The following is a 70,955-nucleotide window of genomic DNA, read 5'->3' on the forward strand; positions in this document are numbered from 1 at the left end:
TCAGATCCCTCAGGTCATAAAGTCAGAGGTGCGACAGCAAGCTACAGTAGGATGGAAATGGAACATTCAAGATCAAGCCTGAGCAGGATCAGAGGTCACACGTAAATTACACATGTGGGCCAGACCCCACGTTAGCACCCGTATCTGTCCCGGAACCTCTCGTTCAGCTTGCTCCTGTGAACTCATGGGGGATTACTTATGTCCATCCTCAGAGGAGGAAAAATCTAGGGCCTCATTTACCCTAAATTAGCACAATAGGTTGACAGAAGACAAAAAAAGAAAAAAAAAAAAAACCTTTTGCTGCACTACAGCCCTACTAAGGGGTGACCTGCAGGATGGTGGAAAAGGGAAATTGTCCCAGGAAGTAGAACTTCAAGCAGTGCTTTAAGTCCTCAACTTTGCTGAAAAGAAGTGGCCTGAGTAAAGTACTCCTGGGCAGTGGTGATGGTTTGGTTGGTTAATTATGAACCTGCAAAGGGTAAGATTGAAAAACTGGATTTCAGGAAGTCTGGAGAACAAGTTTGTGGACTGACCTCTAAGGGAAGGTACAAAATATGTGGGTCTCTGTCTCATATCAATGTCTACCAGACAGGGCCCACTGCAGAGGGGGCACCAAACAGCCAGGTAGACAGATGGTTCATCCCACTAAAATGAGCCACCCTCTCACCTCAGAGCGTGCACAATGGGCCCGTGGACCAAGGAGCCATGGTGGCAAGGATGGAAGCCATGCATGGCCTACCTGCGTGGGCTCCCTCTCACCAAAGCTGATCTAGATACAACTCAGTTTCCAGTCTGTCAGAGCAAAGACTGATGCCAACCTCTTGACATGGTCCCACCCCTGAAGGAGAGCACCCAGGTGCATGACGACAGGTTGATTACCAAGAACCCAACCATCCCAGAGGGAACATGATTCTTCTATGACTTCATGGGATGGATCCAGGTTTGCCTTCTCACTTATAATGTCTTGGCTAACATAACTATCTGAAGGCTCCCAGAGTATCTAATTTATCATCTTGGGATTCCCCTCCCCAATAAAATGACCATGAAAGTGGACACACGACCATATTATCCAATGGACCTACTATTTGGCATATCAACCAGAAGCCGCCATCCTAAGAAAGATTGGAATAATCTCTTAAAGGTATAACTAAGGTATTAGCTTGACAAGGTTGAGGTGCTTTCCTTAAGATACATTTTTTTTTATTGAAGTGTAGTTGATTTATAATGTTAGTTTCAGGTGTATAGCAAAGTGATTCAGTTATACATGTACATACATATATATTTTTTCTTTTCAGATTCTTTTCCAAGAAACATTTCTATAACTTCAGCCAATAGCCATTATGTATCTGTACCTACACTACACATGTATACTCTATATATGTATATTCCTGATCAGTAGATTATACAAGTCTGGGAACCATGGAAGTGGCCCTTTTCACCTTTATTCCCAGTCGCCCATGTGGTAAACTTACACTTCCTATCCCCAAGCCCTTAGGCTCTGTTAGACTAGAGATTCTAGTCCCCAGAAGGTAGAGAGAGAACACTCCTACCAGAGGACACTGTAATGGTTTCACTAAATCTAAAATTATATCTGACCCCTGGCAACTTTGAGCTTCTCATGCCAGGAGACCAGCAGGCAAAGACAGGAGTTACTGAATTTTCAGGGTAAGTGACCCCAGCCGGCCCAGGTGAGGGGCATCTCAAATGGGTGGTAGAGAAGGGAACTGAGGAGCATCACTTAGTCTCAGGACCAGCTAAAGTGGCAGATCTTTAGCTTGTTCCACTACCATGCCTCTTGTCTTCTTCTTTTAAAAATAAATTGTGACTGGCCACTACCTTGAAGAAACAGTGGTAGGACACGAAACTGAAGGTCAAGTGCAAGTTGATCTGAACAGGTGCAAGGGGTGGAGGGTAACAGACACAGTTGTTGCCCTTATCCCCTAAACCTGTCCGTGTGCCCCCAAGGCTTCCAACTGCCAGCATCTGCATCTGGGGCTGAGGGGTTTTTTTCCCCCCAGAACTGCAGGAAGCTGACTGCATACAACACAGGTCACAAGTGCTGGGGAGCAGCCTCAACACTCAAAGACGGTGTGTAAATGCCCGGCTCCCTTGTCCTTTGCATGGGATCATTCTGAGGCATGTGCTTTATACCATTTCCCAGAGTTTCCCTGCAGGATTAATATTCAGCTGCCTCGGTGCTAGCAGCTTAATGGTGCAGACTCATGGGGCTGCCTCCCCTTCTCTGTATCACTTTCCCACTTCCCTGGAGTGTTACTTACACTTTCCAAATAAACTATTTTCTCCAGATCAGCTCCTGGAAGAACCTATGATAAAGACACATGTAGTTCAAGAGAAGCAATAATTTAGAAAGTGAATTCATTTATATTTTTAAAAAAATCTCTCTCCCTTTCCATGTTCCTCTCTCTCTCCCTCTCCCTCCCTCCCCTCTTCCCGTGTGTGTGTGTGTGTGTGTGTGTGTGTGTGTGTGCGCGCGCGTGTGTGCATACACAAGCATGAATAATACATGAAAAAAGCCTGTAAGGATGTAAACCAAGTACTAACAATAGTTCTTTCTGGGTGGTGTGATCATGAATATTTCAAATTCCTTTTAATTTGTCTCTGTGTTTTGTTTTTCTGCAGCAACAACTATGTGTTAGCATAGTTAGCAGTGATATTTAATTGGCAATTAGGAGATTATTAGTGAGTTCAGTGGAGTGGTGGGGAGCAGAGCCAGGCTGCCATGGCTGATGAATGGCAGGGGGGAGTGTGTAGACGATTCTTTTAAGAGGCTGGACTAGAGAAAGGCAAGAAATGAGGTGGCTGAAGGTGGGGGAATTGGAGAAAGGGCTGTTTTAAGAGAAACTCGAGCATGTTTATAGGCTGGGGGGGGAGAAGCCAATGAATGCCAAGGAAGGAAACAAAAATACGAAGAGGATACAGGGAGAATTGAAGGAGTCAGGTCCCAGAGGAGGCTTGCGAGAATGAGACTAAGGCCCAGGTGGAGGAATTCATTTTGAATGGAAGGCAACTCCATCCTCAGACTAGAGGAAGGGAGGTGAGAATGAATGGAGTTATAAACGCACTGATTTCATCTACTTGTTTATTTTATACTCAGCCTCATTTCACAAAGGACTGGAGGGGTTTCTTCAGATACGTTGGTAGGTTGAAGGGGAGCGGAGGTGAAGTCTCCCTGGAGGCACTTTCTTCCTGGTGTGGGAGGCAAGGTCCCCCACTGAGAAAGAAGCAGGGGTGTCCCTATGGGCCTTGAGGAGACCAGAAAAGGTTTGGAGTCTGGAAATGGAGAGGAAGAGACTGAGAAAGGGGGGCTAGCTGGACCCTTTATAAAGGTCATGGGTTGGAGCTGAGAGCCCAGATCTGGCCCAGTGCCAAGCTGTGCAACTGTGGGATCTTCTCCAGCAGCTGGAGGTGGAGAAACCTGTGCCCTTTACTTGCTCTGGCTTCAGGCAAGTTGCATCAGCGCTCTGAGCTGCAGTTTCCTCATCTGCAAAGGGGGAGGGAAACTTCAAGTCTGGAGGGCTGATGTGAGGATTAAAGAAAGCAATGGATGGGAAGCAGCCTGGCAAGCAGGAGGGGCTCAATCCACGTTCATTCTTTTGTCCCTCCCCCTTCAATGGGCCTGAGCCTATGTTACCTGGATGGAAAGGGGCATGGGGGGTTGGTAGCTCGTGTTGATGGATGCTGTTAGACACAACGTTAAATACAGGTGACTCCCTGACATTCATGTAGTTCTGTTCTATTCAGTTGCTGCAAAGATGGAAATATGGAATATTGAATCATTGCCCCTTGAGGAAATACAGCATTAGGTTCCTGGGAGCCTCTGGCCACATTTTCGTCGACCGATCAATACCTAACCTTGTTTCACGTGTGTTTCTGTTTAAAGATGCTGTATTTAATATATGTTGTTCACTCATTAACACTGAATTGAGGGCTGGTAGCACTATAACTCATGCCTGAATGAAGCTTATCAAACACACACATTCTCTCACCAAGGTCCGTCAGAGCCCCCATGCTTAGAAACACCAGACAGCACTTTGGTGCTACGCTTGGGAGCCACTTTAAGATAGCAAAACCACCAACCAAAAGCCCCAAAGTGAGAAAAATGTGGCACCAAATTGACTATGAAAAGCTGACAGCACGACAGCTGGAACAAAAAGGCAGTGGTGCCCCAGTCCCACCTCTGCTGGGAACACACATGCTGGGCAGTCCAAATTCTGGCCACCCTGGGCCTGCGAACGTCCACAAATGACAGTGAAAACACCTCAAGTATTGACTTGGGGATTTCAAGTAAATTTGAGGAGTAGGTGAATTTGCAAATAATGAATGAATAATCCATGAATGATGAGAATTGACTGTGTCTTTTTTCTGATTATAAAATTAAATAATAAACAAATAAAGCTATCTAGTGTAAGAGGTAAAGTCCTCCCCCCACCCTAGCCCACAGATAAACACATGTAGGATCACTATAGCATTCTATAGATTTTTTTCCTATACAGATAATGCCTGTGCACATGTGTAGGACTGCGTGTGTCTGTGTCTGTGCGTCTGTGTGTGTTCGAGTCTTCCTTTCTTTTTTTTTCACTCAACAGCATCTCTTGGGTGACTGTCAAACAAACAAACAAACAAACAAACCCTGATGTTATTTTTTAGAGTATGAATGAAAGTGGATGGCATGCACTGAAGTCGGGATCACCAAGTCTTGGTTCAGATCTCTCAACAGCATCAGGGTAGGGAAACAGATCCAGAAAAAGCAATGACTTGCCAAACTTAAGCTTAAATATAACCAACAGTCTGCATTGAGTGTAGCGTTCAACACCTTAACGGGGTAAGTTCAGGAGAAGAACAGCTCAAAGGGTGAAAAGAATAAAAGCTGAAATGTATTGTGAAAGGTCAAAGAGACTGTGACTTGCAGCCAGAGAAAACCATGTTCTATGCACTTTGGAAGACATTGGTGCTAGATGTTAAGAGGAACTTACCTCCTCAAAGGATTTAGACAATACTATACAACAGTACCGAAGCCCCTTCTGTAAAGAGCTGTAGGATAGCAGGGCTTAAGCTGCTGCAACAGAGACCCAAAATACAGTGGCCTCTAGAAAACGGAAGTTTATTTCTCACTCTCAAGTCCACGCTGGTGGGTGGCTCCACTCCATGTAGTCACTCAAGAACCTAGGTTCCTTCTTTATCTTTGCACTGGTAGCCTCTTTGAAGCATTATTGAAGCTGGGTTCCTGGCACATCTGTGTTCCACAACAAAAGAAGAGAAAACAGAGAGAGGAAGAGTAAAAGCCTTAAGGACTATTTCTATTTACCTTCTATTGGAAAGAATTTAGTCACAAAGCCACATTCAGCTGCAAGAGCGCCTGGAAAACGTGAGCTCTAGCACACCAGCCATTTCTCCAGCTGCTATATTGCTCTGAAAGAGGAGGATGGATTACATGTTGAATAAATGAAGCCCACTGTTTCATCCATCATCAAGCCTTTTTTCATTTCCATTCAAATTCTTCAATAATTTAGACCTGCCCTCTTTACAATAAAAAAAAAATAGAGATGCATGTCAGTGCATCATTTGGGATTCTTTTGTTTGGCGAGAGAGAGCACACTGCTATTAAACTTGCTTAAACAATAAGATGGACCATCTCACATATCTAAAAGTCTAGGCTCTGCATCAGTGCACCAGCTCCCTAGGATTCTCCCCGCCTCTGTCATGTGTTGGCTGCATCCTCAGACTGGGAATAATTCCAAGTATCACCACCAAACACATTTACATCCAGCAAAGGGGGCAGACTGTTTTTGAAAGGGAAGAGACCCTTTGCAGAAGCTGCCTCCCCATCCCCACCCCATCCCCAGGCTTCCCCTCTGGTTTTTCAGGCCAGACCTGCATCATACTTCCAAACCCAAATCATCACTGGCAAGAGGAATGCAACCACCTTGATGGACTTATACCAAACAGGACTTACTCCCAGAGCTAGGCTGGGGTCAGCCGTCCCTTGGTCTCATGGGGAAGGGGGCCACCTGAACAAAACCAGGGCTCTGACTGCAAGGAAAAGTCAATGAATGGTTGTTGCATGAGCTACCAACTTGTTTCTGGCAATGATGGAGACGCTGAACCAGGTGATGATGTAATAACAGAGGACACGTAAGTAGCAGAGGAGTAAACTTCAAGCTGCTTCTTAAATTGTACCTCAATAAAGTTTAACTCCAGTGAAGACATTGCTGAAAGAGCCAGAAACTGGGGAGTCACCCTCATGCCTCCTTTTTTCTCACCCCATATCCAATCCATTACAAAAGTTCACAGTGTCTGTATTTTCAGTACCCTGGCTTTCTCTCCTTACTCACTGTCACTGCCGCAGTTCAGATTGTCATCTCCTGCAGGCACTATGCCAACAGTGATCTACTGGGGCCCAGTCTCTCTTCCTGAAATCCACGTCTTTGCTACTGTTACTCAGCTACGCACCTTCACTGTTCGCGGAGCAATTCACATACGCAGACACATCAGAAAGGGTCCCTATCTTCATCTTGCTCCTTGACTTCCTGAAACCCATAACAGATCAGGTCAATCCCCTGCTTGAAAGCCCAGTGCCTTCAGGAAATCCTTTACCATGACCCTCAATGCCCTCCATCTCACCCTAGCCCCTTCTGCACCCCACCCCCAACAGTAAAGAACCACTTGTTCTTCCCCCAAATGTGCCCTCCCCTTTCACGCCTCCATGCTCCTGCTCCTGCTGCCCCCCTGCCTAGAAATCCCTTATCCCCTCTCCATCTGGCAAACAAGACAAGGTCTCCTATTACTCTTTCTCCCTCTCTTGCTCCACTCCCCCACCCCTACTCCCTACACCCCTCATCACACACACACAGTATAGCCCTCCAGAAATATTTGCTGAGTGGAGACAACTCCTTGGATCAGACATTAGTCAGGGCCAGGGCTTTCCAAACGTCTCCCCCAAGCACCCGTCAAGAAAGTGAAGAGGAAGTGGGACCCCAAAGCTTGGGAATGTGAGGGTCTTGAACTTACTCTAAGCAAGCAGGGTAATTCTCGAGTTTTAGTTTAATATTTTATGCAAAAGTTGTTATTTTATGCAGATTACACAATGTATCTTTGTTTTAATACAAAATATTATTTTTCCCATATCTTCGCATTGATGATCCAAAAAGATATCCCTCCTTTACTCGTTATCCTATCAAATTAACTGCCCCCCCTCCCACCACAGGGACCCCCAAGCGAGACCTGGATGTTGTTCCAATTGCAGACCCTGAAGAAACAGCTGGGCTTCGCTCCCCGGGGACCTAGAGAATGGTGGGGGCGGGGAGGGGGGGGTCCATAGCTGGAGGCCAGGCCCCGCCCCTCCTCTCCCCCGCCCGCCGCGAAGGCGGAGTCGCTTGGGCCCCGCCCGCAGGGGCGGGGAGGGAGCCACGGCCACCGGCAGCTCCAGCTCGGCTGGTTCCGGGTTGAGAGGCTGCGCTCGGACCGGAGCAGTGGCCGCTGAGCCGGCGAGGGTAAGGGGCCGCGCGGGTCCGGATCTTGGGGCCGGGATCGGGCAGCTGAGCGTGCTCACACCCCTCTTCACCTCTGCCAGGCAGAGCCGCGGTGCGGCTCCGCCTGGCTTCCCCCTCCGCGAGAATTCCCCATCCTCAGCTTCTCCCCCTCCCCCCAGGGCACCCATCCCGATATTACAACCCCCCAAGACCTTCACCCCCTCCCAGATCTCCCTCTCCCAGCACCCATCTCTTCGAACTGTCCCTTTCCCTAGAAGCTTCTTGACAGGAGCACCTTCCCTCAGACACCCAACGCACCCTCCCTCCAGCACCCATCGCTCCTGGTCATCCACTACCTCGAGACCACCTTTCTGGGCTCACTTCCAGGGTAGTCCCTATCCTGCTACTCTTACTCATGTTACCCCTCTCCCAGACATCACCCCCTTCCTTCTCCTGTAGCTCCTGTCTCTCCGGGCCTGCTCTTCTATCCCGAGGTGCTGCCCTCGACAGCGCCGCGCTTTCGCAGCCGCCCCCCTGCATCTCAGGGGACCCTCTTCACCAGCCCCGGCGCCATGGCGTGCAGCCTCAAGGACGAGCTGCTCTGCTCCATCTGTCTGAGCATCTACCAGGACCCGGTGAGCCTAGGCTGCGAGCACTACTTCTGCCGCCGCTGCATCACCGAGCACTGGGTGAGGCAGGAGGCGCAGGGCGCCCGCGACTGCCCCGAGTGCCGGCGCACGTTTGCCGAGCCCGCGCTCGCGCCCAGCCTCAAGCTGGCCAACATCGTGGAACGCTACAGCGCCTTCCCGCTGGACGCCATCCTCAGCGCGCGCCGCGCCGCGAGACCCTGCCAGGCCCACGACAAGGTCAAGCTCTTCTGCCTCACGGACCGCGCGCTGCTCTGCTTCTTCTGCGACGAACCCGCGCTGCACGAGCAGCACCAGGTCACCGGCATCGACGATGCCTTCGAGGAGCTGCAGGTGGGCTGCCCCGCCTGCCTGGGGCGGGGGGGGGGGGGCCGGGCCAGGGGCGGGGTCAGGGCTGGACCACGGGCAGGGCTCAGTCATAATTGTCACAGGGCGGGGCTGCCGGCAGGGTCAGGGCCCTATCAGAATTAGGATGGGGCGGGGCCGCGGAGAGGGGGCGGTATTGAGGGTGGGGCCTTGGGCCGTCTATACTGGGCGGGGTCTCGGATAGACCTGAAGTGGGGGGGTGGGTCCATGGTAGGCGGAGAGATCACCGGAGTGGGACGGCGGCGGGGACAAATGAAATAAAAGCTGGATCAGGTACTGACTGGAGCAGGGTTAGGGATGGAGCCGAATCCACTGGACAAGGGCAGGGCCACTGTGAGGGGTCATGGAGCTGGACCTGGAGACAAGGCCACATAAGAATGGATCAGGACTGAGCTGGGGACAAAGACACGGATGGGGATGGGAACAAAGTCGGGGCTAGACAGGGGGCAGGATCGCCATATGAGGATGAGTCTGAACTGTATGGAGTAGCTGAGCTGCAGACTTGGGGGCACTATGCCCCAGGGTTCAATCAGGTATGCATCTGGACCTAGGGAGCAGTACCTGAGCTAGATTGCTCTGGACAGGTCAGGGTTAAATCTAAGAGAAGGTCTAAATGAGGGTCATCAAGTTGCTGAGGGGGTGGGTTTGGGTGTCAGGGGCTAGGTCATGGTGTGTGAGGGGCTGAGGCTGGGATCAAGTTCAGACACTCTAAGAACCATTGGGTTTAAATCTGAGTAGAGGCCAGAATGAGAATGAGGACAAGACTCAAGATTTGGACAATAAGATTTAGAGGTGAGGTGATTTGAGAAAACAGAGGAAAGTGGACTTCTAGGAGTTTCCAGGGACTTTTGGTGACCTCCTTGGCTCCGTCACCCACATCAGGACCTTTGGACTAAATGAAACAGTATATGCACAGTAATCTGAGCATAGTCAGGCTAGGACTATAACTGGTCTCCCTTAAGCTTTCCCATCCTCACTGACCAACTCCTACTCAACTCTCAAAGCCCTGTTCAAATGCCCTCTCTGTATAAACCTTCTCCAAGCTCCACCAGCCAAAACAATAGCATTAGAGCTGTATCTCCCCTAAATAGTCTTTGTTGATAAGTATAATCTTTCAAAAAGTAGTGTTCCAAGATCAGCTATATTTGGGAATTATAGGGTATTCTCTATACCCTCCTTGGAGGATTCTTGGCATATATTTGCATATTAAAGGCAAATCTTGTAGCAAAGAAACCCATTTTACTGTGTTTAATAAAATGACTCCCAAGCTTCTTTAAACTTAAACCATTTTCTCAAGGTAAACCATTTAAATCTAGCAGCCTTGTGTCTTTGCTCTTGGAATACTAGACCAGCACACAGTCCCCCAAGAGCAGGGACAGTCTCTTAGTCATCATATCTATGGCTCCAAAGTCTGGCACAAGTCCTGGCCCACAGCACGCATCATTAAATGTTGAATGAATGAATGATCAGCCCTGATCTGAGCTGGCCCAGACTGTGGGGCCTTTGGAAGCAAAAGGTTTTTGACTCAAATACTTTATGAAAATGCAAGTGGGCTAACTTGGGAGGTGGTGAGCTCCCTGACCCTCAAGATGCTTAAGCAGGAGCTAAATAACTACCTGCCCTGATGTCGTAGGGCAGCCCCCACACACACCTTATACATGGGTCTCTGTGATTCAGCCTACACCAGCAGATGCCCACGGCCCTAAGAGAAATGGCCCCATGTTCACCTCACCCCCTCTCTGTCCATTTAATCCCCAAACCACAACAGACTCCCTTCCAGTCTGTCTCTTTGAGAGTGGAGAGCAAGGGTTGGGGACATTGGGGGCTTGTGTAAGGCTGGCATTTGTCGTTTGCCCCCAGAGCCCCTTGTGTCAGGCACTGGTGTCTCCATCTCCCCAACTATGAAGTCACATAAACAAGGAGGAGGAGAGAACCCTGGACAGGACTGGGCACAGGGCGTGAGAGATTGAAGGGACTCTGTCCGAGACCATCTGCCCAGCCTCTTCATTATGCAATTGTAGAGATGCAGGTCCAGAGAGGTGATGTGATTTACTCAAAGCCACACTGTCAGGCAGTGAGAGAGCCGGGCTAGAAAACTCAGCCCGACCTGGGCCAGATCCCACCCCTGCCACTCATCCCCTCCTCTCCCTGTCTGACTTTTAGCTGGAGAGAACTCTGCCTTCTGAAGCTTGGTTTCCCCACCTGCAAGCCAGGAAATCTGAATTACTGTGTTTGGGGTTTTTTTTGCAGTCTATCCCATGTCCTGGGGCAGGCAGGAAAAACTGAACATATATTTTCTCCAAACATCATTGAAACACTGTCATTCTCTGGTTAAAAGAAAAACAGGACTGCTATTTACTTACCCTCTATTGTACTGTCTTGGTTGGTTCCAAACCTTCCTTCAGCACTGTCTGTGTGATCATCAAGTCACTTTATGGCAGCCTTGACGCTCTCCGTAAGAACCGGGGTCAGGATGATTCTTGCCTACCAGGATTTTCATGAGGCTGACCTGAGATGAACCTACTATTTGAGATGCCTGGCACATGGTGGGGGCCGGGGCAGCACCCGCTCCCAACCCTTCTCCTTCTACCTGTGAGAACTCATGCACCCAGCTGGGCAAATGCCCAGACCTGCCTCTCACCTGAGAAGAGGGCCTTGCTTCGGTGCCTCCTTTGGGCTTGGCAAGAAAGTAGCAGAGAAACATGCCTCCCCCCCAGGAGAAGTAAGCTCCTGGGTGAAGTTCAAGCCACTCCCCACCCCCACCCCCCTCTCCTTTCATGGGGGCTCAAGGCTCATTAGCAATTTAAGCACTAGAAATGAGTCTAAGCCTGCCTGGCACACCCCCTCCTCTCTCAGCAGCTGGCGGTTGTCCCCAGGGCTCCTGGAGGCTGGGCTTGAGCCCTTCTCCTGGAGAAAAACAGACTCAGAGCCAGCAGGGCCTTGGAGATCATCTGGTGCAAACTTCATCTGACAGATGGGGAAATGACAGAGAGGGAAGAAGGAGATCTTTCCCAAGTCCTTGAGGCCAGAGGAGGTTACTCCTGGGCTCAGCCGGAGTCTCCTCACACCTTGCCTAGCAGTTAGCCTGGAGCTTTTTTGATTTATTATAAATCCCAGAGGCAGCAGAGCAGAAAGGTTAAGAGCTCAGTCTTTGTACTCAGGCAGCTCTAGTCCTGCACTACCATTTTCTGGCTGTGTGACCTTAGGAAAGTTCCTGACCATCTCTGATCCTCAGGTCCCTCATTGAGAGCATGGGAATAATGAGGTTAGATTAAATAAGATGACATTTTCAAGAATGTGGTACTGTTCTTGACACATAGTAAGCACTCGATAAATGACAGCTCTATTATGTTACATCATACTCTGTACTATTGATATTTGGGGCTGGATATGTCTTTGTTGTGTAGGGCAGTCCTGTTCATTGTAGCATGTTTAGCAGCATCCTTGGCCTCTACCCACTGGATACCAGTAGCAACCCCCTCTTCCCTGAAGCTGTGACAACCCAAAATGTCTCCAGACATCATCAAATGTCCCATGAGGTCAGAATCACCCCTGGTTGAGAACTCTAGTGGAGAGAAGTCTTATTCAGCTTTACAGTCTCAGCTCAAATATCACCTCCTCCATGAAGCTTTCCCTGACCTGCCAAGTGAAATTGCTTTGTACTCAAGATTCAAATACTGAGGTCAGTTCTTGGCATCATCTCTGATAAGCTGTGTGTCCTTGGTCAGGTCACTTCACTTCTCTCAGCCTCCACCTGCTGATTTATAACATGAAGACAATCGGACCTCCCTGAGAAGGATGTTGTAAGGGTTTGGGAGGCTGGATCAAAAGTGCCTGATACTAAACTTCAATTTAAAAAAAAAAATTTTTTTTAAGTGCCTGATACTGTGCCTGGCACAGAGTAGCATACAACAATTTTTAAATATCTTTATTTTTTTCTGATTTAAAATTAACATGATAAGAAGAGCTATATAATGTAAAAGTAAAAGTCCCCATAATCCTACCCCATAGAAAAACATGATTTTTTCTTAAAGATTTGCTATATAGTGTTACAGCATTTTTGTTGTGTAAACAGCATGTGGGCGTGTGTGTGTGTGTGAGTGTGTGTGTGCATGCCTTCCCTTTTTTTTCATGGCTAAGCACAGGACCACAGAGCAAAGGGGCAGGAGGGAGCCCCATCTCAGAAGGGTTTGGGGCTTCTCAGCCAATACTTGCTGAGCCCTAGCCTACTCCGTGGGACTTGCACTTTCCCTGTACTGCCTCATTTAATCTTCATAACGCCTTGTCGAGTGGGAGCCATCATTTGCTCCTTTTGCAAATAAGGAAACAGAGGCTCAGAGGATTTTAGTGACTTGTTCTGTCATCCAGCTGGTAAATGGCAGGGACAGGATTGGAAGCCAGTCTGACCGGGCTACTTGGCCTCCGAGCTGCCTCTGAGGGCTGGGTAGTTGTCTGCCCCATGCCCTGCCTGTCTTTGTATTTCGAGTGTACTCGGCACAGGGTCAGGCTAAGGACATTGGGCCAGCTGATGCACTGAGGGCAGGTGCTGGATGTCATCTTGGTCAGGCATGGCATCCGGTTCTCCGGCCTTCTCAGCTTCCTAACCTCCAGAGGAGGGATCGGATTCAGTCCCAGCCACCCCCTCCAGGCCTCATGTGATCACTGGAAACTTTCCCAAGGCCTCCTTCATGCCAAGGGAGACAGCAGTGGATCAGCCCTGGATGGGAGCCCCGATGAGTTGGGCCTGGTGGTCCACAGAAGCTAAGGCAGCCACCAGGGAAAGAGCAGATCTGGGGACTGGATTCTAGTTCTGGCTCTGACTTCTTCCAGCTGAGTAGAAGGTACTGCCTCCCCTGCCCCATTTCCCAACCTGGAAAGTGGAAGTAAGAACAAAAACTGTCTAAATAATGTATAAAGAGAGAGAAAAAGTTGCTGCCCATCCAAAGAGATAACAGATGCGATGGCACGTCATTTTGTACCGTGGATGGGGAGGGGTCCAGGTTGTCTGTGTCCTGGGGAAGCAGCCTCTGCTGCTACTTTTCCCAGGAGAGGACAAGATCTGTGTGCAAACAGCGACCTCCACGGGGGCGAGGCTGGCACTGAGTCAGACCCAGGGCCGCTGTTGGCATCACTACTTCCCTCTTCACAAGTATCTGTGGGCAGCCAGGAAAGCCATTTTCATCCAGGACACCTTGACTAAGCACTAGCCATGGTGTCAAAACTCAGAACTGAAGTTGCGGTCTCAGTACGTTTGTAAAAAGGATCTGGTAGGAAGTGACAACAGAAATAATAACCACTCTAAAAAAAAAAAAAACACAAGCCAGAGTGTATTGGATGTGTGCTATGTACCAGGTGCTGTTACAGGTGTTGAATCCTCACAGCAGCCCTTTTCCCTTTCCCTGCTCCCTGAATAAGACTGTGATCAGCCCATTTTGAAGATGAAGACATTGAGGCTGAGAGGTTCAGTAACTTGCCCAAGATCACACCGCAAACAGGAGGCAGAGCTGGGAATCAGACTCAGATCTGTCTAGCTCAGGACTCACCCTCCTCACCAACACCCTAATGGCTTCAGGAAGCATTCAAAGTGGGGAGGGACCTCAGAAGCCATCCACTTCTGTCCTTTCCCCACTTAACACTCGGGGAAACTGACTTGCCCGAGGTTGGTTCAGAGCTCAGCTCCCTGGACCCTCATTCCAGTCATGTTTTCACAGCATCATTTACCTTCTGGACCCTGAGATCTGCTTGGACACTGGGGTGGGCGTGGAGGGTTTGGAAGTGGGTTTCATCTTGGATTCAGAGATTCATTCAATAATTTCTTCAATTGACACTCCGCTGTGGCTCTTGGGGGACAGGCCCATAAGCTGCAAGGTCAGGTCCCAGTCTCCTCTGGTGGTAACTGAGGGTTGCCCAGGTTCCCCTGGAACTGACAGCTGAGCTGAGTCCTGAGAGCAGAGAGAGAAGGCATTAAGGATTGAGAAGATAAAAACATCCACTGCCACCACTGCCTGGGTGCAGACAGTGCAGGCACCCTCTCTTGTTTAATCCTCACAGCAGCCATATGAGGTGGGCCTCATCACCCCATTTTACACATGAGGCAACTGAGGTTCAGAAACTGTACCTAAGGCCACACAATCAATATGTATCGATGATGCTGGAACTTGGACTCAGGTTATCTGAGTCTGATCAGTGACCAGCATTGAGGTGAGCAGGTGCTTCCTTGAGGCTAGAGGGGGAGGTGTATGTGGGAAAGTGAGGTCTGACCAGCTCATAAAGGGCCTTGAATGCACCACCCCTCAACCCAAGGAGCTTGGACTTGATGCTGGAGAGCAAGGAACAGGTTTGAGCAGACAAGGCTGGCCTGGTCAGATATACATTAAGGGGCAGCATGCAGGGGGTACTGGTGGGAAAGCCTGGAGGAAGGGGTGCAGCCAGGAGGTGTTATATGGAGCCTCAGGGGCAAATGGGTCTCAAAGACAGATTTATAAGAGTTCAGTCTGTCGGGAGCAGGAGCATCAGGGGTTCTGGATGTAGCAGAGGGACTTGGGGGAAAGGAGAAAAGACAGGCAAGTTCAGTTTGCTACATGAAGATCTGAGCCCTCCTTGGGTGAGAGAGGGGCAGAGAAGGCAGTCCCGGGCCCAGAGAAGGGGAGGGGGCCTTAAGCATCTACAGTGGGCCACACCATGACTTTTCAAAGGTGTCATCTCATTTAATCCTCATCAGTCCCCGTGAGTGTCTCCCATCCTCATTTTATAGCTAAGGCTCCTGAGAGGTGGACCCTGAGAGGGGAAGAAGTGATCCCCACAGGGGCACGCAGCCCAGATTCTGACACCAGAGTTCATGCTGTCTCCACTGGGCAGCACTGCTTGGTGATGGGGGTGAGAAGGTCCCTGAAGCCAGGGCAGATGGCTTCCTTCAGCAGCTTTGTCCTCTGGGCGGGGAGCAGGATGGCCTTGCAGGAGGGGAGGTCTGGCCTTGGGGGCACGTGAGCCCGGGCTATCTGTCTTCCCCCGCAGCAGCTGCCCCAGTCCTGGCCTCTCCGATCCTATGGGAGCCCCAGAGCCTCTCAGCTGACATATTTGCATAATTGTGTGCTTAGTTCTGCTCCAGGCCTGGCTCTGCCCCCTCTCCAGAGGGAGGGGTGTCCCTCCCATCCCCGATTGCTGTCCTGCCGCAGCTCTGATGGGACCTGCAGAGTCCAGCTCCCCCAGGCTGACCTCCAAGGCCTCCTCCACCCCCCTCACTCCACCCTCACCCCAGCTCGCCTCACTGGCCTTTCCAGCTTGTGACTCTACCCACAAACCTGGCTTCCATCATCCCCAAAAGCCCCTCACTTCCTGCACACACCAGGTGTGCCCCTGGAATACTCTGGCCCCACCCTGGAGACTGGAAGGGACCCTGCGCATCCATCCACCTTCCCTGATTCTTCCGTCAATAATCAGCACTCTCCAGGAAGCTCCCCCCTTTTCTGAGTCTCTACTTCACATACAATTATAGTGATTGCGATGGTAATGACAATAACTCTGAGTGACTGAGTATTTCCTGTGCGTCAGGTCAGGTTGTGTATTAGGTCATCTAATCCTCACAGCTGCCATGGAGCCAGGAGCCAGCGTTGTCATTAGCTGCATTTTACAAAATTGGAAACTGAGGTGGAGGGATAGTGTCACAAGCAGCCGGGTTCCTAGGTGTTCCCTCCACGCTTATCCTGTTCTCCCTTGGGGTCTACCTGTTTGCATTTCTGCCTCCCTGACTCACTGCCAGCTCCTCAAGGTCAAGGACTGTGTCTGCAGCCCCCGGAGTGGCTGGCACAGAGCCTGACTGTGGGTGCCCAGACGTGATTGCTGCATTGAACTGAGCGGGCGGCAGAAAGGCTGTGTGGCTTCCAGCATGGATTTTGGAGTCACTCAGATCCCCACCTCGGACTCTGAGGAGCTGTGTGACCTTAGGCAAGCTGCCTGACCTCTCTGAGCCCCCATTTCCCCCTCTGTGAGACAGAGGTAATAAAGGCACTAACCTCATGAGGTTGTTGTAAGAATTAGCTGACATGACGCCTGTGAAATTCAAGCCCAAACCACACCACCTCCAGACCTGGTTCTGAGCCTCCAGCCTCGCCAGTGTCCTCCCTCACCGTTAGCTCTCTCCCTTAGGAGTTTATCAACAGCTCCCTGTTTCTTATCTGACCTCTGCTAGGAGAAATTTTCCAGTTGGTTCTCTGTCAAGCTGTGTGGCCATGAGCCACTCATTCCCTTTTCTTGGACCTCAGTTTCCTGTTCTAGAACTCCAGATGGCTGGACCAGATGGTCCCTGGGGCCCCTTCCTGCTCTGACCATCTGAGGAGGAAAGGAAGGGCCTAGAGACAGTGAATGGAGGTGATGCAGAGAAGTGACCAAGGAGCCTCATGTAGGACATGGTGATCACTGTCTCCCGAGCACCTGGTATATGCCAGGCTCTCCACTGTGAGGCTGAACACTTCTTACTATCACTGAATTCACTGTCACAACCCTGGAAGGGATTATTATCCCCATTTCAGACTCGAGGGACAGGGGCACACAGAGGTTAGGGTACCTGCCCAAGATCCCACAGCCAGAGGGTGGCAGAACCAGCCTCCTAACCCAAGGGATCAGGTCTGACCCCAGGACTGAAAGGAGAAGAGGCAGGCAGGTAACAAAGCTCAGACTGCCTCCTCGTCCTGCTCTGTGGGTTCCAGGTTTTCGTTTTCCCAAGTTACCTGTTCCCTCAGTCTCACCTAGGAAGAGCTGCCTGCCTGCCTGGGGTCTCCGCCCACCCTTTCAGAGGTGAGCTCAGAACCAGCCCAGCCTCTTCCTGCATTCTGCAAACTGTGTCCTGCCCTCTCCTAGGTACTGAGAATGTGAAACTAACAGACACAGTCCCTGCCCTAAGATCCTGCAGTCTCACGGGACAGACTGACGGGTAACCTTGCAGTTAAAGTGCAGTGTGTACCATACAGTGCCAGGGCAGGCTCTGCACACACAGGATTGTCTGAGGACAGAATGGAACTTGGGGTGTGGATTCTTAGTGGAGGTGATGTCTGATTTAGGTATTACGAGATGCGCATGTACCTAACAAGTGGAGAAAACCACACGGGTAAGCATTCCAGACAGAGGGAACAGCATGTGCAAAGGCCTGGAGGCAAGCACTGCAAGTTGCTTAGTGCGTCTAGAGCAGTGCTGTCCAGTGGAACTTTCTGGGATAATGGGAGTGTTCTGCATCTGTGCCATCTGATACAGTAGCCACTGGTCACATGTGGCTATTGAGTCCTTGAAATGTGCAACCTAGTGTAACTGGTACAACTGAGGGACTGAATTTCAATTTTATTTCATTTGAACTTATTTGAATTTAAATAGCCACATGTGGCTAGTGGCTCTTGTATTGAACAGTGCAGATCTGGATGAAGAGAAAAGGCTGCAGAAGTTTGGGGCCAGGAGTGAAGGGTCTTGAACGCCATGCTCAGGCTATGCCCTTCTTCCCAGACAGTGTGGAAATCCTGCAGAGGGGCACAGGGGCAGGGAAGAGCCTGGGGCCACGGTCCAGAAAAGAAGTGATGAAAACTGAACCAGGCCTGTGGGTGTAGAAAGGAGATAATAAATTCCAGGGCAAACTTAATGACTGATTGGATTGATGGTTGGGCAGTGTCAAGGGTGAATCCCAGATTCCTGGCTTGGGTGGCTGTGGGCGTGGGGGTGCTCTTCACTGAGATGGGGGACACAGGAGGAGGAGCAGCTTGGAGGTCCCATACCACTATTCCAGCAGCCACTGTGATGTTAATGCCTGTGTCCTTTGCTATGAGGCCTCATGGGACTTGTCCCCATCTCTTTCCATGTCGCTGACTCAGCAGCACGTGGGCCACATGTTTGTGGACGGACAAATGAGTGTCCTGTTGCTCCCAGGATCCTGTTGTTCCCTGGCCCTGAAAGCAAGGAGGAATTTGTCCAGCTCCCTGGGGTGCCCCAAGCAATGTGAGGAACGCAGCCTCTAGGGCAGTTTCCTCGGAGAGTCTGAAGAGCTGCCTGGGTGGCTGGGTCCCCTGTGGGCCCATGAGGACCTCCAAGGGGGAGGGTTGGAGTGCTTGGTTCATCTCAGACTTCTGCATCTCACGCAGACTGTGTCCCAAGCTGGACAGACCCAAGGCCATCAGGGATGAGCAGTCACTCTGTCCTTTAAGGTGAACGTGATCCATCTGTCCCAGTGGCCCAGATGCACACGAACCTATTGGGAATGACTTCCAGCTGTTAGTCACAGAGGCCTGACATAGTAGCTGAAATTAAATGGACCATATTTATTCCTCATGTAAAACAGGAAAGGACCCCAGGCGATGGTGCACCACAGCCAGCTTGTGCCGGTTCTTTAGAGTCAATCGTGCAAACCTCTTCCCAGCATCGTGTCCGGGGACCTCCATTGAAAATTTGAAATCGGCTCTGGTGGAAGCCTTTCCACCATGGAAACTGGCAAACGCTATAAATTGAGGCTGTTTTTCTTTTTTCCATAGGGCAAGCTTCCTAGCACATCACCGAGTCCCGTGGTGGTGTGGCCACCTCACAGTGGTCAGGGACCCAGGCTGCCTCATTCTTATATTTCTCTAGTTTTTGCCTGCAGTGTCCATCTTTCTGATTGCCTTGTGCCCTGAGGTGGCCACCAGAGTTCCAGTCATGTCTACACATGCTCTCTATTCCCACAAAACCAGCTATTCCCATTTTTCTATCTAATTCGTGTTTTCGTGGCTGACTCCTCCTCACCCTTCAGCTGTCATCTCGGGTGTTACATCCCCAGAGAAGCCTTCCCTGACACCCTACCTAAATTCACCACCCATCCTACACGGCTTTATTTTCTCCAGAGCACAGACCATAATCAGTAACTAAATGATGCTTTTATTATTTTCCTTGTTTATTATCTGTCTTCCCCAGACGGGAAGAGCTCTGTCAGTAGGAACTGTGTCTGTCTGGTTCTCTGCTGTATCCCCAATGCCTCAACAGTGCCTGGTGCATAATAATTGCCCAATGAATGTTTGTTGAATGAATAAGGGATAATAAGCAAAGATCATTTTGTTTTCCACATTCTTTCCTTAGTGTGTCATCATAATCGTTTTCTCCTATTGCTATCTAGTCTGCAAAATTAGTTGGACTGGATGTTTTCTGAGGGCCCTCCCTGCTCTAATGAGATGAATGAGTGGGCAGGAGGTGAACGTGAACAAGTAAGTCAGCTCTCAGCATCACTCACACTCGGCTGACTGGGGAGCCCTGGCCCTGCTGGCTCTTTCCACAGAAACTCATTCCCGAAGCAAACTTCCTTGAGACCCATCTCAGTGCCAGGCCGCTGATGGGTGCGGAGGGCTGGAGAGAGGAAACGATAGGGCTACCCTGCGTGGGGATGGAAGACAGACAGCCAGGAAAACAACTAGCTATGATACAGTGGGCCAAATGTCCAGAAATGCAAACAGCTGGGCCCTGTACTGGAAGGGACCCACCCCTATACCCCATTCATTCGACAAATAATTATTGAGGCCCTGCTGTGCGCTCGGCACTATTCTAAGCTCTGAGAATAGAACAATGAACAAGCCAGACAAGATTTTTGCCCTCATGAAACACATTCCAGTGGAGGAGGTGAGCAATAAACACATCGTTGAATAAATGAGCTAGATCACGGACAGCAGGAGGTGCTATGGAGACCATGAAATAGGGTGGGACAGAGGGTGTAAGGAATGCTATTGTGCATGGGCTGGTCAAGCAAGAAAGACCTCTCTGCTGAGGTGGCATCTGAGTTGATACTGTAATGATGCAAGAAGAATCGCAGGGATAAAATCTGAGAGTGGAGTGCACCAGGCAGAGGAAGCAGCCAGTGCAAAGTCAGAAGGCTGAAACAAGCCCAGAGTGAGGAAGAGGAAGACCGCTTTGGCTGGATGGGAGTGATGGAGACAGCAATGGGACTAGGGCTAGGAGACTGAGACACTTGCTTTAAGAGCCCAAAAACCCAATAATCAAGATGAATAATACTTAATGCAATTTTGAAAAATCAATGCCCAGTGAGGGGAGGTTATACATGGTGGGGAGGGTATGGCTCAGTGGTAGAATAAGTACTTAGCATGCACGAGGTCCTGGGTTCAATCCCCAGTATCTCCATTAAATAAATAAATAAATAAACTTAGTTACTCCCCCCCAAAAATAAACAAAAAGTTTTTTAATTGTGCTCTACACTGGAATTGGACACAACATTGTAAAATGATTATAAATCAATAAAAAATGTTAAAAAAAAATTTTTTAAATCAAGCCCAAAAAACCCATGATGAACAAAATATCAAATTTTAAAATAAAGACAAGATGACTAGCAGTGCCGTGCTGAGCCATATTGGAACGAGGGGCAAAGGGAAATCAGGGACACGGATCCTGCCATTTAAAAATTTGACATGTTGCCTATCATGGATTTTTGTTGCTGTTCACCAGGTGTGGCATCACTGTAGTAAACGTGTCATGTGATGTCACGATCATGGTCTCCAGAACCAGACTTCCTGAGTTCCAATTCTGGCAATACCCTTATATGCTTAGGTGTATGCTTTGGGGCCAGTTTCTTGACCTCTCTGTACCAGTCTCTCCATCAGAAAATGGAGATAATAATAGTCTACCTCTGGATTATTGAGAGGATTAAATGGCCCAATACAAGCAAAGTTCTGAGAACAGTGCAGAGCCCACTGGAAGTGCTCAGAGGAGGTTGGCAGTCAGTCATTGCCATGGACAGTGGTACAACCTTGGTCCCCACCAGAGGATTCTAAGCAAGGAGCCTTGGCCAGCAAATCAGTGTGGGGCAGAACATATGTGGAGGTGGATTGGAAACGGAATCCAGAAGCTCTTAGGATGGCCAGAGAGGAGGTTGTTGCAAAACTCCAGATGAAAGATGGGAACAGACTATGGAGATACTCAGGAGACAGAGTCTCCAGGACTTGGTTGTTAAACTGAGACCGAAGGAGGGTGCTTGGGGAAGGGAAGAACTGGACCAGGATAACTCCCAGCGCCGGCAGCTGGCAGGCCTGGGCTCTTCATCAGAAGGCAATACCCAGGCCAACTCTGGCCCCCAGCCCAGCCTTGTCTCTGTTCCAGAGGGAGCTGAAGGAGCAGCTTCAGGCCCTTCAGGACAGTGAACGGGAGCACACGGAGGCCCTGCAGCTGCTCAAACGACAGCTGGCAGAGACCAAGGTGAGTGTGGCCTGGACGCGGGGGCGGGGCTGCCAAGGCCGGGGGCGGGGTCTCGTGGGGCAGGGCCAATTGGGAAGTTGAGGGGCGGGGACGCTGGTCAGCGGTGTGGGCGGGGCTTCGAGGGTCTAAACTTCAGTTGACAGGGGCGGGGCATAGGGTGGGACGGAGGCTGGAGCTTCCATGAGGGTAAATGGGGCGAGGACTCACTCCAAGGTGACCGAGGGCAAGGTGATTTGGGCTTGTGCCTGGGTTAGGGATGGGACCCCTTCTCCCTTCCTACTTTGGGTGAATGTTGAAGTGGGACCAGAGACCCTCTGGAAGACCCTGGCGTCCTGCAGGGCTGGAAGAACGTGCCTAGTCTCTTCTTCCTCTCCCATTATTAAACACACACATTGCCCGAGGAGCCAACCGTGAGAATGTTCCTTCAAAGCCGTCCTTATGATTTATAGCTCAGCCCTGATATCAGCTCCCCTCTTAAACTCAGACTGTGAAGATACAGACTCTGAAAAGTAGGGCCAGACCCTGCAGGTTCTGATCACAATGGTTTGAAAAGAAAAGCCTTTTTCCTTGACCTGAGGGGAGGGCCATAGGTTCTGATCCAGCACGACCACGCTGTCTGACTCTGGGTAAACTGCGTACTTTTCTGCACCCCTGGTCTTCCCAGCTGTGCAGTGGGGTCTACCAGCCTCCTTCCAGCCCTGATGTTCTGGCTCCTAGCACTCTTCCAAGAGGCTCCCTCCAAGTCCCCCACAGATACCACACTAACTAGGCGAGCCTTGCTCTGATTTCTGCCGTACTTCTGGGACCGAGCACTGGGGACGCAGCCCGGGCTGCTAAGCCCTTGGGGGATTTCAGTGCGGCTCCGCTCCATTGGCAGGGCAGCTGGAACAGAGCCTTAGGAATGCTCTGGGCCCCCAGAGGTCACCCTGGGGCCCGGAGAGGCCGTTGGAGATTCAATCCCGTGCCCCAGCTTGGCTACCAACCCACTGTGGGGTCTCAGGGAGGTCATGACACACATTTCTTCAGAGAACATTCCAGAGTGCCTCTGGGCAGAACCCTCAGTGGGCAACAGATGAGAAACAGTCATAGGACTCTGGCCTTTTTGCTTCTCACGGCCTCAGTTTCCCCATCTGCCAAGGTGATCTTGCACCTCTCAGGTGAAGAGAAGCACATGGAAGCCTATGTCTGGAGGAAAGGGGAATATTATGGTCTGTTCTTCTCCCCAGCATTCTCTCCTCTCCACCTCCACCCCCCATTGTTTTTCTCCACTGACCTCTTCTTCCCCTGCTTTCCTGTCCATCTGTCTACCTCTGGGGGGTCCTGGGGGGCCCCCCTTCCCCTCCAGATCCCCCAGCCCTGCTTCCTGTCTGGACCGGGGTGTTTATACAAGAAATGCCTATGGATGCTTTAGAGGTCGTATTTCACCTGGTGCCTGACTTGGCTTTCCTGCGGCGCCTGCCCCTCCAATGGCCCTGCCTGAGGGCCTGTCTGATCTCCCTCCCCGGGCCCAATGTTTTCCTTGGTCGGGCCTGACCAAGTGACGGGTTCTTGGCAGGGTGTTTTTTTGAAATGGCCCCAGGTCTTCCAAGCCCCAGTGAGTTTCCAGGGCTGTGGTGGGCCGGGGTGGGGCTGCTTTCCCAATGGTAGCCCTAAAGGGATGAGGGTGGGGGGCCGGCTCTGCCCTAGAAAAAACTAGAGTAAATGGGGCACACCAGTTTAGCTGAAACTTTCTCTGTGCTGGGAATTGTGTTCCCCATTCACTGTCTCACTGAATCCCACAGAATGTCACCCCTATGACCGCAGGATCCCCCAGAACCTACACAGTGTCTAGCACACAATAGTCATTGGACAAAAGAGTGGGGGAAAAGTACACCTTTTGAGGTAGGAACTGTTATCTCCATTTTGTCGGGAATGAAACTGAAGCACACAGAAGCTGAGAGACAGGCCACAGGCCCACTGCTGGTAAGTAGCTAATTGAGAGCTTACTGTCCAATTCTGTCCAAGCCTAGTGCATATTCCAGCCTCATGCTGGGGTGTCCTCAGCAAGATCTCTGGCTTTGTGGGCTACAAGCTGGGTCGGAGAACCAAGCTGGAGAACCAAGCTGGAGAACCCATAAGGGACATACTTAGGGCTTCTGGAGTAGCTGTCACTCTGATGCTCCACTTCTGAGCTGCCTTCTCCCAACCTCTTCCTCTCCTCTTGTACTGGGTACTCCGACCCTGGAAAGAAGATAGAGTCTGCACCCACCTCTCTTGGGCAAGATCCTTTCTTCCTTCACCTCTCAAGCAGGTCCTGACTGCCAGCCTTGTACCAGGCTCAGATGGGCACAGGGGCTGCAGGGCTAAGGAATATGTCATTCCTACCCAGGAGGAGTTCATCCATTAGCCTGTGAGCCACATAAAATGTAGGGCAGTATATCAAGAATATTTATAGAATGCCATGGGAACATTTAAGTGTTCAACTGCCTGAAAAAGTTAGGGAAAAGATCATAGAGAAAGTGGCTTTTGATCTGGGTCTTGCAGGATGAATAGGAGTTTGCCCATTGAATAAAGTATTTGTTGGAGGAGGGGTCCACTCCAGGCAGGTGGAATAACAATGTAGTGGCACTGGAGAGGTAAGCTGGGATCAGACTGAGGATTTTGAATTCCAGGCTAAGGAATTTAGCATTGTACTAGTCATGAAAGAGCCAAGAAAGTTTCCCAAACACAAGATCAGCTGTAATCCAGTTTGTTTGCATGTTAGAAGGATCACTCTGGTGGCAAGTTTTTTGGCAAAGATGTGGTGTTGACATGTGGATCCAGTGAGTTGGTGGGACTCCAGGGGCAAGTGTGGAGGAGGCAAGTGGAAAGATGAATGTGGCACTCAGGAGACATGTAAGACTTTCGATATAGACTTGGAAGCCATCCTCAAAGCAGTGGGAGTTGAAAACGAGGGAGGGCATATAGGGTGAGAACAAAAGGAGCCAGCCTGAGGAACATGAGTGGCAGAGCAGGAGCAGCTACAGAGGTGGGAGGTAAACCAGAATTTTCGATTAGTAGAGGGCGGCCATTGGGCCAAGTGCTGCTGCAGACTGGTTGAAGAGGAGGATGCAAGGGCATGAGATTTGGGGTTCTTTGGAGGGCAGTGGCTGATGGTGCAGGGATAGCAGGCCCCACCCTCTCCGCCATGACCTGCTGCTGGAGAGCCTTGGGCCCCCCTGGATGAGGGGGCTTAGGGACCACAGGCAGCCTGGCTGTTCATCCCCAGCCTCTCCCTCACCCGCTTTGTCTGCCTGGCGCTCTGGGTGGGCATGCGCAGGGAGGCTGGCCCACTGCCAGCAGTCCTTCCTGCCGGCGGCAGCTGAGATGGGGAGGGAACAGGCCCTAATTGAGCCTTTGTCGAGCCTCCCACAGAGCCCTGGGCACTGAACACAGCAGGGTCTCTGACTCTGTGAACTCCCAGCCAGAATCCCACAAAGTCAAATTGCAGAGGCAGGCCCCACACGCTGCAGCCTGGCCACACTTCTGTACCCTGTGTCATTCTGCCCCATGCTGTTCCCCAAGCCTGTTCCCCGCACCCCCAATTGACATCCTCCAGGCCCCAGCTTAGAAGCCAGCTCTCCACGAAGACTTCTAGGATGTGCCGGTTTGACTGTTTTCATAGCCAGGCTCTTTGTCTGCACCTCAAACAATGCCGTGCACTTTGTGAACATTCCCTCATTTACCACAGCTCTGCAGTGTAGTTGGGTTACCCTTTCCCAGATAAGAAAACTAAAGTTCAGAGATATCGGACAATTAAGGTTGTCACAGCTGGAGAACCAGAGCTGTTGGGCCCGGAAGCTGTGCCCTTTACCACTCAACTCCCTCCTGGGCCTGGCCGTGCCCGTGGGGGCAGAGAGAACCACGCGAGCCCACACTTGTCTCCTGTGATGATGGCTTTCACCTCTAGCTCTTGTTCGCTGACCAGAGGGGCTCGTGGTGGTGGGACAGGACAAGTGGCCACCAAGCTTTGCCCAGCACTCTGCTAAAGCTTTCTAACATCTGTGGTCCCCTGGTCATCTTTGCTTGGGCCCCATGAGTTATTTATTTATTTATTTATTTATTTGGATAGGTCAGTAGTTATTTAATGAAATTTCTGCACCATAAGTGCTTTTTTAAAAACAAAGATTTCACTGTCTCCCAGGCTGAACTCAGCATCTTCTCCCCACTCCCCAAGTCTTCCACCAGCCTCCCTGTCCCTCCCATCCCTGAGCCAGAAATCTGGACATCATCCTCACCCTGTCTCTCCTGCATCCCTGCAGCCAGCCATCGGTCACCAGGGCCAAAGAGGCTCCCCCATAAATGTCTTTCAAGCCGTGTCCCTCTGCTGTTCCTCCAGTTCAAGATTCATTGTCTTGCCTGGACCATTTCATTAGTCTCCTAATGGACCAGATAAAATTGTTTGCTGTCTCTGGCCATGCCAGTCCTCTCCCGCCACCATGCTTTTGCAGGTGCCATCCCCCCACCAAGCGTGGCTTTCCTGCCCTTTCCACTTGGTGTGCCACAGCCCTCAGTTTCCTCCTCTCACCCAGGGGTCACCCCATAAACTCTCCCTGACCTAACCCATGATGAATGCCCCCACAGTCTTCCACTAAAAGCCTGAGGACCACCATTGGGGAGGCCTTCGAGCGGCTGCACCGGCTGCTGCGGGAGCGGCAGAAGGCCATGCTGGAGGAGCTGGAGGCAGACACGGCCCGCACGCTGACCGACATCGAGCAGAAAGTCCAGCGTTACAGCCAGCAGCTGCGCAAGGTGCAGGAGGGGGCCCAGATCCTGCAGGAGCGGCTGGCCGAAACCGACCGGCACACCTTCCTGGCCGGGGTGGCCTCGTTATCTGAGCGGTAAGTGCCCGCCTCCCAGGGTTCTTCCCCGGGTGAATTTCCCCTCCCTGGCCCCTGTGGGGTGGTGGGAATAGAGGCAGATAGGGTGGTTAGCAGAGAATTCATTCATTTAAAATCTCTGTCAAACACACAGGACATCTGGTATGTGCCAAAGCCTGGGGTAAGGCTTTATGTATTAATATTATATATTATATATTATATATATGTATTATTATATATAAATTATGTAATTGTTAAAATATTATAAATATGTTATTGTAAATAATAAATATAATTAATAATTTTAATTATATAATTATTATATAGAATTAATCATTTTAATTGTATAATTATATATTAATGTACAATAATATAATAAATAAAATAATACATTTATTATATATTAATATATTTATTATTGATAATTGTAATAATTACTATATATAATATTTATAATCCTATAATATATTACTTGTGTTATTATTTATATTATATTATAAATGTGTCTTATGTTATCTATTATTATTTCTAATAACATTGATATTATGTATAATAAATAGTAATATTTATATTATTATAACCCTGCTAGCCCCTTGGAGGTAGTTACCACTGTCATCCCCATTTTACCCATGTAGAAACTGAGGCACAGAGAAGCTGGAGCAATTGGCAAGGCCCTTCATCTAGTACGTAGGAGAGCCAGGATTCAAGCCCAGGTCTCTCTGGTTCCCTAGCCACCTTTAATAATAGTAACAGCACTTAATTATTGGTTTGTTAATGATCAACACTGAGAGCTGGCATCACATATTCAGTGTCGACCATGCACCGAGCACCATGCTAAGCATTTTATGTACGTTATGCCATGTAATCCTCACAAACCTAGAAGGCAGCTGTTAGCATAGTATCCATGTTAAAGATGAGGAAACTGAGAGGAATAGCTGGAGAAGTAGGGAGTGGCACAAGTGGGCACTTGAGTCTGGGCCCGGCAGACTCCACACGCATGACCTCACCCTACGTCAGCTGCCCTGAAGGAGCCGGGGCAGGAACTGAGCCCCCAGTGCAGCCTGCTCTCCTGCTCTCCTTCCAGGCTCAAAGGGAAAATCCATGAGACCAATCTGACCTATGAAGACTTCCCAACCTCCAAGTACACAGGCCCCCTGCAGTACACCATCTGGAAGTCCCTGTTCCAGGACATCCACCCAGGTAAGGCCCTTCCTGCCACTCACCAAGAAGGCCCAGGAAGAAACAAGGATTCTCATGGGTTGGAGCTAAATAGGGCACCTCTCAGCCCAGCCCTCTGCTTTACACACAGCATGGGGGCAGGGCAGAGGGGTGAGGAGAATGCCTTGCTGAGCACCTGCTATGTTCCAGAGCCTGTGCTGGGCGCCTGTGCAATCACTCAACCCAGTGAACCTTCATACAACCCCAGGAGGCAGGTTCCACTAGTGTACCCATTCTCTAGATGAGGAGACCGAGGCCCTGGGCAGTTCACTCATTCACTCTATATAAGTACAGGATATATCAAGCACCTGCCTCACACCAGGAAGTATTCTAGGTGCTGGAGGTATAGCAGTGAGCAAACCAGACAAGAATTCCTACCCTTGTGGATCTTTTTTACATGCTAGCTTGTGAGAGAGAATGAAAATAAAATTAAATAAGTAAAATATATAGTTTATCAGATAATGATAAAAGATAAGGAAGGAGGCTGGGGATGTGTAGGTAGGATAGAGTGTTTTGACAGGGGATCCAGTTAGAAGACCTCACTGAGAAGGAGGCACTAGAATAAAGGCCTGAAGGAAGAAGAAGAGTGAACCCTGTAGGTATCTGAGGGAAGAGTGCTCCTGGCAGTGGGAACAGCAAGTGCAAAGGCCCTGAGGCAGGCACGAGCCTGGCATGTTCAGGGAACAGTAAGGAGGCTAGAGTGGCTGGAGTGGAATGAGTAAGAGGGAGAGTGGAGGTGAGGAGGTCAGGGAAACAGGAGTAGCCAGACCACGAGGACCTCTAGGTCCATGTGAAAACTTTACATTTTAGCTGAGTGAAGTGGGAGCCATTGGAGGTTTGGGGGGCAGTGAAGTGACACGAGCTGACTTAAGTTTTTAAAGTATCCCTCTGGCTGCTGCCCTGAGAATTGGCTGCAGGAGGTAAAGGGTGTAATCCAGGTGAGGGACTAGGGTGGCTTGGAGATGGATGGTGGTGACAGAGTGGTGAGAAGGGATTGGAGTTAGGATCTATTTTGAACAGAGAGCCAATGGGATTTGCTAATGGACTGAATCTCAAGTGTAAGAGAAAAAAGGCAAAGAAGACTACGATTTTGGCCGAGGTGCCTGAGAGGATGGAGCTGTCAACACATGAGGTTAGCAACGCCAATTAGATGTCTGAGTGCAGACATGGAGAAGCTAGTGGGAATGACAGGTCTGCAGGATGGCAGGAAGATCAGGGCTGATGTCATCAGCATGTGGATGGTATTGAATGAGTCTGAATGAGATCACCTAGGAAGTGAGGATAAAGAGAAAAGAGAGAGGGTCACTCTAACATTTGGAGCCCTGGAGCACTCCTGGAAGTCAAGGACAGGAGGGGGACCAGCCAAGGAGACCAAGAAGGAATAGCCAGAGAAGTAGGAGGAAGACCTGGGTCCATCTAGAAGCCAAGTGGAGAAAGTGTCTCGAGGAGGAGAGAGTGGCTAGTGGTGGCTCATGCTGCTACACCAAGTATGGGAGAACCAGAACTGATGGTTCTCTGGGTCTGGCAACCTGTAAGTCTTTGGTGACCTTAACAAGAGCTGCTCTGGTGGAGCAGTAGCGGCAAGAGCCTGACTGGAGGTCATCCAAAAGAGAACAAGAGAGGAAGTGGAGACAGTGCTTTCAAGGAGTTTTATTTAAGGGAAGGAGAGAGAATGTGGCAGCGGCTGTTTGTTTAAGATAGAAGAAATGCCAGCATATGGAGCGGGGGAGGGGGATGGAAAAGATCCAGGAGAAGGCGGAATTGAGGATGTAGGAGCCAGAGAGTTGCTGGAGTGACGGCCAGGAGTGGGACCCACCGCTGCCTCTGTTGGGAGCCTGGAGAAGGTAGAACAAATGGGCACCAAAGCAGAGGAAGCAGTGGTGGGAGCTCATGGGAGTTCTCTTCTGCCAGTTTCACCTTTCCCAACAAGGTCAGAAGCAAGGTTGTCAGCTGAGATGAGGATGGGGTAGAGGAGGTGATGGGAGGTTCGCCCAGAGAGGAGAAGGTGTGAAGTGGGTTCCTAGCAGAGTTAGTAGACCCCGGGACTGGGAGATCAGCACTTTCCCAAAGTCACAGGACCCACAAGGGCATCAGATTCAAACCTATTGGCAGCAGGGAATTTTCTGTGTTTCTGAATCAAGCACAATGTCTTTTAGAGGTGAGACAAAGATACAGAAGGGAATTCTCCCTAAGGGGCAGACACTGTTATTATCATTTTTTAGATGAGGAGACTGAGGCACAGGGCTATTAGGAACTTGTCCTTGGTCGCAACTTGTCAATGGTACAGGATTTAAACGCAAATCTGTCAAGAGCCTGGAGCCTGTACCCTCACCTACTAAGCTAACCAGGCACTCTCTGGCCTCATACGAACCCAAGAAGAGAAACCCTGCTGGGGAGACAGGCTCAGAGGGACTCATGGATTCCCCCCCAGCAGTCGGAGCTCTTTACACCTGTCTGGATCCATTCTTTTGATCTACAAACATTGAAAGTCCTTCGAGGCATTTTCAGGGGTTAGGGGAGACAGATGGGCAAACACTCCCTGGCAGTCCAGTGGGACAGGGGCCATGATGAGGGACTTACACAGAGTCCTGGGAGCCCAGAGGGGCAACAGGAGATTCTGGGTGGGGCAGGGGCGGAGCCAGGGAAACACTGAGCAGATGATATTTGAACTGAGTGCTGAAAACTGAGGACTTTCCCATTCAGGGAAGGGTGGGGCCTGGAGGTGCCTCTGGACATCCCCCAGCGTTGGGAACTGTATAGGCAAAGGCTGTGGGGGGCGGGGCAGGGGCATGAATGATCCAAGATGTTCACGATTGGGCCTTCAGGTGCAGATGGACAGGGGCTGAGGGCAGTCACTGGGTGTGAATGCTGGACAGAGATGGGGCTCCCCTGTAGGTGACTGAAGAACTTACTTGATGCATCATTGCCAGTTTCACAGAAGTGAAGGGACACATCTTAGTACCCTTAAATCCGGATCTGTACCCTCGTTGACAAAGGGGACAGTAGTTGGGGGAAGGGCCCATTTTCTAGCAGACAAGGTGGGGCTCTTGGCTATCCTCATGGGATGGGGGGGTCTCTGTGTGCTCCCAGCCTTGGAGGGGCCTCCACACTGGGACCCAGCAGGGTGAGGGCCACACATGGGTGAAGCAGCATAATTCAGGGAGGCAACAAGCCCATCCAAGGGTCCTGTTCCCTTCCCTGACCCAGGGAAGCCCCTCAGGCAGATGGTCTCAGAGCTCTACTTACCTCAGCTGCCACCTGCTCCACCCCTACCATAGCTCAGAGAGGCAATCCAAGCACCTCAGCTTGACAGTCAAAGTCCTATGAGATGTGAGCCCTGCCATTCTCTCATTCTTCCCTCTAAATCACACTTAGCCACACTGAACCATCAGTCTTACATGAGCTATATTCCCTCTCCCCCACACTTTTACACCTGCTGTTCCCTTTGCCTAGAACGTTCTACACCAACCTCAATGTTTAATGACTAGTTCCTACTCTCTTTCACATCTTAGTTGATAAACACCTCCTCTGGGAAGCATTCCTGATTTCTCCAGGTAGCTCTGGGCTTTCCTGGTCTCACTGTTTTGTTAATAATGTCTGTGTGGCCATCTCTCTCACTGGACTGTGAGCTCCGAGGGGTCAGGGGCTGGTTCTGACTTATCACTATACATCCCCAGCAACCAGTACAGTGTTTGTTGATGAATGAATGAGTGAATGAGTCCTGATCTCAGTTCTGTTACTAGAATAGTGCCTGGCATTAAGAAGGTGCTCAATAATTATTTGTTGAATGAAGGAACTTACTATACACCCTTGGACAAGTTGCTTCCTCCCTCTGAGTCCATTTCCTCCTCTGTATTATAGAATGTTAGTGTTCCCTTCTCCACTCCCTCACAAGTGAACAAACAGATGTGGGAACTTCCCAATTGCCCCAGAGCAGGGTTTCTCAGCTCAGCACCATCAGCATTTGGGGCTGGATAATTCCTTACCTTCGGGGCTGTCCTGTGCATGGTAGGAAGTTTAGTGGTATCCCTGGTCTCGACCCAACTAGTGCTGCACCCCACCCCTCAGTTGTGACAACCAAAAATGTCTCCAGACATTGCCCAATGTACCCTGCAAGAAAAATTGCCCTAGTTAAGAACCACTAGCCCAGAGAAAGCTACCTGTGGGAGAGGGGCTGAGGGAGCAGCAGTGTGTGCCCTGAACATCCTGCCAAGGACAGAGGCCCCTGGGGGTTCAGAGAACAGTGACCTGGTTAGCTGGGCCCCTTCCTTTGTCTGTAAGGCCTGTGAAGTCGCTCTGGCTCCTCTGCCAAAACCAAGGCCCTTTATGTCCAGATGGGAGGGGCAGGTGCCCCCAGGGACCTAGCCCTGGATTCTAGCAGCTTCCTGCCTGCCCCTCTTCCAGCTCAGGCTTCCTATTGGGTCACCTGAGAACTCCGTCTAACACCTGTCACTCCCCTGCTCTGGATCCTCCACTCTGCCCCACCACCCACACCCTGCCCCACCTCTCAGCTGACATTGGAAACCCTCCTCCAACTGCCCGGCCTGATGGCCCCAGCTCCCAGGCACAAACTTCCTCCCCACCCAGGCCCAGTGACATTGTCCCAAGGATATCAGACACTGCTCCCTTTACTCCTACCACCTCCCTCTGCTGGGCTGCTCTCTCCTCCACTTGCTTATCTAAATCCAATCCTCTTGGGTTCCAGCATGCTCACTGCCTAGCTGTGTGACCCAGGGCAAATCTCTGCCTCTCCAAGCTATATCCTCATCTGTAAAACAGAGATGGGGAAGGTGTGACTTATCTCCCAGGGTAGGTAGGAGAATTAAGATTCATTTTTTGTGATAATAATCCTGGAACTTAGTAAGTACTTGATACCTGTTTGTTATGGTTGTCATGAATCACCAGATGCTTGGTTCCTTAGTCTTGCTGAACAGGATTTCTGGGGCCACGTAAAGGAAAGAACCTAGTGTGAAAAGATTTTAGCTCTAGTTCTAGCTCTGCTTCCACCTCAAGTCACAATCTGAGTAAGCCTCTTAACTCAAAGAAGTCTCCTTCGAGCCTCAGTTTCCTATTCTGAAAAATGGGTACAGTAATTTGTGCTCCTGGAGCTACTGTGGTGTTCCCATGAGCTAGAGGGTGTGAAAATATTTTTCAAATGACCTCACTGTGCAGCTGAGGGCCTGAATAGGCAGGAAGCCTGAGGGACTGGACTTTTTAAGGGTCTGGCCAGAAGAAAGAGCTGACGGTATTTCTTGCCCAGTCAGGCCTCAAAGCCACTGTCCTTAAGAACAAAGGTACAAGCCACTTGCTGCCAAGTGATGGCGCTGGACTGTGGGGTCTCTCTGCTGCTTGGGACACTGTGATATGTGGTTGACGGTGGCCAGGAGACAGTTCCTGGGCCTCCAGAGTCCATGCTCCTTCCTGAATGCCTTTTGATTTTGAGGTCTCAAAGAGGTTTAAGTGGACAGAGAACACACCTGGAAACCAGATGGGCTGCCTCAGAGCCTGCTTTTTGTTTTTATAAAACAGTATCCTAAGACCTGGAAAAGAGCTCTGACCTGTAAAATTGTGAACCCCAGGCGACAGGATTTGTTTCACTGGGTCTGTCACCTCTTCTGAGGATAAAGGATGGGTGGAGGGATCGCCAGTCCCTGCACAGGTACTGACTTCTCAGAGGGGAAAAAGGTGTTGCCATGTCCCCAGCTGGGTATCTCTTGTCTGAAGGCTGTTATTCCCGCCAGCCCTAGCCTCTGAGAGTCCAAGAGGGAGGCCCAAAGACAGGACCTCTGTTTATGAGAAGGTGGACTTCAGCCTACCATTTTGGAGCGTAAAAGCCGAAGAATCAGGCCACACCTTCTGCCTAATAAAAATGCCAGACCCTACCCCTAGCCCACCCTATAGGATGTTGGGCCCTGCCCCCTGTGGATCAGGTCCTGCCCCTAGCCCCGCCTCTACTGCCAGAACTGACCAATGAGTGGTAGACCCCGCCCCTGGGCCCACCTAATAAGTGTCCGCTCCTGTCCTCATCCAGGCCTCTGGGCTTCAAGCCTGCAGATCAGGGTCTAGGAGTTGGCACTCAGTGCAGCATGGATTTCCTCTGTCCCATAGGCTTATTTCTGTAGGCTCAATCTCAGAACCACTGAAAGTCCCCTTGGCTGCCTCTTTGAGTGCTCTCCCCACTCAACAGCAGCACCAGAAGTGGCCCTCATTGCCCTACTTTAAAGCTTAAGAGTGTGGGGCTGAGCCCTCCTGCCCGTGTACCCGTCTCCCCCCGGTCTTTCTACCCTGAGCCTCAGTTTCTGCCTGTTTCTAGTCCTCTCAAATCATCCCGTGCACCTCAGGTATAAGACACAGTTTCCCACGGGGCACTCAGAACTGCAGCTGCCCACCCCTTGGCATTGTGTCCGCTTTGCCCCTCTTGCCCCTCCACCATAGACGCTGAGTATGACCCACATTCCACAGCCAGTAGGAGTGGCCCCACGTGTGTCTGATTAGATTTTTCTCTCCTGAGCTCCCCCACATACACACCCCTCCTATAGCCCCTCCACCTCCTACCTCCGACCCCACTGTGGGGTGTCAGAGCTGGCTGACCCAGTCCCCACATTCCACGTGGCAGGAGCCTTCTGGTTCTGACAGGCTGTGCTGTGACCAAGAACAGGATGAAACGTCCATCCACTGACTCAGTGTCTTCCTTCTCATGGCTCCCTTCCTCTGTGTCCCTGGATAGGGAATTGTGTTTCCATTAACCCCTCTATTCACAGGGCTCTGACCTCTAAGAACAGGAGAGAAGAGTGTAAAATTCAAAACTAAATCTGTTCCTTGCTATAAGTCAACAGTCAGCTTTATCAGTGGACATAAGAACAGGAGCACAGTTCAGGGACTGGCTGTCACTCCCTGCTGGGGACGATTGTCATCATCGAGGCATTTTATTTCTGTGCATGTACACATCCAGCAGAGGTGACAGAAGTAGGAGGTAACCTCCAGCCAAGTGTAATCATGCCCCCCTCCACTGGATAAGGAAAGCATCAGAGATTCAGAGAGAGGAGCCCTTCCTTTGCTCCAAGGAACTGGTGGCAGGATTCTTCTCATTTTCTCCCCTCTGTCGTGCTCTGCCCTGGAAATGGTCATCCAAGCTAAGGAGAGCCAATCCCAGGTTCCTCCTTCTGGCTGAGCATCAGCTCCCACAGGGAAGCAAGAGTAAACAGAGTCTTTGACAAGAGTTCATGAGACTTTGAGAGCCAGACCTGTTAAGCCAGTGTGGCCAGCCCAGAGCCGGCTGACCCAGCCCGTGCTGCCTGCCCAAAGAGCAACACAAGTAGGGTCAGTTTAATTTGGTGAACCTTTCTGGAAACCTTCCGCATGCCAGACCCTGTGCTGGGCACTGGGCACACAAGGGAGAGCCTAGTTGGATAGTACCCAGTTCTTGCCCTCCTGGTGTAAATGGGGTTAAGATATCGGCACAGAAAACTACACCATGTATCAGGAGACGGGTGCAAACAAAGCTAAACAATTTGGAGGAAGGAGTGGGCACACCTGCTGGGCAATCAGGAATGATTCCCTGAGGATGATGGGCCCTGGAACTGAGCCTCATGAGGTGTGATTACTACAAGCAGAGAGGAGCTGGTGGAGGAAACAGTCTGAAGGAAGGCTTTGGGCCCGAGTGGGGTGGTGGATGGTAAGTGAGAGGCAGGCAGGAAGAGAAGCCTGGGGATGGACTGCACATGGTCTTGATTAGTCCTGGCTCTGCCAACATTTGCTAAGTGACTTGAGACAAGTCATACCTCCTCTATGGGTCTCAGTTTCCCCATCTGTCAAATGGGAGAGTTGGCCTAGAATCAGTAGTTTTCAACTCTTTCACTCTTTCAGACCCCTGATCTGCTTTTCATAACAAATAATTTGTAATTTCTCAAAGATAATAAGATCTTTTCACAATTTCAAGAATATATATATGATATATATTTATTTATAACAAACATTTGCTTATTTATAATAAAATGTTGTGTATATTAATATGTAGATGCTTACAACCACACTAGAAAACAATGAAAGAGTCAGGTGCTCACACCACAGATAAAACATCATTCTGCCTCAAATGCAGTCTGAGACAGGTAGGTTATAGTGGTCAATGGTGTTGCTCTTGGAGATGTATTTTCCAAAAAAGTGAACAATTCTTAGTCAGGTTCCAGACAAAACAAATTCAGTTATCCCCCATTTTACATAGTAGTTGTGTTTCAGAATATTCAGTATATATTAAAAGTGCACAAAAAATTATTTCTTGTTTATATGTCACATGGAGTTAAGCTATAACTTCAGATCATGGTAAAGAAGTTTTTTCATCCATGTAAATACCTGGTGAAGCATTTGAAATTCTGACTGGGGGGTGGGGCATGGGGCCACCCTGTGTGTTTCATACAGGGCATTTAGCATCCCTGGTTCCCATCTATTGAGACCACCCAAACACCCCCACAGCTTTCTTAATCACCCCATAGGGAGATTATCCAGCACCTGAATAATCTTTAAGGCTCCCTACCAACTCTGAAATTGCCCAACTCTGGACCTCATTCAGATTTATACAACAAATTTTTGTGAAATGCCTTGTCCCAGGGTATCATCAGTGAACAAGCAGCCATAGCTCCTGTCCCTGCAGCCAGGTTTAAATCTGAAAGGGCCTTAGCTGTCATCCTTCCATTTCACAGAGGAGGAAGCTGAGGCCCAGAGAGGGCAGGCTTGCATTCAGCTTCACACAGCCTCTTAGGGACCCAGAACCCAGCCTCAGGGAGGAACCGTAGGGTGGGTCCACAGCCTTCTCTCCACTCATCTTCTCTTCCTCCTCCGTCCCCGCAGTGCCAGCCGCCCTGACCCTGGACCCGGGCACCGCCCACCAGCGCTTGATCCTGTCCGACGACTGCACCATCGTGGCCTATGGCAACCTGCACCCACAGCCCCTGCAGGACTCACCGAAGCGCTTCGACGTGGAGGTGTCGGTGCTGGGCTCCGAGGCCTTCAGTGGCGGCGTCCACTACTGGGAGGTGGTGGTGGCAGAGAAGACACAGTGGGTGATCGGGCTGGCCCACGAGGCCGCCAGCCGCAAGGGCAGCATCCAGATCCAGCCTAGCCGCGGCTTCTACTGCATCGTCATGCACGATGGCAACCAGTACAGCGCCTGCACCGAGCCCTGGACGCGGCTCAACGTCCGCGACAAGCTCGACAAGGTGGGCGTCTTCCTGGACTACGACCAAGGCCTGCTCATCTTCTACAACGCCGATGACATGTCTTGGCTCTACACCTTCCGCGAGAAGTTCCCCGGCAAGCTCTGCTCCTACTTCAGCCCAGGGCAGAGCCATGCCAACGGCAAGAACGTGCAGCCGCTGCGGATCAACACCGTCCGCATCTAGTGCGTCGAAGGGGGACCGCGGCTCCTGAGAGTGGCCACTAGCAAGAGCCCCGCCTGGGAGACAGGAGACTTGGATTGTGGCCCAGCTTGGCCACGCCGAGATCTCAGGCCGGTTGATTACCCCGAGGCCTCCATTTCCCTGTCTGTATAGTGGAGGATGTGCTCCATAATTCTGAAACTGTCTCCCAGCATTGACGTTATGTAGCTCTGACCTTAATGGGGATGCAGCTTTGGTCCAAGGATGTGACATGGCTTCTCCTCAGGGCAGACCCTGCCCCACCCTCCTCTTCCTCCTCTCAGGGGCAGGGGACTGTGTCACTGTGTCCCTTTGTCTTCCTCCTTCCCACACACCCTGACCTCAGGATGTGTCAGAGGGTTGTCAGAAGTTGGCAGCTGGAAAGATACACAGAACTCTCTTATGGTCCCAGGCCTAAGACTTGCCCCTGGCCAACCTAGTGATGGGCTGTTTTATCCTTGACCCTAACCCATGGTAGACACAGGCAGTAGCTAGTCTCCGGGTTGCCTGAGAACCACCCTCTCCTTCCAGCCCTGTACTAAGAGCTTTATGGTTCCTGATTTTCCCACTTATCTGCGGGTAGAAATGATGCTGTGGCCTGTGGAAATCACCCAGTAGTTGAGCCCACATGTTACACTCACAGATCTTCAGGCAGGATGAAGGCACACCCGGGGCTGATGTAGGACAAGCATCACTGGATGCTGGAGGTCCCCAGCAGCTCCGAACAAGGGTCCAGCCAGGCCTCTGTGACCAGTCTGGGGTGTAGCAGGGCTGTGGGGAGCAATTGTTTTAGTCAAATGCTGAGCACTGGATGGGCTGTTGACGGGGCCCCCTCATCAATCTTGGTATCTGTCTCAGTCGGGATACTGTTGCAGAAAACAAGAGCTGCTTTAGCTCGTTTAATTAGACAAGGATTTATTACCAGGTCCCTAGTGGCTTTGCAAAATCATTGGAAGGGCTGGAGGAGCAGACTACTGAATTTCCAGGAACAGCTCCCAGCCGCCAAATTCATCATGTCTAAGGTGACCAGGGACACTGCTCCCTGCTGCAGGAAGCCGCTGCATCAAGAAGCCACTGGCTGCAGAACTGTGCTCCCTCTGCTGCTGTCTGTGCCAGGAAATGGATGTCCTGAGGCCTGCCTCCCTCCATTCAATTCAGTTTCCAGATCCAGATCTCTATGAGTGATTCTGTTTGGGGAAACTTAAATCAGATCCAGAACTTTGGCTGCAAGGGAGTCTGGAAAATGTACTTTTCTTCTTTCCAACCTCATCCTTACAAAAAGGCACAATAGAAGAAAGCTAGAACGGATGCTGAACAAGCCCATCTACAGTTTTGGCCACTGGAATCCATCTCTAGGCCTTGGCTTTGAAGCCACAGAGCCTCCAGTTGTCTTACTGCGTGGCTTTGTCCCTGTCCAGGACAGGAGCCCAGAAAGTGGACCAACAGGACCAGGCTGAAATGGCTCCCAGGCCTTGGCTTTTCTTTCTAGTCTTGGAGCCTAGATTCTGAATTTGGGGTCTCTGACCACACCTATCTCAAAGGAGCCAGACTAGCTGAACCTGGGGGGCTCCCACCTCACAACTGCTGCCCACTAGGGCCTCCCTTGGGCAGGAGGAATCCTCAGTCTCACCCCACCCATTCAGCTACGGGAATCTGGGCCACCCCCAGCAGTATTTTTATTTTAAATGTTGCCCATTTTGTGAGTTATGATGAATTTGTATTAAATTAAAGTTACAGGCTGTGAGTGGTCAGTTCCATTCATTTTGACAAACACAGAGGCCCACCTGTTCTGGCCCAGGCAATGTATGTACATTAGCATGGCTAATCCACAAAGCAACCCTACTGGTAAATAGTATTATGCCCATTTTACAGAGGGGGAAAACTGAGGCTCATAGAGAGGACATGACTTGCCTACAGTCCCATGTCCCACACTGGTAAGTGAGTTTAGAACTGAGTGAGCCCAAAGCACATATATCACAACTTACCAGCCAGGACACTTGTCAGCCTTTGCCTGGAGAAGGGTGTGGTAGTAGTCTTGCAAGCAGACAGGGGAGCTCACCAGACAGTGGCGAGAGCCTGGTCACTAGAACCCCACAGACCTAGGCTTAAATCCAGGCCCCATCACTGTGTACATTTAGAGAAATGACTTAACCTCTCTGGACTTCAGTTTTCTCACATGGAAAATGGGGATAATCACACCAATCTCACACAATTTATTGGTGAGCTGCAAAGTGCAGTGTACTTGGGAAGGCCCTGCCTCTCACTCCAGCTGCCTCCCAGAGTCAGTGCCTGGAACTGTGTGGGTTTTCTGAACCTCTGGGCTGGCTCTGCCCCTAAGGAATCTATCTTCTTCCTTGGGCCATGTGAGGAGTGTGGGACCGCCTAGGCCAGGAAGATCCCCAGGTCTGCTGTGTAGAAGGAGGTCCATCCCACCTCTGACTGATGGGGAAGCAGCCTGGCCAGGCGTCAGGGCCCTGCGTGTGGACACACAGGCTGCACACACTATAAGGAGAAAGGCCACTGGGGCCCCCTGCAGTCATGCAGGGCAGCAGCCTTGGAAACAGGAGTCCTCGGCCTAGTCTTAGTTCTGTGCTGACTCATTTAGTACCCTGAGGGTCCTTTCCTCAGTCTCCTCTCCTGCAGAATGAGGGAGGTTAGATAGCTGCTCCCTGGGGCACCAGGTAGATCTTCACCTATACCTGGAGTTGGAGAGAGAAGAGAGGGACCTACCCCAGTCATTGACTTGTTTAGGGTTCTAGGAAGAGGGACAGGAGGGGGAGGGGTTGCTGGCAAGGGCAGAGGAAGAGGTCTTTGACTGGCTGATGGAGAGCACCCCAGTTTACGGAGAAGTTGTAGAGGGTGATACCAGGATTAGTGTTCCCACCCACCCTCCCCAGGGATCTCAGATCCCTGTGACTTCCCCAAAGCCACACCCCTCCACTTTTGCTTAGTGAATCTGTCCTCTGAAGGAGAAGCACCCCATCCAGTTCCTTCCTTCCCCTTCCCCCTCCTCTTCCCCTTCCCCCACTCAGTCAGCACCAGGTCCAAGAAATGCTGGTCACAGCCCAGTCTTTACTTTCAGTTTCCAAGTGTCTGGTAGTAACTGTTGGGGCCTAATTTGAACACCCAGCTGGGGACTCTGGGAAATCGGGGTACCTCCAAGAAGTAGGATGTGTCCAGAGAATTCCTGAATGAAAGACTCTGGTGTCATCAGCCTCATGCTAGGAACCCCACATTTAACACAGGTAAGCAAAGAGAGGAGGCAAAGGCAGCCCAGCCTTGGAGGGGAAGGAGGGATCAGCAAAGATCCCACCCAGGGCAGGAAAGGATTGACAGAACAACAGCAATCACATTCAGATGACTGTTTGTGGTCAGCAAGCAAAATGCTGGGACTTGTTGCACCTTATCTAACATCGAGACAAGCCCATGAGGTTGGCATCATTATCTTGATGCTTGAGTTGGGAAACACCACTTCTCAGGGAACCCATAGCCAATACTCAGCAGACCTGGGAATCAGACCCAGGCCTGTGCAAAGCTAAAGCCCAACTCTTCACTGACCTCCCTGGAAATGATTCTCAACTTTGAGGACCACTTCAATGACAAGCAGCAGCCACCAGAACCGTGGTCCCCCTAGGATTCAAAGTGGGAGCTTAACCCAGGCCCCACACCATTGAATTATGCAATTGTGAGTCAAGGGGTGGACACATGAAGGCACCATGTGACCCTGAGCAGATCCTCCTTCCTACCTGGACCTCAGTTTCCCCATCTATATCGGGAGGGGCTAGGGATCTAGTTAATTGATTGCTAAGGCAGTAGCTCTGATGGTCCAGGATTCTATAAGTCTGATGTTGGTCCCAGGGCTTGGCATGCTCAGCACCTAACAAGGCCATTAGCTCTGGGTCTCTCCCTAGGGTAGCAGTAGGAACAGAAAACAGCAGAGATAAGGTCTCTTGGCAGCACAGTCTCAGCTCAGGGGCTCTGGGGATGGGCCTTCCCTCCTGCCAGAGAGGCCATCCTGGGAGGCTGTTCACACCTGGGCAGCATTCCCGGCTCCCTCCCCTCCTGCCTGAATCTTGGCTCTGTTCACTATCCCCAAATGCTCCACCAGAAAGTCAATTGCAAAGCGCCATATCACAGATTTAAATGCTGGGGACCAGGAGTGGGGTGAGGTTGGGGGAGGGGTGGAGTGCTGGCCAAGGTGCTGAACTGTCATTGGCCACCGGACATGGTTATTTCTCCTTACTCTGGGACATGGACAATTCTAGCCAGTGTCTCTGGGAAGGAGGGCATGATGGGAAGCAAAACAGACTTGAGAGGGAAAGGGAGGGAGGGGGAGAGAGAGGGAGAAGGAGAGGGAGAGAAGTAGAGATGCATTCAGGAGGCACAGCCTCCAAAAAAATAGCAGGAGAGGAAAGTCTTTTATTTTGAAATGTGTTCATTTTCCTTTGTTTTTCTTTTCTGGATTAAATTATGTGGATTTTTTTTTACCCTAGATAGAGAATAGAGCAGTCGTCCATCTTCTTTCAAAATTTTGACAGTTCTATCATATTTCTGACTATTTCAAAATGCCCCCAATTCACCCTAGGAATTCAGTGAAGTAGGGGAAGAGTTGACACTGGACAGAGAACCTGGGACAGAGAACCTACTCTGATGTCATGACAAGGGAAGGTATCTCAAGAGGTTGGAGCCAGAGGCCCAGGCCCTGGTGAGCTCCCCAAAACTGCACTGTGATGTGTTCAAGCCTGAATGCTGGAGGAGCCTGAGGGCCAGGGAGGGTTGGCTTCTAGCTTAAGATCATTTAGCATGCGGTAGCACCAAGGCCAGAATCCAGGTGTCCTGGCTCCTAGTAACTGAGGAGGGAGAATGGCCCCACCTAGGCAAGAAAAAGGAGCACAGAGGGCCAGCCAGAAGTGGGCAGGAGCAGGGCTAAAGAGGGTGGTGCTCAGAGGAGAAGGACCCCCATCACTAAAAGGTCAGTGGGGTACAGGGGTGCCCTCAGAGTTGGGGACTGCAACTCCTCAGAGAGGAAGAGGAACAAAGCAGAATCAGGAAGTCCTCTCTGCGGTGGAGACAGCCCAGCTGAGCATACTGTCCGTCCAGCATCACAGACTCCAGGATGGCTGCTAAGAGACCTCTGATCTTAACCCCATCATTTCACAGGTAGGAAAACTGAGATCTGGATGGGAAGTCAGCAGCCTATGAGGCAGAGCCAGGCCCAGACCCAGGCCTCCAGACTCACAGCCATTGGCTCTTTTCATGCAACCTTTTGTCTTCCATCTGTGGATTCTGATGCCTCCTCCCGCCCCCTGGGAACCTGAAGTCTGAGGAGAAAGAAAAGGGGAGTGGCCAGGGTGCCCGCAGCCCCAGGCACCAAGAGCTGGGTACCTTTCTCCATCCTCCTCCCCGAAGAGAATGGAGAATTGGCCTGGACCCCAATGGCCCCTCCTCCAGGGCAGAGCCAGTTGGTGCCTGCCCACACCTGGTACCTCTTTTACTGGCAACCAGTACCAGACCCAGTACCAGCCACAGCAGGGACAAAACCACCTGCGCAGCTGCTGGAGCCACAGGGAGTCACAGGTACGTGGGGACACTGGGGGCAACGGCCCAGGGGGTCCCCTAATTCCCTGGCACTAGAGTCAGCCCCGGTACCACAGGTGATTTGAGGATTTGGAATTTTTTTCCCACAGAAGGGGTTTTTGCCCCCTAACTCCCTATAAGCTGAGCCCCTGCACCTGCTTCCTCTGCCGACTACAAACCCCAGGCAAACCCCCCCATGACCAAGCTGCCAGCTCTACAACCAGGAATGGGGTCCAGGGGCCCATCAGCTCTTCCCCTGCCACGGACAGTAGGGAGAAGCAGATAAGGGCCCCAGGAGGTCCCAGAAAAAGCAGAGACCAGCTGGAGGTGTCTGACAGGTGTGGACTGTGTGTCCAGACCTGGGCAAACCTGCTAAATCTAGAGTGGGCCTGACTCAGTCTCTGACCCACCAGTGACCCTGGGCAGCTCCCTGCATCTCACCTTAGGAGTGTCCACTCTCATTGGTTCAGTGAGAGAGATGGGTGGCCCTGGGGGCACCGCCATTCTAAGATTCTATCTTGAGACAGCCTTGTGGGGTTTGCCCAACAGCACCCCCCTTTCAGTCTCTCTTCTTCTTTAGGGGTCTCCCTCTGTCACACACCTAGAATGCTCCCTTCCACTCTCTTTATTCCTCCATCAACACTTACCCTTCTTCTGTGTTCCCTCAGGGTCACCGACTTACGGTTTGCGATGCCTCCCTCCCTGACTCATACACATTTGTAGTAGGAACCTCTTTTAAAGTGTCAACTAGTGGTGGGATTTCAGGCACCACACCAAGCAGGTGTGGGAAAGATAATAGTGGGGAATAGGAAGGCAAAGGGGACATTTTTTTAATAATTACTTTTTCTTTAATAGTCTTTTTTTTTTATGGAGGTACTGGGGATTGAACTCAGGACCTTGAGCATGCTAAGCATGCGCTCTACCTCTGAGCTATCTCCCCACCTCCAGAGAGGGGGCAGCACTGCAGCAGCTGTTACCCTGTGGGCACAGACCTGGCTCCCATGCACTGAGCCAACCTCAGTCCTAGTCTTGACCCAGCCTTTAGCCTTACTCCCCTTCACCAACACCCAACAGGCTAATGGTGACACAACACTGCATTTTTGTTTTCAGGATCTCCTGGTAGAGGAGAAAAAGCTGTGCATGTAATGTTAGAAACAGAGCACTCAGAATCTTAGGATCCCAAGTGGCAAGTGTTAAGCATGTTTTGGTCCTTAACCTCTGCTTAACCTCCGCCTCCTAGAATGCCTGTGCCCTCCTTTTTCTCCCTGTTGAAATCTTACTCATCCTTCATGTCCCATTCAAGACAAAGCTGCCCTGGTGACTCAGCTCCAGCAGAACACAATGTTCTGGGCCCTTGAAGCACACTGACCATCAGAAAATATTTGATGGCTGAAACTGGTTAGTGTCCAAGCTGGAATCATGAAAGCACTCCGTCTTCAAGATGGGAGGGATCTTAGAGGCCAGGGATAGGTCCTCCCTGAAGACACTCAGGTGGAAGCTGAGCCCCCACGGTGAGCCCACCAACTGCCCCCACCCAGATTCTGCACAGGGAGAACCAGGGAGAGCCGGCAAAGACTAGGAACGTTGTTTGATTATTTGTCTTTTTTTTAAAATTATAAAATAACTATTGCTCCTTGCAAAAAAAATTCAAATAAATGTAAGACGCTAAAACAGAAAGTCCCCCTATTCTGTTCCCAGAAGTCAATAGCTATTAACAGTTTGGTGTAAGTCCTTCCAGGCATTCTTGCTTATGCAAGAATAATCAAAAATAGAATTTTCTCTTACAAAAATATTCTCATTCTTCATTTCCTATGTGTTCTGTAAATTCCCACAAATGGAATTGTTGGTCTAAAGTCTTGCTCATTTAAAATGTGATGCTTTCCTAAGTAAATTTTTTTTCTTATAACATGTTTATTGTAGAAAATTTGAAAAATACTGTCAAGGCACACAGAGTAAAAATTACCCACGAGCCACTGTGCGGAGATAACCACTGCTAGCATTTTGGTGATAAGATTTACAGGGTTTTTTTTTTTTTTATCATGTGAGTACATATGTTTATTTACAAAAATTAGAACACAGTATGCTATTGTTCCATAGTCTATTTTTCCCCACTCAATAACAGATTGTGTACATTTTTCCATGTTACTAAATAGTCTTCTACAGTGTCAGTTTAATATAATAAGAGATGTTTGACCTCTGGGTGCCCTCTAGAAGCCTGCTTTTCCTGACCCCCAATCTGAGTAGGGAGCCTGCTACAACAGTCGACTGGAGCCGTTGCTCCAGGGTGTAACCTTGGCCTGTGCCCCACTTTCAGGAAAGGAAGGCCAGGGAAGGCTGAGCAGAGGCCCCAGCATCCCTCTGATGGGCACGGAGCCCACCTGTAACTTCTCCACTGCTGCCCACCTGTGTGGTAAGTAGATGCCTGTCCCTTTCCTCTGCCGCTTTCCTGGACCCGGGGCTCCTCCGATCCAAGGGGATGGGGGACGTGAGTGATCATGACCTTGAGGTGGAGGAGGGCCTCTGGAATCAAGGAGGGGGAGAGGAGGAGTGCCACTTGCCCTTGCACTTCAGCTAGTTTCCCTCATACTGACGGGACTGGAGGAGGAACAGGGGCAGGTTGGGGGAGGGGGAGGAGGTGGGAGCTGAGCCACTTGAAAGTTTTCTGGTTCCCAAAGCAAATACCCAACTCCCCAGCCCAAGCCCGTGCTCCGTCCCAGGAATTGCCAGCCAAGTAGTGTGGAATTAAGTGTGATCTTGGACAAGACCCTTCTCCACTCTGAGTTGGGGAGGCGGTGGGCAGTGGCAGAGGAGTGCGTCTCAGTCTCCTCACCAACATACCATGTGGTTCCTAAGGCACCTTCCCAGCTCTGGAATTCTGTAACCCAATTCGAACCCATGTTTTCAAATGCCCTCTTTTCTCTCCATGCTCCTGCACACCTTATGATCTGTGGAATCTGATTGTGCACCAGAACTTGTTTGTGGGATCATGAACATCATGAATACTGTTAGCTTCATCTCATTCAATCCTCACAACAAGCCTGAGAGGAGGTACCACTTTTATCCCCATTTTACAGATGAGAACATTAAGTCCAGAGAGTTAAGATGGTTTTCTGATTACGTGGTAAAGCTCAGATTTGAACGCAGGGCTGTGTGACTCCCAAACCCACACTCCTTATTGTCCTCTCATCCCCTTACCACTGTAATGTGTGCAAGGATCATCCCTCCCTTGCTACAGTTGAAGAAACTGAGGACAGAAAGAGTGAATTCTTCAAGGTCACCCAGCATGTTCATGGCAGAGTTAGGTGAACACAGGCTTTATGCCCCCCAGCCCACCCTCACCTCCTGCCCAGCACTGGCTAGTTTTCAAAGAGGGAGGCTTGTGAACCAGAAAGAGCCCTGAGGCTGGAGTCAAGTGCCCAGAACTGAATGGGGGTGGGGCAGTCAGGTGGGGAAGCCCGTGTTTGTTCAGCCCAGCCTGGGTCCAACCTCCCCCAGCTCAATCCAGAGAAGTGTTGACTTTGGGCAAGCCTTGAAGGAGAAAAGGTGACATTATCTGTGGAGGTGGGGCCTGGAGCTCCTTCCCCACTCTCCTCCTAGACAGCCCCACTGTGCTCTCCACTCCCTCACACTCGTATTCAGCCACTTACCTGAAAAACCCCTCTTGAGTGCCTACTATGTGCCAGCAATGAGATAAGCAAGGGACGGTGCAACCCAGGTCTCCATCAAAGAGCTGATAGTGACCAAGCAGTCACAGCACAGGTACCGAGGGCTGGGCTAGGACAAGAGAGGAGGCTCAGGAACATGTACAAGGGGGCCTGCTGGAGGAGGTACCACTGAAGCCGAGACCTGCAGCATGGGTAAGAGTCTGGTGAGGAGTCCAGGAAGAGGGAACAGCATGTGCTAGGGATCGGAGGCTGGAAATGAGGTCTAATGGCTGAGGACTGTAGGAGGCAGAGAGGCAGAGCAATGAAGCTGGAGAGGAAAGCAGGACCAGGTCATGCCATTCCGTGAACCGTCTGAGGGCCATGGGGAGCCATGACAAGGCTTTTCAGCAGAGAAGAGATATGGTCATCTTTGCATAGGGCAGGGCAAAGCTGGAGGCAGGGAGTCCAGAGAGAAGGCTGGTGGGGAGGTGAAGGAAGTGGAAGATGGAGAAAGTGAGGATTCTCCTGGGAGCACTGGGGGTTGTCTCAGAGCTGGATTACTCCCCTGTTTCAAGAGCCCCAGAGAGGACAGGCACAGCAAGCTGGCAGCTCTGTGGAACAAGACCCAGAGCCCCCTCACTGTTCCTGACACCAGCATAGCCCTTAGAATTTGATTCTCGCAGTCTCCCACACCGCAGCATCCCTGGGTAAACCTGTCTGGTGGCAGGATGCTCACTAGTGCTGCAGCACCCCACCCACTACTGGACAATAATGACTAGCAGGTCTTTCCTTACATGGGTCCCCTTGTGTCCCCACTGGTCCTAGTTCCGTCCTCTGTTCTCCTCAGAAAAGACTGGCCTCCTTTCCATAGGACAGCACTTTAAAGGTCCCTCTGTTTACTCCTTTCCCTCAAATGCCTTCCCATTCTTCAGCTGAAGAAACTGATCCAGTAGTACTGGATCTCTCTGCTACCTAAACACCTTAGCTGACATGGGAAAAGGAGAGTCAGCCTGGATTTAAACCGTGGCCTTACCAGCCAGCTGAGCTTAGGCAAGACAGTTCACCTGGCTAGCCCCAGTTTTCCCATCTGGAAAATAGGAATAATAACATCTACCCTTGCAGAGATGCTGTGAGGACCAAATGAGTCAAACTAATAGTAATACCTAATGAGAGCTGGAATTTACTGAGAGGCTAATGTATCCCAGGTGTTGTCTTACTGGACTGGGCCCCACGCCTGGCCCATGGCAAGTGCTCAAAGCATGCTTGAACCATGAAGGCCTGGCTACATGTAGACCTGGGTTCAGATCCTGCCTCCACCATTATGGACTTTTTAACCTTGGACCAGCCAGCCCCTGCATCTCAGCTTCTCCATCTGGTAAATGGGAATAGCAAAGACATTGTGCCAGGTTGGATAAGACAAGGTATATTAAGCACCTTGTGTTATAAGCATCACTTCTCTCCCTTTTAGTCAGCAAGTATGTACCAAGCACCTTCTAAGTGCCCAACAGTGAGGGAAAAGAATCATTGGCTACTTATCCAAGGTCACTCAGTCTTTGCCTCTAAGCCTGTTCTTGTACCATGCCTCCCCCAGACCTGGGACCCCAGTATTGTGTGGGTCACAGCTACTAAGAGCAGAGGCACAGCCTGCCCCTGGGGAGCAATCCATTACCCCTGCCCTGATGACTCCGTCCCTTTGGCCAGACGTGGGTGGCTTGCAGCCTGCAGTGATCATCATCCCAACCCTGTTCTCCTTGTCCACTCTGCTGATCGTCAGCTACATCTTATGGAAAACTTGCCGTCAGTGGTCTCAGGTCACCCACCCCAGCCCGCCGTCCCCATGAGGGGCCCAGGTAAGCCACTCAAGGTCCATAAGGACAGGGGGGTTCCATTTCTGTTTTATTCTTTATCTCTTTGGAAAAAGCCCTATAGTGTCTGTATTGCCCAAAGGTGGGACATATGACCCTTAAGTCAAGAGGAGAAACTCTCCTTACTCTCTTGAGGCAACAGGGGATGATGTGCTGAGCTGGATAAAGCCTCACAGAGCCACAACCACATGCCCTTGTCCAGGTTCTTCTGGATGTTACTCATCAACCTTCAGGTCCAGGAATCCCATTCTGCAGCCTCTGTAACTGTGGCTCTGGGTGACTGTGAGACCACAGCTACCCTTGGCCACACACTGGCCCCTCTACCTCCCTGCAATGCTCCCTGCCTGGTGGGGCCTCCACAGGGAACCTTACCAAGGAGCAGGAAGTTGTCCTCCAGGGACTGGATGAGAGCACTCCTGGTTTCACCCCAGCTGGGTTGTGGCTTATCATATTATCCAAGGCTTGCAGTCCTTACAATTTTCCACTTCTCATATCTTAAAACATTCACATCACCTGTGCTTTCCTGGTCATGGAATTTCAGCTTATTACATGGCTCTTGTGGGGAGCATAAACCTAGGGCTACTGCCAGGCAAGGCTCAGAGGGCATAGAAATTGTGGGGTCCCTGGACCCCTGCCCAGGTTGGAGCTTCCCCTCTCCCTTAACTACTGCCTGAGCCCTGGAATTCAGAGGGGCAACAAAGTGAGGAAATGGATCTCACACAGTTAATACAAAAGCCCAGAATTCTCACCACCTCCCTAGGATCTCAGAATGTCTGCTCCAAATGTCCACTAGCCACAGGTTCATGGCTTCTTCCACTCATCCAATGATACCCAGGTGTGTACCACGTGCCGGACATGCAGGATGCTGGGTTTATAACAGACTAGGAATCTAGTGGTTGGAACAGAACAATGACAACAGAGTATTAGAAGTGCTTGGATGGGTTACAGGAGTCTGGGAGAGCATAAAGAAGAGACCACTAACCAGCCAGGGGAGGAGAGTTAAGGAACGCTTCTAAGAAGTGGCATCTAAACCAAGCCCTGAAGGATGACTAAGCACTTGCTAGAAAGAAGGTAGGAAAGGACAGTACAGGAGAGGGAACAGAAAGTACAGTGTAAGGGGAGATTACAGCTCGGTGGTAGAGCATGTGCTTAGCATGCATGAGGTCCTGGGTTCAATCCCCAGTACCTCCACTGAAAAACAAATAAATAAAAATAAATAAACCTAATTAGCTCCCCCTGCCAAAAAATCTAGAATGTACAATGTAGGGATTGGCAAACTATGGCCCACTTCCCAGTTTTATAAATAAAGTTTTATTGAGACATAGTCATGGTCATTCACTTATGTAATGTCTCTGACTGCTTTCACCCTACACAGAGCAGAATAGTTGTGACACAGACACTATGGCTCACAAAGCATAAGACATTTACTATCTGGCTCTCGACAGAAAAGCTTGCTGACTCCGAGAGCTCAGAGAGCTCATGCTGCCTTTTAGGAATACAGTGGCTGGAGGATAGAGGTGTGAACAACGCCACAGACAGCTCACAATGGGTCCTTCTTTCCTTAGCCATAGTGGACTGATCGGGAATAGACACACCTGATTTAAACTGATCTAATCAGCTTCTCTCTTCCTAGGAATCTGAAATGTGGAATGTAAGACCCAGAATGGAGCTGAGTTACATTAATGTCTGCGAACCTCTGCTGCTGCGGCTGCCTGGAGCTGCCCTGATCCTTCCCAGACCCGTTAATCAACAATGCCTTTGATTCACAAGGCCCTTGCAACCAATTCCCCAAACTTTTCATTTTTGTTTCCTTTCAAAGTCGGTTTCTATTACTTTTAATGAAAAAGTTTTAACTAAAATTAACAGCATTGAAGGGTTGATGAAGTCAGAATGGGAGGGAGAATAACTGGAAAGGCATGGGGTGTTGCTTAGAGAATTAGATTCATGGCAAGGTCTAGGGTATGACCATGGAGTGCATGCCTGAGGTGGAGAGAGGACAAGATCTTTGAAGCAAGAAACTGAGAGAACAGTGTTAGAAGGGTCATCTCTGTGTGTATTGAAATCATCAAAGATTGAGACAGAAGCAATGTTGGGGAGAGTAACAGCCAGGAGCTGAAAGTCTTATTGTTTCTCTTCCCACTACAAAGATACGAATGCCATGAAGGCTGGGACTTTTGTGCTCACTTTTATGTCCCCAATGCCTGGACCAGTGTCTGGCACAGAGAAGGCATTTAATACATATCTTCCAGATGAATGACTGGATGAAGGGGAGAGTGGTACGCTGTACACTTTGACAAGTAAATCTAACTGAGGGAAGAGAGTTCCTTCCAGTTTTTACTTCCTCGATTCTATTTTTCTGCAATATTTTTTCCCAGACCACAGAGATTGTCTTCTTTTTGTCCAGCCTAGAGTCTGTTTGTTGATCTATCTTGTTGTTGCTAGAAATCTCAAGGAGATACTTTTTAAACTCATCCCCAGTGGCCTGCATGCTGGCAACTCTAGCTAATACCATCCCCTGTGTTACCAAACACTGGTGGTGTTCTCTCCCCTGCCTTCTCCCTCATCCCCACAACCAATTCCACTGCCAAATGCCTTCTCTTTTTCCCCAGACGTATCTCAGATTCATCCTCTGCTCATCACCCCCACAGCCACTGCCTTAATTCAGATTCTCTGCACCTCTTCCATGGCTTGGAACAAGTGTCCTCTCCTAATCACCCTGTTTTCTCTTTGCTTCTAATCTCTTTATATTTTCTAGTTATCTATTGCTGTGTTAAAAATCACCTTAAATTTTTGTTAAAACTTAAAACCACAAACATTTATTGTCTCATGGTTCCTGTGGGTCAGGAATCTGAGTGTGGCTTAGCTGGGTACCTCTGGCTCAGGGTCTCTCACACGGCTGCCATCAAGTGTTAGCCAGGGCCACAGTCATGCTGATGCTCACCTAGGGCAACATCCACCTCCAAGCTCACTCATGTGGTGATTAGAAGTCCTCCAGTCTTTGCTGGCTGTGGACAGAGATGTCAGTTCCTGACACATGGGGCAGCTTATGACATGGTAGATGACTTCCCTAAGAGCAAGTGAGCAAGAGAAAAAGAGAGGGTGCCCAAGACAGAAGCTACAGGTTTTTTTGTAATCTAGTCTCAGAAATGATAACCCATCACTTCTAACATATTCAAGTCATTAGAATGGAATCAGTCAGCCCAGTCCATACTAAAGGGGAGAGAATTATACAAGGTGGGAATGCTGGGATTTGGGGTTATTGGGGGCATTTTAGAGACTGTCTATTGCATCCTTTTCACTGCCTCCTAGTGAGCCACCTACACTGCAAAGCTGATCTCACCCCTGCTCAGAAACGTCTGTTGACTTGCTGCTATCAGGAGAGAACCCTTCACAATATGCTTCAATCTCCATTTAATTCTCATCTTCCGTCTGGTACTCCAGTTCCCAAGAAAGAGCTCTGAATTATCACACCACTATCCCTTTACACACCATTTCCCTGGTTTGGAATGCTTCCCTCAACTTCCCCAGACTTTTTACCTGGGCAACTCCTACTCATCCATAAATGTTTCTACATCTATCCACTGCTTCTGCCAAGTCCATCCTAACTCTAGCAGGTAGTTATCTCTATCCCTATTCAGACTTCCTTGGACCCTGTGCTTTCCACTAGCATACTACTTATCACACCAAATCACACCTTGGATCTCTCACAGGATCTCAAATTGCACATGTTCAGAAGTTCATTTCTGCTAATTTTTATATCAATGAGATTTAGCAGTTGGATCTTACAGCCTATCTTCATTGGAGATGTATAGAACAAGTTATAGAACCTCACCATCTTAACTGGAGTTATTAAAATGCCCAGAGAGCAGTCATTTGGTAATAGGGTCCTACTAAATAAATACATGTGCTGCTCTAAAGGCAGTTATGGTCCCCACAGGCTTCCATAGGAAGACGGCTGGGTGAGTACGACTGAAAGGTAGAGATGCTTCCCAACCTGCCTCCACTACTTACTATCTATTCTAGGCAAGTTACTTCATAGCTAAGCCTCAGTTTTCTAATTTATAAATAGGCATAACTTAAGTGATTCCTATGGATACATCAGCTGCTGTTTAAGCACTTTAAATATGTTAATTTATTTAATCCTTAGAACTAGGGTATAAGGTAGATTCCATTTGACAGATGCAAAAATTGTGGCACAGGAAACACAGGCTGTAACTGGCAGAGCCAGGATCCCAACACAGGCACTGAGGGGTCGGACTCTGTGTCGCGATATCCACTTCACCGGCCTGTGCAGATTAAACGAAAAAATGCGAGTGAAAGGCGAAGGCAGGGCATGGAACAAAGTAAGTACTCTTTATTATTTAAAACGTAAAACACCTTGGCCTCCAGGTCAAGAATTCATTCAAAGCCTACGATTTTCTGCGTGAATTCATCACGTGTCTCCTCTTGGGAATGAAATGGATGAGAGTGGACGACACTGGACACCTGAGATCCATACAGCTCTCTGGTCTCGTTATTCAAGTATCCCCCTACTTTGTAAGGGGAAGCGGAAGTAGCTGGTGGGCAGAAGCCCACTTCCGATATTGCTCCGGCTAGCCTTTCTGGCCGGGCCGGGACAGGGTCCCTGTCTTCCTGGCAGCCTGGGTCCCAGACTGACCCCTGGCCCGTGGAGGCCCGCCCTCGGCGAAGGTTCGGTCTTCCATTGGTGGAGGCTGCGAGCTGCGTCCGTCCGTCTTTCAGCCAGTGGACTCGTCTGTCTCTTCTCCCTGTTTGGTAAAGTCAGGCCCTCCTCCGGGCAGACAGGGGGCGCCAGAGCGCGGGGCTCGAGGCCTCGGAGGCTCTCTGACACGGAAGTGACGTCACGCTGCCGGAAATCCGCGCCGGCTGGGACTAGGGATGATGGGGTGTTCCGGCGCCTGGAAGCCGAACGAGCGGAGTTCCACGAAGCGGTGCGTAAAAGCGTCGTAAGGCTCAGATGAGAAAAGGGAGTTCCTAGAGGCAGTGGCTTGTTCATATTTACCCACCGAGAACGTCTCCCGAGATCAGCGCTTCCCACTCCTCCGAGGGGAGGGACAGCCTTGCGGGAGGTGGGGGATTGCTTCGCCTGAGGAGTCCCTGAGGCAAGTGTCACAGAAATACCCCCATTCCACAGATGGGGGAAACGAACCCAGAGAGACAGGGACTTGCGGAGTAGGGTTGCCGGATTTAGCAGCTAAAATGCAGGACGCCCAAAGTTAAGGTAAACAACAGTGTTTTAGCATAGGGATATCTCTAATAGTGCGTGGGTCATGCGTTTCCTGAAAAAGTAGCTGCCGTTTATCTTTATTCAGATTTAGCTGGGCATCCTGTATTTTATATGGCAGTCCTACCTCATGGTCACCCAGCTGAGTGGAAGGGAAGAAAGAGCTATTGATACATCCCATGTGCTTCCCCGCCTAAGCGCCCTGGTATGTGGCCCCTCGCTCCTCCTGGGTGTAAGCCTGCAAGCCTGCAGGGCCCCCAGCCCGTTACAGTCAGTGGTCTGCCCTTCGCAGGATCTAGGCTGCTCTTCAGGAGCTGAGGAGAAGGGACCGGATACCCCTGCCTGGGGATTCAGGGGTATCCCCGATCCTCCAAGACTAGTTTCTTCAAAAGACTCTAAGCACTTACTCTGTCCCAAGTACAAACCCAGGATCCAGGTGATACTGGCAAGTAAGAGAAACATTCCCTCTCCTTGTGGAATTAACAGATTTGCAGAAAGACAAGTAGAAAAGTTACAATACATTGTGATCAGCAGGTCTTTACTGTGGGTGAATACAGCATGCTGTGAAAGCTTAGAGAAGCAGTACCCAGGCATAGAGTAAGAGAAAAGGGAGATACCACGCTGAGACTTGGAAGATTAATTCAACAGTTATTTATTGAACATCTGTGTGGGGCAGTGTTCTAGGCACTAGGAACACAGCAGTGAACAAAATAAACATCTCTGCCTTTCAGAGCTTAATTTAAGTAAAATGTATGTCAGGTGATGAGCTATGAGAGGGAAAGGTAAGGCTATAAGGGGGATCATGGGATGCTGAGGTGGGAGCAGGAGTGTTGCAGTTTTAAAGACTGCGGTCAGGAAGGTCAGAGAAGGTGACATCTGAGCAAAGACCTGAAGATGTGAAGGAGAGAGATCATGGAGCTATTTGGGGTTTTAAGGAAATGTGCCTTGCATATCAGGAACACAGAGAAGAATGAGGTACTGCCTGCAATATGATAGCTTCCTCCGGGATTTTCAATGACAACTTTGATAATGTGTTTCTTGCCTTAAATACTGCCTTTAGAATCTAATTGTTGTAAAATATGACTCCACATAACTAGATGAGGGGGAGCACTTTGAATACAGTGTACAGAAAAGGCCTTCCTGAGAAGGTGACATTTAACATGAGCCCTTTAAGCTGAGAATGAGTCAGCCCGGAAGACGCTGGAAGAAGAGCTGTTTAGGCAGAGGGAACAGCAAGGGCAAAGTCCTGGTGGCAGGAAAGAACTCGGTAAATGTGAGGAACTGAAAAGAGGCCAGTAGACTGGTGCGTGGTGAGAAAAGAGTGGCAGGAGATGAGGTTGAAAAGTGGATGGAGATCTCGGGCAATTTAACTTTTACTGGCATCACAGTGGGAATCCACTGAAGGGTTTTCAGCAGAGGAATGACAAGGTCAGATTTATGATTCAAAAAGATCCCTCTGACTGCTAGGAGCCTATATCATAATTTTGCTGGTTAAATTTACACAAGCCTAGCTACTCATCCCATAGGTGCCAGGGAGAGGGTTTAAAATGGAGCAAAGGGTTGACTGGGAACTCCCGTCCTGTTGCCTTCCCTATGGTCCCTTTACAGCTGGAATGAGCTGATTTGAGCAGGTGAGTTTCCTAGGGAAGGGTGACACCCAGAGAGCCACCATCTCCTCCGGGGCATGGGCAGGCAGAGATGACAACTTGTGTCGTCCATCCCTGGCTGGGCTCGCCTTAAACAGGCCAGGGGGTGAAGGATGTGCATGCTCCCACCAGCCCACTGGGTTGCCTCCCTCTGCCCCTGTTGAATATACTGTCAGTTATCCTCTCAAAGGTCCTGTCATGCTTCTGCCCCAGAAGGATCTAGGACTCCCTACTGCCTGCAGAATTCAGTTCAGACTCCTTGCTCTGTTGTTCAGATTTGTAAGACTGAGCCTTTAACCCATGGGATCTGATTCTATCTCTAGGTAGGTAGTGTCAGAATTGAGTTGAATTGTAGGACACCCAGCTGGTGTCAGAGAATTGCCTGGTGGTGTGGAAAACAAAACACACGCATTTTACCAGGCTTACCCAGTGAGACACTCAAGTGAAGATATAAAAACAATCGCAATGAAATGTCTAGACCAGGCAGATCCACAGAGGTGGAAAATAGATTAGTGGGTGCCAGGGGCTGGGGGAAGGGGAGAACGGGGAGTGACCGTTCATGGATACGGGGTTTCTTTTTGCGGTAATGAACGTGTTCCAGAATCAGACAGTGGTGATTTCCACAAACTGTGAGTACGCTAAAAACCACTGAAATCTATACTTTGAAAGAGTGGATTTTAAGGCATGTGAATTATACTCAATTTTTTTCAATTCCAGAAGAAAATTGTTTAGGGTCACCTGTAGCAGCTGGGGGAGCTCTAAAATATGAACTCCTTTGCTGAGCAGCTCACACACTGCAGGTGCAGAGCTTGAGACCCGAGTGATGTGAGGGAGCCTTTGTCTTGAGAAGAACTGCCCACCAGCATCAGGGCCCTTGGCACAGGATGTGCCAGTTACTCCACGGCCAGTGGTGTTCTAGCAAATTACCGCCTGAATAAGGAAAACCAACTACCACGCATTTGCATCAGTCTGATTGCCATGATGACCTGCAAGGAGAGGAGGGGAACAGGATCTCCTCAAAACCTCCCAGATACCCATCTCTTTGCTCTTTGTCTTTGGTATGAATTTCCAAAAGCTGTGTCAAATACTCGATTGTCCCCACTTGGGACCAGGCCTTCAGCTGGGTGTTGGGTTCACACAGAGATCCCCTCACCCGCCATGAGCTGCAGCTCCAGTGCTGCAGAGAGGCCACCCTGCCCCCACACCCCAGCCCAACAGCTCACCCTTCCTCATGACACCAGGCACGGACGCTTGTGAAAACAAGAGAGAGGAGTCAGAGGAGCTGGGTGCCAGTAGGAGATGCCCACACTGCAGCCCGGGCAGGACTGAAGCAGAGGGTGGGGAGGCCTCGGCCCTGGTCTAACCCAGGCTGCTCTGTGAATTGAACTGCCAGATTCCACTGGAGTATTAGTAAAACCTAAATATTTATTTGCTTCATATTTACAAAGGTGGGAAGGAGACCAAGGAAGACCCCAAGAACACCACCACAGAAGAGGTGTGCAGAGGAGAGGCGCTGCAGAGGAGGCGGACACAGCTGGAAGGGACAGGATTTATGTTGCATACTTGAACTACAGTGAGTGTAAGACTGGTCCTATTTACAGGGCAGAAACACTACAGGTGGAGCGTGAGGGATGGCAGAGCAAGCACCAGAGTCCTGGCCAGAGGGTGCCCCTGCTTGCCGCCTTCCCCACCTTTCCCAGAGGCATCTCTGCGGCCCCGCTGGGGTTCTCCCGGGGGGAACGGGGCCTGCTCACATGATGCTCGCCGGGGTGAAGACAGGGCCCATGCACAAGGTGTCTGTGATCTCCCAGCCACAGGACAGCGGCTTGCACATGCCCTCGGCGTCCTCGTCCTGTTCTGCAGGCAGCAGCTGCCCTCTCAGGGCTTCCCTGCAAACAAGAGGGGGCACTGGAAGCAGCCAGCACAAGGTCTGCATTTCAGGGACTCCTGATGGCCCTCTAGCGGAAGACTCAGGGCCACCGGGGCCAGGACCTGAGGGAGGTGGCAGGGAGAGGCCTGCTAAGCCCTCTTCCCCCCTGCTCCCTTCTCCTGGTCGTCTAGCCCACAAGGAGAAGGAACCCACATTCACTGATATGCCCATTATTGTGCCAGGCACTTTACTTAAAATACCTAATTGTATGTCCCCAAACCCTGTAAGGGTGACATTATCATCTCTGTTTACTATGAGGAAATTGAGACTTGGGAGTTACCTGCCCAAGGTCATATCCCCAGAATGTGGTAGAACTAGGATTCAACCCAGCGCTCATTTCAAAGCCCACATTCTTCAGACCCGAAGCTTAGGACTCAAAAATCATCTGCCCCCCTCAAAAGCCCTGCAAGCTGTTTCCCCTGCACATCCGTGTAAATAAATGGCTCCTGCTCCAGCCCCAGGCTGGGGATCTCGTTCCTACCCCCATTGGTCCCTCCTGAGCCCACCTCCAGAGCATCCTCACAGGTGTCCACTTCTCTCCATTCCCAGTGACACCACCGTCTCTATCCAAGAACGCACAGTCTCCCTAATCTGCTCTTGCCCCCTCCAGACAATTCTGACCCAGGTCCATCTTTTCTAAAAGTAAATCCCTGCTCTTGAGTTGCCAGCAGTTTCCCTCCACTCTCAGGCCCCCCAAGATCTGTTCCCTGCCAGTCTCTCCCACCATGGGCAGTGGTGCCACCTGGTTGCCATCCATAGCAGCTGTCTTTTGGGCTCTCGTGCATCCCATCCCAGGCCTCTGCACATGCTTGTACCTCTCCCCACATCACCGTCCCTTTGCTGAGTCCCACAGCACCAGCACTCCTTGATAACAATAGGGTTTAGTGTCTGCTTCCCCAACATTCCTTCAGCTATAGCAGGGCAGGGAACGTATCTGAGTTACTCACTGCCTAGTGCCCCCAACAGCAGGCTGGCACATGGTGAACGCTTACTGGTGGAGGGGTGGACGCTGCGTGTGAGGACAGGGAAGGAGCCCTGGGCTGTATCAAGAGGCCTGAGGGGAGGGAGGGTGGCATGACAGCCTGTCCTTTACTTCTGCTTAGATCTGCTTCCCCACAAGAACCTCCCTCTTCCATCTATATCCTCCTTTCATACTTCCAGCCTATTCCAGTCCCCCCCTGCAGGAAGGCCTCCCTCTTTGCTGATGTGTGCAATTCAGCAGCAAATCAGTAGTCAGTATCTTTGCACAGAATCTGGTCAGGCCATTCCCTTCCAGGTGGGAGGCTCTCTGAGACAAGCATCCTCTATCTGAGCCTCTTGTCTCCTCATCTTGCAAAATGGGTTTTGAAAGATAAGTTTCTTAAAACCTCTCACTAGCTCCCTGCTGCCTTCAAGATCAAGCCCAACCAGGGCCTCCAAGGTCCTTCTTCATCCAGTCTTCCCCACATGCCACTCTAGCCAGACAGAGCTACTTAAAATTCTGTGGATGAACTGGACTCTGAAGCCCCTACACCTCTCGGCCACGACCTCCCTCCTGTCATCTTGCCTGGCCCTCCTGTGCCTGCCTAACTCCTCCTTACCCATCAGGCAATGCCTCCTGAGAAGCAGCCCTCACCACCCTCCCCAGCCTGCTGTCCCTCTTTCCCTAGTGACCTTTGCCCTCTCTATGCTGTGTGCAGGTGTGCATACTTTGGCTCACCACATTCTTAGAGGCTCTTTTCCCCCCAGGACCCAGCACAGAGCCACACTGTAAAGCAGGACATTTCAATGAGGCCCCTTTGATATAGGGAATTTCTTTGACATGGCCATTTAAATACATCAGAGGGGGAGGGTATAGCTCAGGTGGTAGAGTGCATGCTCAGCATGCACAAGGTCCTGGGTTCAATCCCTAGTACCTCCATTAAAAAAATTATTGGATAAATAGACCTAATAGACCTAATTACCTCCCCTCCCTCAAAAAAAAAAAAACTAAAAAAAAAAGAAATTTTAAAAATTAAAAAATATATAAATACATCAGAAATTTTTGTTCCCAGTAGTGAGTGCTACTGCAGCCTCATCCACCTATGTTTGCTGATGACGGGGCCAGGGTGGTATAAAGCCTGTGTGGTTATTGTTTTCTTAAGTTTGATTTTTAGGCCTTGTCAAAACACCCCTGATGTCAAAATAGCTGCATCAGCCTATCCTGTACCCCTGCAGGGAGTAGAAACAACAAAGGTTTGTTGACTGAATAAATGACATGCAACTTTCATACTGAACCTGTCAGACTTGGCGTTTGGTAGCATTGTCCCTGCGGGCCCTCAAGCATCCAGCACATCCCTGGGGACACAGGCTGCACTCACCCCTGAGACCCCAGCATAAACCCTCCCAAGTGCTCCTGCCCTCTGCAGGCATCTCCCCAGCCCCCAAAGGAGGGGCTATACACTGCTGACCAGTAGTGACCTCTGCTAGTGACCTCTGTGTTGACACTGGTCCCATAGCATTTCATGTGGATAAAAGGAAGTCATCATAAGATGCCTAATGTAGGGTCTGACAGAAAGGTTCAACACGTGTGACTTTCTTTCCATCTTGCCTCACTGGATCCCAACGCTGGCCCAGCAAGGGCAAGCTCCATGAGCAGTCAGGTCTTTCCTGGGTCACATAGCAGCCACCCAACTGTTTGGCTCCATCTGCATCTGCGCATGTCCTCCCTGAATCCACCCAGTGGTGAGAGTGGTATTTCTAAAAATCCAAATGCTCAAAGCTCTTAGCTCAGCCTTCAAGGCCATTCCCAGATCAGCCCTGACCAACCTCATGTCATTTCTGGAAGGCATGCTCGCTCCCTGTTCCTTCTTCCGAGAACCCCCTTCCCACCCCTTCTGCCTCCTGCCTCCTGCCACCTGACTCCCACTCATCCTTCCTCAGGGAGGTAGATCTGGGCCCCGGGGGCTCTAAGCTTCCAGAGCCCACCCCCTCCACCCAGCACCGTGTTATCAGGTCTACTTCTCTGTGTCCCTCACAGGACTCTGAGCTCCTCAAGGGAAGCTCAGTCGCATTCATGGCCACAGCCAGGTGCCAAGCACAGGCCTCTCTTGGAATCAGCAGCCAAGAGCTACTTGTCACATTGGATTACACCAGAGCAGGGTCTCAAACCTCGGGTTTCCCCCACTGCTTCTGCCCAGCCTGCCCCCTCCTCCTCCCCCCACTCCCCTTCCCAGCAGGGCCCCCTTACCAGGCCACCCGGGACATGGCATAGGTGATGCGGCAGGTCTGGGCCCCTCTAAGGAGGGAACCCACGCCCACGGTGTAGGCGCCCATGTTCTCAAAGACCAGCCAGTCCCCTACATGTAGTTGCGGCAGCCATAGACCCTCAGCTACGCAGTCACAACCATCGACCACTGGGCCCCAGAGGCTGCTGCTGTACACGGGCTGCTCTGTGGATGGTTTCTGCAGGAGAGAGATGGCCACGTTCAGCTTTCCTGGGCATATGTGCACAGCTTGAGCACGCCCTCCCTCCAAAGCCTTCATGGCTCCCAGAACCAATAGGATAAAGACTGGATGGGCCTCCTAGCCTGGTATCTGTGGCCCTCCCACTTCTCTGTATTCATTGCCTCTTTCACTCTGAAGCCACAATGCCTGGTCATCAATCCAGGCTCCAACACGTGCTAACTGTGTGACCTTGGGCAAGATACTTAATCCCTCTGTGCCTCAGTTTGCTCATTTGTAAAATGGGAATAATGACAGTACCTACCTCATAGCATTACTGAGAGGATAAATGAGTCTGGGTAGAGCATTTAGAACTGTGTCTGGCACACGGCAAAGGCCCAGTAAATTAGCACCATCATCTTTATTGTTGGTGTAGCTGTTACCTGCCAGCTTCAGTCTTCAGTGGTGTATCTGCCACTTTCCAGACCCTGGGTGTGTCCTCACCTCTGTAGCCCTTCCTTTTCCCTCAAATCAAGATTAACCTCTGGGCCCAGCCTCCATGATCCCCTCCTTCCACTTGAGGCCTGGTTATAGGAGCCAGAAGCACACAAGTGAGTTAGACCCTCCCTCCTTTGGGCTCTTGGTCTGGTGAGGCAGATGGGCATCCCACAGACAATCACTGGGTGACCTGGCAGAGGTCATAGAGGACCTCACAGGGTAGACAGAATTACTCCCATTTCAGGGGAAGTAATGTCCTGAGAGGTTAAGTGACTTGCCCAAAGACACAACTAACAATTACATAAAATTTTAATTTTTTTGTACGTGACTTCCAAATCCAGAAAAGAAATCTGTAATACAGACCTTTGGAGACAATTAAGATAACGGTGCACACACACACACAAAAAAATATTTAGGAATAAACCTGACCAAGTTGGTGAAAGATTTATACACAGAGAACTACAAAATACTGATTAAGGAAATTAAAGATGATCTGAAGAAATAAAAAGATATCCCATGTTCTTGGATTAGAAGAATTAATATTGTTAAAAATGGTCATACTACCCAAAGCAATCTCCAGATTTAATGCAGTCTCTATCAAATTACCCAGGATATTTTTCATAGAAGTAGAACAACAATCCTAAAATGAAATGGAATTACAAAAGACCCAGAATTACCAAAGCAATACTGAAGAAAAAGAATGAAGCTGGAGGAAAAACCCTCCCAGACTTCAGAAAATACTACAGAGCTACAGTAATCAAAACAGCATGGTATTGGCACAAAAACAGACATATGGATCGGTGGAACAGAATAGGGAGCCCAGAATAAACCCACACACTTACGGTCAATTAATCTTTGACAAAGGAGGCAAGAATATACAATGGAGAAAATGTAGTCTTCAGCAAGTGGTTTTGGGAAAACCAGACAACAGCATGTAAATCAATGAAGTTAGAACACTCCCTCATACCATACACAAAAATAAACTCAAATGGCTTAAAGACTGGACATAAGACAAGACACTATAAACCTCCTAGGAGAAAACAGACAAAACATTTTTTGACATAAATCTTAGCAATGTTCTCCTAGGGCAGTCTAACCAGGCAGTAGAAATAAAAGCAAAAATATACAAATGGGACCTAATTAAACTTATAAGCTTTTGCACAGCAAAAGAAGCCATAAATAAGACAAAAAGATAACCTATGGAATGGGAGAAAATATTTGCAAATGATGCAACTGATGAGGGCTTAATTTCCAGAATATATAAATAGCTCATATAACTTAATAACAACAACAACAACAAACCAATCCAAAAAATGGACAGAAGACCTAAACAAGCAATTCTCCAAAGAAGACAGAAATGGCCAATAGGCATGTGAAAAAAATGCTCAATAAATACAAATCAAAACTACAATGAGATACCACCTCACACCAGTCAGAATGGCCATCATTAAAAAGTCCATAAACAATAAATGCAGGAGAGGGCATGGAGAAAGGGGAACTATCCTACACTGTTGGTGGGAATGTAGTTTGGTGCAGCCATTATGGAAAATAGTATGGAGATACCTCAAAAAACTAAACACAGACTTACCATATGATCCAGCAATCCCACTCCTGGGCATATATCCAGAAGGAGCTCTAATTTGAAAAGATACATGCACCCCAATGTTCATAGGAGCACTATTTACAATATCCAAAGCATCGAAGCAACCTAAATATCCATCAACAGATGACAGGGTAAAGAAGTTATGGTATACTTATACAATGGAATACTACTCAGCCATAAAAAAGAATAAAATAATTCCATTTGCAACGACATGGAGGGACTTAGAGATCATCGTTCTAAGTGAAGAAAGCCAGAAAGAGAAAGAAAAATTCCATATGGTATCACTTATATGTGGAATCTAAAAAAAAGACACAAATGAAATTATTTACAAAACAGAAACAGACTGACAGGCATAGAAAACAAACATATGGTTACCAGGGAGAAAAGAGGGTGGGAAAGGATAAACTGAGAGTTTGAGACTTGCAGATACTAACTACTATATATAAAATAAACAAGTCTATATAGCACAGGGAACTATATTCAATATCTTGGAATAAACTATAATGAAAAAGAATATGAAAAGGAACATGTATGTATATGTATGAAAAGGAATATATGTATATATGTGTATGAAATATGCTGTACACCAAAAATTTACACAACATTATAAACTGACTATACTTCTATTTTTTTAAATGGGGGAAAAAGATAGTGCAATTTGTCACAGTGTAGGGATCTTGCCAGGCACGTCCTGAAGGAAGAGTCATGACCGAAAGATGGACATGAGTGAGTCCTGAATAAATCCTGCCTTTGGAAGGCCCTCTTCCAGTTAGTCCAGCTGCTCTGGGCTCCCCAGGTAAACCCTGCTTCCCTTCCCCCACCCCCAACTGTCCCCCTGCTGTTCCCTGTGGCCCAAAACCTGCCAACTCCTAATTTTCCTTTAGATTTCAGCATCTTCATAGAAGCCTTTCCTAAGGCTCCCCAAGCTTTGCCTTCACAGCATTTACTGTAATTTATTATTAGATACTTAGGAAATGTATCTGCCCAGGCCTGTCTTCCTGGTCAGAGTATAAACTCCATGAGTCCAGAGATCATGACAGTCTTATTTACCACCATCTCCTCCGTGCTTAGTGGTCTAGCATACAGCTGGGGCTTTTGTGAATGGTACATCTTAAATTAATGAATAGGAAATACATGAGTAATGAGAAAGAGAAAGAGAAAGAAAGAAAGAAAAAGGAGAAGGTTATGACTAGAAACCATCCAAAGAACCTAGAACGAGGCAGGGGAGAAGACCAATGGGGGAAGAAGGAAAGGTGTTTCAATACCTTAATCAGGAACAGGAATGAGTAAAACTGAGAAGAGTCAACAAGTTCCATAAGCAGAAATAATACTCATATATATGACAAAAATTAATGAATAAGCCATCGTCCTCATTAACAAAGAAAAATATGCATGTTACTAAAATCAAGGATGAGAACTATCCTATACTCATTCATTCACTCATTCAACACATACTTCTTGAGCACCTACTATGTGCCAGGCTCTGCTCTAGGAGCTGGGGATACATCAGTGAACACAGAAAAATGAAAGTTCCTGTGCTCCTGGAGTTCACATTCTGGGAGAGGGAGACAAACAAATACATCCTTGTTCATATAATGTAAAATTCTTGTTTACAGGCTTCTTGCTAATGAGTAAAATTCATCTCAGTTGCTCTAAATTATTTCCCTTAGCTCCAATTGTTAAAAAAAAATTAAGCTAACTTTTAAAGACTTGGGAGGGGAAATGCTATATAAATGGATCCATAAGGATCCTTGAGAAAATAGGTTTCAAAGGTTCTTCCGCAATAAAATAAAAAGAAAGGGCACCCTTGAGTTATAATCAGAGTTCTCTCACTTCTTATTAGTGGTGTAAATTAAACATTGGTGGGGGAAAAGATTTTAAAATTTCACAGGAAATAATGCAAAGCTACCCTTTTACTAAAGTTTTTTTTAAAGGAAACAAAAAGGAATCTGCAAAATAAATATTCTAAAAGCATATGGCAACAGGCTTCTACGTCTCAGCTCTGTTTACGAGTCAGAAAACTGGGTGAAAATGGTCAAGCACTTGTAAAAATACAAGATGCCCAGTCTGCTAGTAGGGCCCCCTCTGAAAGAGGGAAAAGGGTTCCTAGTTTACAAAGCGTGCCCACCACTAACGCACACCTCATCTGGGAGGCAGATGCAATTCCTGTTTTACGGATGAGAAAACTCAGAAGAATGGACCTGCTCCAGGTTCTGAAGTTAATTAGTAGCAGAACTCCAAGTGGTCCCAGACAAGGCACCTCCCTGCTGCCTTCGTCAAAGAGACCCAATAAGTGAGCAGATGCAGAAATGAAACATTTAAAATAGCACATGGCTCTAATGGAATCCCTAAATAATTCCCCGACTTTTAAAGAATAAATAAATTAATTTCCATACTGTTTAAATTATACAAATATATTTTAAAAGGAAAAACATGGGATGAACAAGGGCAGTACACAAAAAGGGAAAAAGGAAACAACAAAAATCTATGATCAAAATCTCCCTTGTGAACATATAGGCAAAAATCCAAAATGAAATCCTCGCTAATCAAATACACACTCGTAGTCAAGAAATCACCTTCAATGATCAGATAATTTATCATGGAAGGCGGGGATGATATGATCATTGGGTTTACCATAATATGGAAACTTAGATCTACAATTCTAATGTAATTTTTCCGATAGAAGTCAACATGGCATTCAATAGCCTATAGAATCTCTTCTTTATTAAAATTACAGACAAAACTAAACCCCGCAATAAAGAGAAACTATTTAATATAAGGAGCCAACTCTAACATACTGGAGATACACTAGAATGGCCTCATTTCAGAACCAGAAGCAACCTTAGTAATTAAAGGTCAGCCGCCTCATTTTCCAGATGAAGAAACAAGAGAAACAAGGCCCAAAGAGGTTAAGTAACTTGCCTAATATTACTCAGCAACTAGATGGCAGAGCCAGGACTTGGACCCTGTCTTCTGACTCCAAGTCTGAATCTTTCTGTCATCATTTCTATTTTATATAGCATGAGAAATGCTGGCAATAGCTATTAGGGAAGAAAAGAAACAAAAAAAAAGTATGATGTAGAGAAAATGAAGAAATAAAATATCACATTGCAGATAACATTTGCCAACCTGGAAAATCCAAAGTAGAGAGAGGCAGTTACTAGAGGAAACCAGTGAGTTTCAGCATACAATCCAGTGTCTCAGCTCAAACACACAGGGAACTGTCTTCATTCAGAACAATAATGAGAGCTTTAAGTTATTAAACTCTGGGATGTGCTTGGATCACAATAGTACTTATTCAAAGAAAATATTAAAACTTTAAAAGCGGAGATAAAATACAAGAGCTCTACCCTCTGCTAGCTGGAAAAACTTAGTAAAGCAAAAAAGAGAATTCTTCCCAATTTAATGAGTAGATTAAATAAGCTACTACTAGTTGAAATCTCCAAGACATTTTTCTAAATGTTAGAAACAGTATGATAAAAGAATAAACATGAGCCTATCAGAGAATATTAATAAGCCCTAGCAGACTCAACTTTTGTTGAATATTTAATTCATACAAAAGAACATTTGTATCATGTATAAAATAAAAATAACAATAAAATGAATATCTATGTACCCACTGCCCAGCTAAAGAAATAGAGCATTTCCTGTATCTTTGAAATCCCCACTCCAAAGACATGCCCTTTCCCTAATCCCTCCAGAGGTAACCATTATCCTGAATTTTGCTTTCATTATTCTCTTGCTTTACATTGTTTTCCAATAATATACCTAACCCTAAACAATCTAGAATTTGGTTTAGCATAATCCTGAAATTCATATGAATTATATAGAGTATGTAATCTCTGCAACTTGCTTTTTTGTTTAGTTGAAAACTTACATCTCCAGGATTCATCCAGCTGATGCATGTAGACCTAACTCATAATCACTATATGGAATTCATTGTGTGCAGTACACTGTAATTTATTCATCTATTACCCTGCATCAAGACAACATTAAGGTTGTTTCCAATGTTTTATATTAATTAATTCTTCCCGTGAACATTCTGACACCTCTTCCAACACACATGCCAAGAGTTTCTATACAACATATACCTAGGAACTTGCCGGAGGGGAAAGTATACATATGTCTAACTTTACCTAAATAATGCCAACTTGCTTCCTAGAGTAGAAGTACCAACTCCTACCTAGCAGTGGCTAAGAGATCCAATTCTGTGTATCCTCACCAACACCTGATATCATCATGCTTTTAACTTTTTTTCTAATCTAGCTGGTAGAAGATGTATCTTGTTTTCCTCTTACTTTGCATTTCCTTGATTACCAATGAGGTTGAGCGCTTTTGCATTTTCTATTTGGCTTTCCTCTTCTGTGAACTGCCTGTTAAGGTCTTTTGCCCGTATTTCTATTGCCTTCTGCTTCACCTTTTTTTTTCTTATTTGTTTTGCTGGTCTGTGTTTTTATGCCACTGTCCAAACTAAACTATTTTAATAAACTTCTGCTATTTTAGTAGTTACTCTAGATATTTACATTTTAACATGCATACCTAATATAAAGTCTAAAAATAATCAGTATTTTTACCTTCTAGTCAAACAGTTCAAGACCTTAGAACACCAGCTTGGTCACTCTGCCTCCCAACTTACATGCTGTTGCTGTCCAGTGCTTTAGTCTATCTTGTTTCTGACAGAGGCTACCAGTTGCCTACCCCCAGCAATTCTAATCCTCGATTTTTGCTGGACATGCTTTCTGGAAGTTCTACTTAATCCTTTTTAAAATTTCCTAGGCCATATTTTTATTTTGCTTACTCTTTGGTCATATTTTCAACTTCTTATATATTTAAACATTGTAAGTATTTTTTGTTTTATTTTTAGCATCTGATAATTCTAATACAGAAAGTAATTGCAGGTTTGAATCTCCTGTCTACTGCTTCTACTGGCTCCCCTGCATGGTGACTTGTTTCTCTGTGTTCAGTAATTTTTTCCTGTGAGCTCATGTACCTTGGAACTTCATCTGTGAAAATTATTAAAAGCCTAGGTTGAAGATTCCTTCTCCAGAGGGAAGTTGTGTTTGCTTCTGCAAGATAGAATAAATTCCATACTTGAGGTTTTTCAGACCACAGTTACTATGAATCTGGGTAAGAAACCCAAGAAGGCTGGGTTATGGTTTCAAATTCTCAATTTTTTGACCTTTTCCAATCATTAACAAGATCAAAACAGACAGGTTTCCTTGCTGTCCTCCTCTGTGGGAGTTTTTTTTCTAATATTCTCTTACACTAATAATGATGTATGTTTTTAGGATTTCCAGCTTTATGTGAGGGATCCTATCAGATTCTCCATCTTGACCAGTCCCTAGGAGCACACACAGCTATAGAAACTGAAGATCAGTGCTAAAAGGATTCAGCATACACCCCCAGAGAGAATGCCAGTTTCAGAGTTAGGTTTTCTCTCTGGATTAATTTACTTAGCATATATTTGAGTAGTCACTTGTATGTGCTTGGGATACACTAGTGAACAAAACAGACAAAGATCTTTGTCTTCATGGGGTTTACAGTCTAGCAGGGGGGAGGAAAACAACAAAATAAATAAAATATATAGTATGTTATAAAGTAACTTAAAAAAACAGATCAGGTTGTGGGGGGAGGGTACAGGTTATAGTATTAACTAAGGAACTAAGTGTCAGGGTAAGCCTCACTGAGGAAATGACCTTTGAGCAAAGACCTAAAGGGGGTGAGGAGTGAACCAGTGTGGTAACCTGGAAGAAAAATGATGCAGGCAGAGGGGGAAACCAGTACAAAGGTCCTGAGGTGGGAACATGCCTGGGTGAGTTCAAGGAACTGTAGGAGGCTGGTGTGACCAGAGCAGGATGAGGAAGGTGGTCAGGGAGGACACAGGGTCAGATCACAAGGGCCTTGGGTGCTACTAGAAGGGCTCTGGCTTTGATTCAGAGTGAAACAGGAGCCAAAGCATGGTTTTAGGTAGAGAAAAGACATGATTTGACTTACATTTTAAAAGGATTCCTCAGACTGGGGGGTTGACTGGCTTTTACTCTAAGTGAAAGGGAGATTCCTGCTTTCACTTATTTTTGACCTCTGAAGATTCCCTGCTGTCTTGTAAGTCAGGACACAGACTTCTTTGTTGTCAGTCGGGAGGCTGTTCAGAGTATCTAGTCTAACACATTGCTGGAAACAGAAGGCACCCTACCCACTTTCTGAACGTATCACAAAGCTGTTGTCAAAACAGTGTAGAATAGGCTGAACAAAAAATAAAATTATCAAAAGAACAGAGTTAAAAACTAGAGATCGTTGAAAAAACAAAACTAATGTACAGTATGGCAAAGCAGAAATAAAACAAAAAAAGGTTAGAAATCATTACTTAAGAATTTTTAAGACAAGAACTAACCAGATCCAGATTTAAGTGCTATTGCAATACACATTCCAGACAGAGTCACACTTTTTAAACCATAAATAATTAGAATAAAATACAGTGGCCAGTAAAAAAGCCCAATCTTGGCAACAGAGGGAGAGTGTCTCTCTACAAAGTAGGGTGACTAGAGCTTTTACCCTGAATTTTGCTTCCCAAGATTCTCGTAAGAATACCATGGTACTTGCCCCCTCTGGGTCCCTCCCCACACCTACCTGTACCTTGCATTTATGAAGTGCTAATACACATTTACTGAATTGCACCTTTATACCTTAAATATTTTAGACCACTCAGTGAACATTTAAAATGTTTATAAATAAAAAGTTCATCAGTATTTAAAGAAAACCATGGCTCACAATATGTATTTTTTAAAGTTAAAAACAATGTACACTATGGCACTTAAAAAGGAATCAAAGTAAGTTTTAACAATAGTCGTTTCTGAATGGTGGAATTAGTAGTTTATTTTATTTTACTGATGGTGCTAAATTTTCTCCAATAAATGGTTTATTTGTTATATATATAAAAATATAATTTATATATACTATATATTACCATATATATAAATATATATATATACACACACATACATATACACACACACACACATATATATGGTATATCTATAATCCACAGAGCAGGTAGAAAGGGACAGATTTCCTTACTTCTAATTGCAGCACACTTAGTTAAGACACATGATAGTATGTTGACACTTCTATGAAAGGATAACAAAAAATCACAGAACTAGAATAATAAACCATCAGACTGAGAAAAAATAGTTGTCAAATATTATATTAAACACACATGCATATGCAAGCTCATCTTCCTTTGTAAGGAAAAAACTTTAAGATCTCCCAAATTAGGTGAACAGGGAATATAAAAAATATTGACATCAAAAGAAATAAACATTAAAAAAAGTTTATTCTTGTCAAAGAGAGAAAAATGAAAGAAATCCTGAGGTATACCATTTCAGATAAATTAGCCAACAAAAAAAAGGTCACAGCACGTAATGCAGGTGAGCTCACTGTGAAATAGCACAACTGGTAACAATAAATACTGGTCCAGGCTCTGAGGAAAACAGTCTGACAATATGTATCAAGAGGCATCAAAATGCTCACATCTTCTTACCCGGCAGTCCTACTCCAGAGACTCACCGTAAGAAAATGGTCTTTTCAAAGGGAATACACTTTAAGCAGGGACACTGAGCCAGCAGCACAAAGAGACTAACAAAGAGTATTTTAGAAACAACAGATTTATACTGTATAGCACAGGGAACTATATTCAGTAACTTGTATTGGTGAAAAAGAATATGAAAATGAATACATGTATGATCATGTATGACTGAAGCATTATGCTGTACACCAGAAATCGACACAATATTGTAAACTGACTATACATCAGTAAAAATATATATATACCAAAAAAAAAACAAACAAAAAACAAACTAAAAAAAGAACATTTTAGGTGGAGGGATTTCTCACAGAAACATGAATAAGAATAACCAAAAATTAGCAATGCCCAAATGCCCAGTGATGAGGAAAATTTACAAGGAGGCAGTAATTTTATAGGGAGGCAATCATTTTATAGGTAAGTAGTTAAGAGCTTGTTCTTGGGCAATAGACAGATACTCAAAGATGAGTAAGACGTGAACTCTACCCCAAGGGTCTACAGTTTAAAAACTCCACTCTTTATTAACAGTGCAGCTTTGAGTAACTTGCTTCACCTCCATATGTCTCAGTTTTCTCATCTGTAAAATGGGACTGATAATAGTGTCTACCTTACAGGATTATTATAGAGATTAACAGAGTAACGCCATGTAAAGTGCTTAGTACAGCACCTGCTATAATACTTTAGCCACCGTCAATATATATGTGACACAAAACACTGTTTACATATGGCAAAAGAAGGGGTGAAGGGGTGATGTTACAGAAAAATGAATAGAGTTGTATTAGGGTGGAGGACTGCAGGAG

The 70,955-nt window shown here is 48.5% G+C and overlaps 2 protein-coding genes and 1 long non-coding RNA gene across 7 annotated transcripts in view; 2 read left to right on the forward strand and 1 right to left on the reverse strand.

Moving 5' to 3' along the window:
- Positions 1–7,450: 7,450 nt before the first annotated feature.
- TRIM62 (tripartite motif containing 62) lies at positions 7,451–38,957 on the forward strand. 3 transcript variants are annotated; one of them, XM_031464675.2, is made up of 6 exons: positions 7,451–7,511; positions 7,950–8,470; positions 21,608–21,703; positions 26,306–26,562; positions 27,626–27,741; positions 36,604–38,957. In XM_031464675.2, the coding sequence occupies exons 2-6, from the start codon at positions 8,063–8,065 to the stop codon at positions 37,152–37,154; spliced, it is 1,428 nt and encodes a 475-aa protein (XP_031320535.1). In that variant the 5' UTR covers positions 7,451–7,511; positions 7,950–8,062; the 3' UTR covers positions 37,155–38,957. The 3 variants fall into 3 exon arrangements, with proteins under 3 accessions (XP_031320535.1, XP_031320536.1, XP_064349862.1); XM_064493792.1 differs by having other exon boundaries at positions 7,483–7,511; positions 7,924–8,470; XM_031464676.2 differs by lacking the exon at positions 21,608–21,703.
- A 14,173-nt stretch (positions 38,958–53,130) lies between these two features.
- Positions 53,131–59,082, forward strand: LOC135322892 (uncharacterized). Its single transcript, XR_010383892.1, has 2 exons — positions 53,131–53,204; positions 56,592–59,082. It is a non-coding gene; the product is annotated as an uncharacterized LOC135322892 (long non-coding RNA).
- The window catches only part of AZIN2 (antizyme inhibitor 2), a 31,642-nt gene continuing 17,425 nt past the window's right edge, over positions 56,739–70,955 (reverse strand). For 2 of the 3 annotated variants that reach the window (XM_031464669.2, XM_064493793.1), the window contains exons 9-10: positions 60,282–60,496; positions 56,894–57,032 (exon numbers count right to left, since the gene is read on the reverse strand). In XM_031464669.2, the coding sequence (XP_031320529.1) occupies positions 56,894–57,032; positions 60,282–60,496 (354 nt within the window). Of the gene's footprint in view, positions 57,033–60,281; positions 60,497–70,955 lie in introns of all 3 variants that reach the window. The other variant, XM_064493794.1, reaches the window with a different exon arrangement.

Source organism: Camelus dromedarius, chromosome 14, assembly GCF_036321535.1.
Source record: "Camelus dromedarius isolate mCamDro1 chromosome 14, mCamDro1.pat, whole genome shotgun sequence".
NCBI lineage: Eukaryota > Metazoa > Chordata > Mammalia > Artiodactyla > Camelidae > Camelus > Camelus dromedarius.

Excerpts from the sequence above, each read along its gene's own strand:
- TRIM62 (XM_031464675.2), top strand. The coding sequence starts at position 8,063 with ATGGCGTGCAGCCTCAAGGACGAGCTGCTCTGCTCCATCTGTCTGAGC. Across the intron at positions 8,471-21,607 it reads ATGCCTTCGAGGAGCTGCAG|AGGGAGCTGAAGGAGCAGCT; the intron begins GTGGGCTGCCCC and ends TCTCTGTTCCAG. Across the intron at positions 21,704-26,305 it reads GACAGCTGGCAGAGACCAAG|TCTTCCACTAAAAGCCTGAG; the intron begins GTGAGTGTGGCC and ends ATGCCCCCACAG.